Raw genomic sequence first — 71,687 nt, forward strand, 5'->3', positions numbered from 1 at the left:
AGAGAGGAGGGGAGGATGATCGGCTGAAGGTAGAGAGGAGAGGAGGATGATCGGCTGAAGGTAGAGAGGAGGAGGATCGGCTGAAGGTAGAGAGGAGAGGAGGATGATCGGCTGAAGGTAGAGAGGAGAGGAGGATGATCGGCTGAAGGTAGAGAGGAGGAAAGAGGAGGATGATCGGCTGAAGGTAGAGAGGAGAGGAGGATGACCGGCTGAAGGTAGAGAGGAGGGGAGAGGAGGATGATCGGCTGATGGTAGGGAGGAGAGGGGAATGATCGGCTGAAGGTAGAGAGGAGGGGAGGATGATCGGCTGAAGGTAGAGAGGAGAGGAGGGTGATCGGCTGAAGGTAGAGAAGAGAGAAGGATGATCGACTGAAGGTAGAGAGAAGAGGAGGATGATCGACTGAAGGTAGAGAGGAGAGGAGGATGATCAGCTGAAGGTAGAGAGGAGGGGAGGATGATCGGCTGAAGATAGAGAGGAGGATGATCGACTGAAGGTAGAGAGGAGGGGAGAGGAGGATGATCGGCTGAAGGTAGAGAGGAGGGGAGGATGATCGGCTGAAGGTAGAGAGGAGGGGAGGATGATCGGCTGAAGGTAGAGAGGAGAGGAGGATGATCGGCTGAAGGTAGAGAGGAGGGGAGGAAGATCGGCTGAAGGTAGAGGGGAGAGGAGGATGACCGGCTGAAGGTAGAGAGGAGGGGAGAGGAGGATGATCGGCTGATGGTAGGAAGGAGAGGGGAATGATCGGCTAAAGGTAGAGAGGAGGGGATGATGATCGGCTGAAGGTAGAGAGGAGAGGAGGGTGATCGGCTGAAGGTAGAGAGGAGAGAAGGATGATCGACTGAAGGTAGAGAGAAGAGGAGGATGATCGACTGAAGGTAGAGGGGAGAGGAGGATGATCGGCTGAAGGTAGAGAGGAGGGAAGGCTGATCGGCTGAAGGTAGAGAGGAGGGGAGGATGATCGGCTGAAGGTAGAGAGGAGAGGAGGATGATCGGCTGAAGGTAGAGAGGAGGGGAGGAAGATCGGCTGAAGGTAGAGGGGAGAGGAGGATGATCGGCTGAAGGTAGAAAGGAGAGCCGGATGATCGGCTGAAGGTAGAGAGGAAAGGGGGATGATCGGCTGAAGGTAGAGCCGAGGGGAGGATGATCGGCTGAAGGTAGAGAGGAGGGGAGGATGATCGGCTGAAGATAGAGAGGAGAGGAGGATGATCAGCTGAAGGTAGAGAGGAGGGGAGAGGAGGATGATCGGCTGAAGGTAGGGAAGAGAGGGGAATGATCGGCTGAAGGTAGAGAGGAGGGGAGGATGATCGGCTGAAGGTAGAGAGGAGGGGAGGATGATCGGCTGAAGGTAGAGAGGAGGGGAGGATGATCGGCTGAAGGTAGAGAGGAGGGGAGGATGATCGGCGTAAGGTAGAGAGGAGGGGAGGATGATCGGCTGAAGGTAGAGAGGAGGCGAGGATGATCGGCTGAAGGTAGAGAGGAGAGGAGGATAATTGGCTGAAGGTAGAGAGGAGGGGAGGATGATCGGCTGAAGGTAGAGAGGAGAGGAGGATGATCGGCTGAAGGTAGAGAGGAGGGGAGGATGATCGGCTGAAAGTAGAGAGGAGGGGAGGATGATCGGCTGAAGGTAGAGAGGAAACGAGGATGATCGGCTGAAGGTAGAGAGGAGAGGAGGATGATCGGCTGAAGGTAGAGTGGAGAGGAGGATGATCGGCTGAAGGTAGAGAGGAGGGAAGGATGATCGGCTGAAGGTAGAGAGGAAACGAGGATGATCGGCTGAAGGTAGAGAGTAGAGGAGGATGATCGGCTGAAGGTAGAGAGGAGTGGAGGATGATCGGCTGAAGGTAGAGAGGAGGATGATCGGCTGAAGGTAGAGAGGAGGGGAGGATGATCGGCTGAAGGTAGAGAGGAGGGGAGGATGATCGGCTGAAGGTAGAGAGGAAACGAGGATGATCGGCTGAAGGTAGAGAGGAAACGAGGATGATCGGCTGAAGGTAGAGAGGAGGGGAGGATGATCGGCTGAAGGTAGAGAGGAGGGGAGGATGATCGACTGAAGGTAGAGAGGAGGGGAGGATGATCGGCTGAAGGTAGAGAGGAGGGAAGGATGATCGGCTGAAGGTAGAGAGGAGGGGAGGATGATCGGCTGAAGGTAGGGAGGAGGGGAGGATGATCGGCTGAAGGTAGAGAGGAGGATTATCAGTTGAAGGTAGAGAGGAGAGGAGGATGATCGGCTGAAGGTAGAGAAGAGAGGAGTATGATCGGCTGAAGGTAGAGAGGAGGGGAGGATGATCGGCTGAAGGTAGATAGGAGGGGAGGATGATCGGCTGAAGGTAGAGAGGAGGGGAGGATGATCGGCTGAAGGTAGAGAGGAAAGGAGGATGATCGGCTGAAGGTAGAGAGGAGGGGAAGATGATTGGCTGAAGGTGGAGAGGAGGATGATCGGCAGAAGGTGGAGAGGAGGATGATCGGCTGAAGGTAGATAGGAGAGGAGGATGATCGGCTGAAGGTAGAGAGGAGAGGAGGATGATCGGCTGAAGGTAGAGAGGAGGGGAGGATGATTGGCTGAAGGTAGAGAGGAGAGGAGGATGATCGGCTGAAGGTAGAGAGGAGGGGAGGATGATCGGCTGAAGGTAGAGAGGAGGGGAGGATGATCGGCTGAAGGTAGAGAGGAATCGAGGATGATCGGCTGAAGGTAGAGAGGAAACGAGGATGATCGGCTGAAGGTAGAGAGGAAACGAGGATGATCGGCTGAAGGTAGAGAGGAAACGAGGATGATCGGCTGAAGGTAGATAGGAGGGGAGGATGATCGGCTGAAGGTAGAGAGGAGGGGAGGATGATCGGCTAAAGGTAGATAGGAGGGGAGGATGATCGGCTGAAGGTAGAGAGGAGGGGAGGATGATCGGCTGAAGGTAGAGAGGAAAGGAGGATGATCGGCTGAAGGTAGAGAGGAGGGGAAGATGATCGGCTGAAGGTGGAGAGGAGGATGATCGGCTGAAGGTAGAGAGGAGGGGAGAGGAGGATGATCGGCTGAAGGTAGAGAGGAGAGGAGGATGATCGGCTGAAGGTATAGAGGAGGGGAGGATGATCGGCTGAAGGTAGAGAGGAGGGCAGGATGATCGGCTGAAGGTAGAGAGGAGAGGAGGATGATCGGCTGAAGGTAGAGAGGAGAGGAGGATATTCGGCTGAAGGTAGAGAGGAGGGGAGGATGATCGGCTGAAGGTAGAGAGGAGAGGAGGATGATCGGCTTAAGGTAGAGAGAATAGGACGATGATCGGCTGAAAGTAGAGAGGAGAGGAGGATGATCGGCTGAAGGTAGAGAGGAGGGGAGATGATCGGCTGAAGATAGAGAGGAGAGGAGGATGATCGGCTGAAGGTAGAGAGGAGGGGAGAGGAGGATGATTGGCTGATGGTAGGGAGGAGAGGGGAATGATCGGCTGAAGGTAGAGCGGAGGGGAGGATGATCGGCTAAAGGTAGAGAGGATAGGAGGATGATCGGCTGAAGGTAGAGAGGATGGGACGATGATCGGCTGAAGGTAGAGAGGAGGAAGATCGGCTGAAGGTAGAGAGAAGAGGAGGATGACCGGCTGAAGGTAGAGAGGAGGGGAGAGGAGGATGATTGGCTGATGGTAGAGAGGAGGGGAGGATGATCGGCTGAAGGTAGAGAGGAGGGGAGGATGATCGGCTGAAGGTAGAGAGGAGAGGAGGGTGATCGGCTGAAGGTAGAGAGGAGAGAAGGATGATCGGCTGAAGGTAGAGAGAAGAGGAGGATGATCGACTGAAGGTAGAGAGGAGAGGAGGATGATCGGCTGAAGGTAGAGAGGAGGGGAGGATGATCGGCTGAAGATAGAGAGGAGGATGATCGACTGAAGGTAGAGAGGAGGGGAGAGGAGGATGATCGGCTGAAGGTAGAGAGGAGGGGAGGATGATCGGCTGAAGGTAGAGAGGAGGGGAGGATGATCAGCTGAAGGTAGAGAGGAGAGGAGGATGATCGGCTGAAGGTAGAGAGGAGGGGAGGATGATCGGCTGAAGGTAGAGAGGAGAGGAGGATGATCGGCTGAAGGTAGAAAGGAGAGAAGGATGATCGGCTTAAGGTATAGAGGAGAGGCGGATGATCGGCTGAAGGTAGAGAGGAGAGGGGGATGATCGGCTGAAGGTAGAGCCGAGGGGAGGATGATCAGCTGAAGGTAGAGAGGAGGGTAGGATGATCGGCTGAAGGTAGAGAGGAGAGGAGGATGATCGGCTGAAGGTAGAGAGGAGGGGAGAGGACGATGATCGGCTGAAGGTAGGGAGTAGAGGGGAATGATCGGCTGAAGGTAGAGAGGAGAGGAGGATGATCGGCTGAAGGTAGAGAGGAGAGGAGGATGATCGCCTGAAGGTAGAGAGGAGAGAAGGATGATCCGCTGAAGGTAGAGAGGAGAGAAGGATGATCGGCTAAAGGTAGAGAGGATAGGAGGATGATCGGCTGAAGGTAGAGAGGAGGGGAGGATGATCGGCTGAAGATAGAGAGGAGAGTAGGATAATCAGCTGAAGGTAGAGAGGAGGGGAGAGGAGGATGATCGGCTGAAGGTAGGGAGGAGAGGGGAATGATCGGCTGAAGATAGAGAGGAGAGGAGGATGATCGGCTGAAGGTAGAGAGGAGAGGAGGATGATCGGCTGAAGGTAGAGAGGAGGGGAGGATGATCGGCTGAAGATAGAGAGGAGAGGAGGATGATCAGCTGAAGGTAGAGAGGAGGGGAGAGGAGGATGATCGGCTGAAGGTAGAGAGGAGGGGAGGATGATCGGCTGAAGGTAGAGAGGAGGGGAGGATGATCGGCTGAAGGTAGAGAGGAGAGGAGGATGATCGGCTGAAGGTAGAGAGGATGGGAGGATGATCGGCTGAAGGTAGAGAGGAGGATGATCGGCTGAAGGTAGAGAGGAGGGGAGGATGATCGGCTGAAGGTAGAAAGGAGAGGAGGAGGATCGGCTGAAGGTAGAGAGGAGAGGAGGATGATCGGCTGAAGGTAGAGAGGAGAGGGGGATGATCGGCTGAAGGTAGAGAGGAGGGGAGGACGATTGACTGAAGGTAGAGAAGAGGGGAGGAAGATCGGCTGAAGGTAGAGAGGAGAGGAGGATGATCGGCTGAAGGTAGAGAGGAGGAGGATCGGCTGAAGGTATAGAGGAGAGGAGGATGATCGGCTGAAGGTAGAGAGGAGAGGAGGATGATCGGCTGAAGGTAGAGAGAGGGGAAGAGGAGGATGATCGGCTGAAGGTAGAGAGGAGGGGAGAGGAGGATGATTGGCTGAAGGTAGAGAGGAGAGGAGGAGGATCGGCTGAAGGTAGAGAGAAGAGGAGGATTATCGGCTGAAGGTAGAGAGGAGTGGAGGATGATCGGCTGAAGGTTGAGAGGGGAGGAGGATGATCGGCTGAAGGTAGAGAGGGGAGGAGGATGATCGGCTGAAGGTGGAGAGGAGAGGATCGGCTGAAGGTAGAGAGGAGAGGAGGATGATCGGCTGAAGGTAGGGAGGAGAGGGGAATGATCAGCTGAAGGTAGAGAGGAGAGGAGGATGATCGGCTGAAGGTAGAGAGGAGAGGAGGATGATCGGCTTAAGGTAGAGAGGAGAGGAGGATGATCGGCTGAAGGTAGAGAGGAGGGGAGGATGATCGGCTGAAGGTAGAGAGGAGGATGATCGGCTGAAGGTAGAGAGGAGGATGATCGGCTGAAGGTAGAAAGGAGAGGAGGAGGATCGGCTGAAGGTAGAGAGGAGAGGAGGATGATAGGCTGCAGGTAGAGAGGAGAATGGGATGATCGGCTGAAGGTAGAGAGGAGGGGAGGATGATTGGCTGAAGGTAGAGAGGAGGGGAGGATGATCGGCTGAAGGTAGAGAGGAGAAGAGGATGATCGGCTGAAGGTAGAGAGGAGGGGAGGATGATCGGCTGAAGGTAGAGAGGAGGGAAGGATGATCGGCTGAAGGTAGAGAGGAGGGGAGGATGATCGGCTGAAGGTAGAGAGGAGGGGAGGATGATCGGCTGAAGGTAGAGAGGAGGGGAGGATGATCGGCGTAAGGTAGAGAGGAGGGGAGGATGATCGGCTGAAGGTAGAGAGGAGGGGAGGATGATCGGCTGAAAGTAGAGAGGAGAGGAGGATGATTGGCTGAAGGTAGAGAGGAGGGGAGGATGATCGGCTGAAGGTAGAGAGGAGGGGAGGATGATCGGCTGAAGGTAGAGAGGAGGGGAGGATGATCGGCTGAAGGTAGAGAGGAGGGGAGGATGATCGGCTGAAGGTAGAGAGGAAACGAGGATGATCGGCTGAAGGTAGAGAGGAGAGGAGGATGATCGGCTGAAGGTAGAGAGGAGAGGAGGATGATCGGCTGAAGGTAGAGAGGAGAGGAGGATGATCGGCTGAAGGTAGAGAGGAGAGGAGGATGATCGCCTGAAGGTAGAGAGGAGGGGAGGGTGATCGGCTGAAGGTAGAGAGAAGAGGAGGATGAACGGCTGAAGGTAGAGAGGAGGGGAGAGGAGGATGATTGGCTGATGGTAGGGAGGAGAGGGGAATGATCGGCTGAAGGTAGAGAGGAGGGGAGGATGATCGGCTGAAGGTAGAGAGGAGAGGAGGGTGATCGGCTGAAGGTGGAGAGGAGAGAAGGATGATCGGCTGAAGGTAGAGAGAAGAGGAGGATGATCGACTGAAGGTAGAGAGGAGAGGAGGATGATCGGCTGAAGGTAGAGAGGAGGGGAGGATGATCGGCTGAAGATAGAGAGGAGGATGATCGACTGAAGGTAGAGAGGAGGGGAGAGGAGGATGATCGGCTGAAGGTAGAGAGGAGGGGAGGATGATCGGCTGAAGGTAGAGAGGAGGGGAGGATGATCGGCTGAAGGTAGAGAGGAGAGGAGGATGTTCGGCTGAAGGTAGAGAGGAGGGGAGGATGATCGGCTGAAGGTAGAGAGGAGAGGAGGATGATCGGCTGAAGGTAGAAAGGAGAGAAGGATGATCGGCTTAAGGTATAGAGGAGAGGCGGATGATCGGCTGAAGGTAGAGAGGAGAGGGGGATGATCGGCTGAAGGTAGAGCCGAGGGGAGGATGATCGGCTGAAGGTAGAGAGGAGGGTAGGATGATCGGCTGAAGGTAGAGAGGAGAGGAGGATGATCGGCTGAAGGTAGAGAGGAGGGGAGAGGACGATGATCGGCTGAAGGTAGGGAGGAGAGGGGAATGATCGGCTGAAGGTAGAGAGGAGAGGAGGATGATCGGCTGAAGGTAGAGAGGAGAGGAGGATGATCGCCTGAAGGTAGAGAGGAGAGAAGGATGATCCGCTGAAGGTAGAGAGGAGAGAAGGATGATCGGCTGAAGGTAGAGAGGATAGAAGGATGATCGGCTGAAGGTAGAGAGGAGGGGAGGATGATCGGCTGAAGATAGAGAGGAGAGGAGGATGATCAGCTGAAGGTAGAGAGGAGGGGAGAGGAGGATGATCGGCTGAAGGTAGGGAGGAGAAGGGAATGATCGGCTGAAGATAGAGAGGAGAGGAGGATGATCGGCAGAAGGTAGAGAGGAGAGGAGGATGATCGCCTGAAGGTATAGAGGAGATAAGGATGATCCGCTGAAGGTAGTGAGGAGAGAAGGATGATCGGCTGAAGGTAGAGAGGAGGGGAGGATGATCGGCTGAAGATAGAGAGGAGAGGAGGATGATCAGCTGAAGGTAGAGAGGAGGGGAGAGGAGGATGATCGGCTGAAGGTAGAGAGGAGGGTAGGATGATCGGCTGAAGGTAGAGAGGAGAGGAGGATGATCGGCTGAAGGTAGAGAGGATGGGAGGATGATCGGCTGAAGGTAGAGAGGAGGATGATCGGCTGAAGGTAGAGAGGAGGGGAGGATGATCGGCTGAAGGTAGAAAGGAGAGGAGGAGGATCGGCTGAAGGGAGGATGATCGGCTGAAGGTAGAGAGGAGAGGGGGATGATCGGCTGAAGGTAGAGAGGAGGGGAGGACGATTGGCTGAAGGTAGAGAAGAGGGTAGGAAGATCGGCTGAAGGTAGAGAGGAGAGGAGGATGATCGGCTGAAGGTAGAGAGGAGGAGGATCAGCTGAAGGTATAGAGGAGAGGAGGATGATCGGCTGAAGGTAGAGAGGAGAGGAGGATGATTGGCTGAAGGTAGAGAGAGGGGAAGAGGAGGATGATCGGCTGAAGGTAGAGAGGAGGGGAGAGGAGGATGATTGGCTGAAGGTAGAGAGGAGAGGAGGAGGATCGGCTGAAGGTAGAGAGAAGAGGAGGATTATCGGCTGAAGGTAGAGAGGAGTGGAGGATGATCGGCTGAAGGTTGAGAGGGGAGGAGGATGATCGGCTGAAGGTAGAGAGGGGAGGAGGATGATCGGCTGAAGGTGGAGAGGAGAGGATCGGCTGAAGGTAGAGAGGAGAGGAGGATGATCGGCTGAAGGTAGGGAGGAGAGGGGAATGATCAGCTGAAGGTAGAGAGGAGAGGAGGATGATCGGCTGAAGGTAGAGAGGAGAGGAGGATGATCGGCTGAAGGTAGAGAGGAGAGGAGGATGATCGGCTGAAGGTAGAGAGGAGGGGAGGATGATCGGCTGAAGGTAGAGAGGAGGATGATCGGCTGAAGGTAGAGAGGAGGATGATCGGCTGAAGGTAGAAAGGAGAGGAGGAGGATCGGCTGAAGGTAGAGAGGAGAGGAGGATGATCGGCTGCAGGTAGAGAGGAGAATGGGATGATCGGCTGAAGGTAGAGAGGAGGGGAGGATGATTGGCTGAAGGTAGAGAGGAGGGGAGGATGATCGGCTGAAGGTAGAGAGGAGAAGAGGATGATCGGCTGAAGGTAGAGAGGAGGGGAGGATGATCGGCTGAAGGTAGAGAGGAGGGAAGGATGATCGGCTGAAGGTAGAGAGGAGGATGATCGGCTGAAGGTAGAGAGGAGGGGAGGATGATCGGCTGAAGGTAGAGAGGAGGGGAGGATGATCGGCGTAAGGTAGAGAGGAGGGGAGGATGATCCGCTGAAGGTAGAGAGGAGGGGAGGATGATCGGCTGAAAGTAGAGAGGAGAGGAGGATGATTGGCTGAAGGTAGAGAGGAGGGGAGGATGATCGGCTGAAGGTAGAGAGGAGGGGAGGATGATCGGCTGAAGGTAGAGAGGAGGGGAGGATGATCGGCTGAAGGTAGAGAGGAGGGGAGGATGATCGGCTGAAGGTAGAGAGGAAACGAGGATGATCGGCTGAAGGTAGAGAGGAGAGGAGGATGATCGGCTGAAGGTAGAGAGGAGAGGAGGATGATCGGCTGAAGGTAGAGAGGAGAGGAGGATGATCGCCTGAAGGTAGAGAGGAGGGGAGGGTGATCGGCTGAAGGTAGAGAGAAGAGGAGGATGAACGGCTGAAGGTAGAGAGGAGGGGAGAGGAGGATGATTGGCTGATGGTAGGGAGGAGAGGGGAATGATCGGCTGAAGGTAGAGAGGAGGGGAGGATGATCGGCTGAAGGTAGAGAGGAGAGGAGGGTGATCGGCTGAAGGTGGAGAGGAGAGAAGGATGATCGGCTGAAGGTAGAGAGAAGAGGAGGATGATCGACTGAAGGTAGAGAGGAGAGGAGGATGATCGGCTGAAGGTAGAGAGGAGGGGAGGATGATCGGCTGAAGATAGAGAGGAGGATGATCGACTGAAGGTAGAGAGGAGGGGAGAGGAGGATGATCGGCTGAAGGTAGAGAGGAGGGGAGGATGATCGGCTGAAGGTAGAGAGGAGGGGAGGATGATCGGCTGAAGGTAGAGAGGAGAGGAGGATGTTCGGCTGAAGGTAGAGAGGAGGGGAGGATGATCGGCTGAAGGTAGAGAGGAGAGGAGGATGATCGGCTGAAGGTAGAAAGGAGAGAAGGATGATCGGCTTAAGGTATAGAGGAGAGGCGGATGATCGGCTGAAGGTAGAGAGGAGAGGGGGATGATCGGCTGAAGGTAGAGCCGAGGGGAGGATGATCGGCTGAAGGTAGAGAGGAGGGTAGGATGATCGGCTGAAGGTAGAGAGGAGAGGAGGATGATCGGCTGAAGGTAGAGAGGAGGGGAGAGGACGATGATCGGCTGAAGGTAGGGAGGAGAGGGGAATGATCGGCTGAAGGTAGAGAGGAGAGGAGGATGATCGGCTGAAGGTAGAGAGGAGAGGAGGATGATCGCCTGAAGGTAGAGAGGAGAGAAGGATGATCCGCTGAAGGTAGAGAGGAGAGAAGGATGATCGGCTGAAGGTAGAGAGGATAGAAGGATGATCGGCTGAAGGTAGAGAGGAGGGGAGGATGATCGGCTGAAGATAGAGAGGAGAGGAGGATGATCAGCTGAAGGTAGAGAGGAGGGGAGAGGAGGATGATCGGCTGAGGTAGGGAGGAGAAGGGAATGATCGGCTGAAGATAGAGAGGAGAGGAGGATGATCGCTGAAGGTAGAGAGGAGAGGAGGATGATCGCCTGAAGGTATAGAGGAGATAAGGATGATCCGCTGAAGGTAGTGAGGAGAGAAGGATGATCGGCTGAAGGTAGAGAGGAGGGGAGGATGATCGGCTGAAGATAGAGAGGAGAGGAGGATGATCAGCTGAAGGTAGAGAGGAGGGGAGAGGAGGATGATCGGCTGAAGGTAGAGAGGAGGGTAGGATGATCGGCTGAAGGTAGAGAGGAGAGGAGGATGATCGGCTGAAGGTAGAGAGGATGGGAGGATGATCGGCTGAAGGTAGAGAGGAGGATGATCGGCTGAAGGTAGAGAGGAGGGAGGATGATCGGCTGAAGGTAGAAAGGAGAGGAGGAGGATCGGCTGAAGGGAGGATGATCGGCTGAAGGTAGAGAGGAGAGGGGGATGATCGGCTGAAGGTAGAGAGGAGGGGAGGACGATTGGCTGAAGGTAGAGAAGAGGGTAGGAAGATCGGCTGAAGGTAGAGAGGAGAGGAGGATGATCGGCTGAAGGTAGAGAGGAGGAGGATCAGCTGAAGGTATAGAGGAGAGGAGGATGATCGGCTGAAGGTAGAGAGGAGAGGAGGATGATTGGCTGAAGGTAGAGAGAGGGGAAGAGGAGGATGATCGGCTGAAGGTAGAGAGGAGGGGAGAGGAGGATGATTGGCTGAAGGTAGAGAGGAGAGGAGGAGGATCGGCTGAAGGTAGAGAGAAGAGGAGGATTATCGGCTGAAGGTAGAGAGGAGTGGAGGATGATCGGCTGAAGGTTGAGAGGGGAGGAGGATGATCGGCAGAAGGTAGAGAGGGGAGGAGGATGATCGGCTGAAGGTAGAGAGGAGAGGATCGGCTGAAGGTAGAGAGGAGAGGAGGATGATCGGCTGAAGGTAGGGAGGAGAGGGGAATGATCAGCTGAAGGTAGAGAGGAGAGGAGGATGATCGGCTAAAGGTAGAGAGGAGAGGAGGATGATTGGCTGAAGGTAGAGAGGAGAGGAGAATGATCGGCTTAAGGTAGAGAGGAGGGGAGGATGATCGGCTGAAGGTAGAGAGGAGGATGATCGGCTGAAGGTAGAGAGGAGGATGATCGGCTGAAGGTAGAAAGGAGAGGAGGAGGATCGGCTGAAGGTAGAGAGGAGAGGAGGATGATCGGCTGCAGGTAGAGAGGAGAATGGGATGATCGGCTTAAGGTAGAGAGGAGGGGAGGATGATTGGCTGAAGGTAGAGAGGAGGGGAGGATGATCGGCTGAAGGTAGAGAGGAGAGGAGAATGATCGGCTGAAGGTAGAGAGGAGGGGAGGATGATCGGCTGAAGGTAGAGAGGAGGGAAGGATGATCGGCTTAAGGTAGAGAGGAGGGGAGGATGATCGGCTGAAGGTAGAGAGGAGGGGAGGATGATCGGCTGAAGGTAGAGAGGAGGGGAGGATGATCGGCGTAAGGTAGAGAGGAGGGGAGGATGATCGGCTGAAGGTAGAGAGGAGGGGAGGATGATCGGCTGAAAGTAGAGAGGAGAGAAGGATGATTGGCTGAAGGTAGAGAGGAGGGGAGGATGATCGGCTGAAGGTAGAGAGGAGGATGATCGGCTGAAGGTAGAGAGGAGGGGAGGATGATCGGCTGAAGGTAGAGAGGAGGGGAGGATGATCGGCTGAAGGTAGAGAGGAAACGAGGATGATCGGCTGAAGGTAGAGAGGAGAGGAGGATGATCGGCTGAAGGTAGAGAGGAGAGGAGGATGATCGGCTGAAGGTAGAGAGGAGGGAAGGATGATCGGCTGAAGGTAGAGAGGAAATGAGGATGATCGGCTGAAGGTAGAGAGGAGAGGAGGATGATCGGCTGAAGGTAGAGAGGAGGGGAGGATGCTCGGCTGAAGGTAGAGAGGAGAGGAGGATGATCGGCTGAAGGTAGAGAGGAGGGGAGGATGCTCGGCTGAAGGTAGAGAGGAGAGGAGGATGATCGGCTGAAGGTAGAGAGGAGGGGAGGATGATCGGCTGAAGGTAGAGAGGAGGGGAGGATGATCGGCTGAAGGTAGAAAGGAGAGGAGGATGATCGGCTGAAGGTAGAGAGGAGGGGAGGATGATCGGCTGAAGGTAGAGAGGAGGGGAGGATGATCGGCTGAAGGTAGAAAGGAGAGGAGGATGATCGGCTGAAGGTAGAGAGGAGAGGAGGATGATCGGCTGAAGGTAGAGAGGAGGGGAGAGGAGGATGATCGGCTGAAGGTAGAGAGGAGAGGAGGATGATCGTCTGAAGGTATAGAGGAGGGGAGGATGCTCGGCTGAAGGTAGAGAGGAGAGGAGGATGATCGGCTGAAGGTAGAGAGGAGGGGAGGATGATCGGCTGAAGGTAGAGAGGAGGGGAGGATGATCGGCTGAAGGTAGAAAGGAGAGGAGGATGATCGGCTGAAGGTAGAGAGGAGAGGAGGATGATCGGCTGAAGGTAGAGAGGAGGGGAGAGGAGGATGATCGGCTGAAGGTAGAGAGGAGAGGAGGATGATCGGCTGAAGGTATAGAGGAGGGGAGGATGATCGGCTGAAGGTATAGAGGAGGGGAGGATGATCAGCTGAAGGTAGAGATGAGGGCAGGATGATCGGCTGAAGGTAGAGAGGAGAGGAGGATGATCGGCTGAAGGTAGAGAGGAGAGGACGATGATCGGCTGAAGGTAGAGAGGAGGGGAGGATGATCGGCTGAAGGTAGAGAGGAGAGGAGGATGATCGGCTTAAGGTAGAGAGAATAGGACGATGATCGGCTGAAAGTAGAGAGGAGAGGAGGATGATCGGCTGAAGGTAGAGAGGAGGGGAGGATGATCGGCTGAAGATAGAGAGGAGAGGAGGATGATCGGCTGAAGGTAGAGAGGAGGGGGGAGGAGGATGATCGGCTGAAGGTAGAGAGGAGGGGAGGATGATCGGCTGAAGGTAGAGAGGAGAGGAGGATTATCGGCTGAAGGTAGAGAGGATGGGAGGATGATCGGCTGAAGGTAGAGAGGAGGATGATCGGCTGAAGGTAGAGAGGAGAGGAGGATGACCGGCTGAAGGTAGAGAGGAGGGGAGAGGAGGATGATCGGCTGATGGTAGGGAGGAGAGGGGAATGATCGGCTGAAGGTAGAGAGGAGGGGAGGATGATCGGCTGAAGGTAGAGAGGAGAGGAGGGTGATCGGCTGAAGGTAGAGAGGAGAGAAGGATGATCGGCTGAAGGTAGAGAGAAGAGGAGGATGATCGACTGAAGGTAGAGAGGAGAGGAGGATGATTGGCTGAAGGTAGAGAGGAGGGAGGATGATCGGCTGAAGATAGAGAGGAGGATGATCGACTGAAGGTAGAGAGGAGGGGAGAGGAGGATGATCGCTGAAGGTAGAGAGGAGGGGAGGATGATCGGCTGAAGGTAGAGAGGAGGGGAGGATGATCGGCTGAAGGTATTGAGGAGAGGAGGATGATCGGCTGAAGGTAGAGAGGAGAGGGGGATGATCGGCTGAAGGTAGAGCCGAGGGGAGGATGATCGGCTGAAGGTAGAGAGGAGGGGAGGATGATCGGCTGAAGGTAGAGAGGAGAGGAGGATGATCGGCTGAAGGTAGAGAGGAGTGGAGAGGAGGCTGATCGGCTGAAGGTAGGGAGGAGAGGGGAATGATCGGCTGAAGGTAGAGAGGAGAGGAGGATGATCGACTGAAGGTAGAGAGGAGAGGAGGATGATCGCCTGAAGGTAAAGAGGAGAGAAGGATGATCCGCTGAAGGTAGAGAGGAGAGAAGGATGATCGGCTGAAGGTAGAGAGGAGAGGAGGATGATCGGCTGAAGGTAGAGAGGAGGGGAGGATGATCTGCTGAAGATAGAGAGGAGAGGATGATGATCAGCTGAAGGTAGAGAGGAGGGGAGAGAAGGATGATCGGCTGAAGGTAGGGAGGAGAGGGAATGATCGGCTGAAGGTAGAGAGGAGAGGAGGATGATCGGCTGAAGGTAGAGAGGAGAGGAGGATGATCGCCTGAAGGTAGAGAGGAGAGAAGGATGATCCGCTGAAGGTAGAGAGGAGAGAAGGATGATCGGCCGAAGGTAGAGAGGAGAGGAGGATGATCGGCTGAAGGTAGAGAGGAGGGGAGGATGATCGGCTGAAGATAGAGAGGAGAGGAGGATGATCAGCTGAAGGTAGAGAGGAGGGGAGAGGAGGATGATCGGCTGAAGGTAGAGTGGAGGGGAGGATGATCGGCTGAAGGTAGAGAGGAGGGGAGGATGATCGGCTGAAGGTAGAGAGGAGAGGAGGATGATTGGCTGAAGGTAGAGAAGGAGGGGAGGATGATCGTCTGAAGGTAGAAAGGAGAGGATCGGCTGAAGGTAGAGAGGAGAGGAGGATGATCGGCTGAAGGTAGAGAGGAGAGGGGCGATGATCGGCTGAAGGTAGAGAGGAGAGGAGGATGATCGGCTGAAGGTAGGGAGGAGAGGGGAATGATCAGCTGAAGGTAGAGAGGAGAGGAGGATGATCGGCTAAAGGTAGAGAGGAGAGGAGGATGATTGGCTGAAGGTAGAGAGGAGAGGAGAATGATCGGCTTAAGGTAGAGAGGAGGGGAGGATGATCGGCTGAAGGTAGAGAGGAGGATGATCGGCTGAAGGTAGAGAGGAGGATGATCGGCTGAAGGTAGAAAGGAGAGGAGGAGGATCGGCTGAAGGTAGAGAGGAGAGGAGGATGATCGGCTGCAGGTAGAGAGGAGAATGGGATGATCGGCTGAAGGTAGAGAGGAGGGGAGGATGATTGGCTGAAGGTAGAGAGGAGGGGAGGATGATCGGCTGAAGGTAGAGAGGAGAGGAGGATGATCGGCTGAAGGTAGAGAGGAGGGGAGGATGATCGGCTGAAGGTAGAGAGGAGGGAAGGATGATCGGCTTAAGGTAGAGAGGAGGGGAGGATGATCGGCTGAAGGTAGAGAGGAGGGGAGGATGATCGGCTGAAGGTAGAGAGGAGGGGGAGGATGATCGGCGTAAGGTAGAGAGGAGGGGAGGATGATCGGCTGAAGGTAGAGAGGAGGGGAGGATGATCGGCTGAAAGTAGAGAGGAGAGAAGGATGATTGGCTGAAGGTAGAGAGGAGGGGAGGATGATCGGCTGAAGGTAGAGAGGAGGATGATCGGCTGAAGGTAGAGAGGAGGGGAGGATGATCGCTGAAGGTAGAGAGGAGGGGAGGATGATCGGCTGAAGGTAGAGAGGAAACGAGGATGATCGGCTGAAGGTAGAGAGGAGAGGAGGATGATCGGCTGAAGGTAGAGAGGAGAGGAGGATGATCGGCTGAAGGTAGAGAGGAGGGAAGGATGATCGGCTGAAGGTAGAGAGGAAATGAGGATGATCGGCTGAAGGTAGAGAGGAGAGGAGGATGATCGGCTGAAGGTAGAGAGGAGGGGAGGATGCTCGGCTGAAGGTAGAGAGGAGAGGAGGATGATCGGCTGAAGATAGAGAGGAGGGGAGGATGATCGGCTGAAGGTAGAGAGGAAATGAGGATGATCGGCTGAAGGTAGAGAGGAGAGGAGGATGATCGGCTGAAGGTAGAGAGGAGGGGAGGATGCTCGGCTGAAGGTAGAGAGGAGAGGAGGATGATCGGCTGAAGGTAGAGAGGAGGGGAGGATGATCGGCTGAAGGTAGAGAGGAGGGGAGGATGATCGGCTGAAGGTAGAAAGGAGAGGAGGATGATCGGCTGAAGGTAGAGAGGAGAGGAGGATGATCGGCTGAAGGTAGAGAGGAGGGGAGAGGAGGATGATCGGCTGAAGGTAGAGAGGAGAGGAGGATGATCGTCTGAAGGTATAGAGGAGGGGAGGATGCTCGGCTGAAGGTAGAGAGGAGAGGAGGATGATCGGCTGAAGGTAGAGAGGAGGGGAGGATGATCGGCTGAAGGTAGAGAGGAGGGGAGGATGATCGGCTGAAGGTAGAAAGGAGAGGAGGATGATCGGCTGAAGGTAGAGAGGAGAGGAGGATGATCGGCTGAAGGTAGAGAGGAGGGGAGAGGAGGATGATCGGCTGAAGGTAGAGAGGAGAGGAGGATGATCGGCTGAAGGTATAGAGGAGGGGAGGATGATCGGCTGAAGGTATAGAGGAGGGGAGGATGATCAGCTGAAGGTAGAGAGGAGGGCAGGATGATCGGCTGAAGGTAGAGAGGAGAGGAGGATGATCGGCTGAAGGTAGAGAGGAGAGGACGATGATCGGCTGAAGGTAGAGAGGAGGGAGGATGATCGGCTGAAGGTAGAGAGGAGAGGAGGATGATCGGCTTAAGGTAGAGAGAATAGGACGATGATCGGCTGAAAGTAGAGAGGAGAGGAGGATGATCGGCTGAAGGTAGAGAGGAGGGGAGGATGATCGGCTGAAGATAGAGAGGAGAGGAGGATGATCGGCTGAAGGTAGAGAGGAGGGGGGAGGAGGATGATCGGCTGAAGGTAGAGAGGAGGGGAGGATGATCGGCTGAAGGTAGAGAGGAGAGGAGGATTATCGGCTGAAGGTAGAGAGGATGGGAGGATGATCGGCTGAAGGTAGAGAGGAGGATGATCGGCTGAAGGTAGAGAGGAGAGGAGGATGACCGGCTGAAGGTAGAGAGGAGGGGAGAGGAGGATGATCGGCTGATGGTAGGGAGGAGAGGGGAATGATCGGCTGAAGGTAGAGAGGAGGGGAGGATGATCGGCTGAAGGTAGAGAGGAGAGGAGGGTGATCGGCTGAAGGTAGAGAGGAGAGAAGGATGATCGGCTGAAGGTAGAGAGAAGAGGAGGATGATCGACTGAAGGTAGAGAGGAGAGGAGGATGATTGGCTGAAGGTAGAGAGGAGGGGAGGATGATCGGCTGAAGATAGAGAGGAGGATGATCGGCTGAAGATAGAGAGGAGAGGAGGATGATCAGCTGAAGGTAGAGAGGAGGGGAGAGGAGGATGATCGGCTGAAGGTAGAGTGGAGGGGAGGATGATCGGCTGAAGGTAGAGAGGAGGGGAGGATGATCGGCTGAAGGTAGAGAGGAGAGGAGGATGATTGGCTGAAGGTAGAGAGGAGGGGAGGATGATCGTCTGAAGGTAGAAAGGAGAGGATCGGCTGAAGGTAGAGAGGAGAGGAGGATGATCGGCTGAAGGTAGAGAGGAGAGGGGCGATGATCGGCTGAAGGTAGAGAGGAGGGGAGGATGATTGGCTGAAGGTAGAGAAGAGGGGAGGATGATCGGCTGAAGGTAGAGAGGAGGGAATAGGAGGATTATCGGCTGAAGGTAGAGAGGAGGGGAGAGGAGGATGATTGGCTGAAGGTAGAGAGGAGAGGAGGAGGATCGGCTGAAGGTAGAGAGAAGAGGAGGATGATCGGCTGAAGGTAGAGAGGAAGGGAGGATGAACGGCTGAAGGTTGAGAGGAGAGGAGGATGATCGGCTGAAGGTAGAGAGGAGAGGATCGGCTGAAGGTAGAGAGGAGAGGAGGATGATCGGCTGAAGGTAGAGAGGAGAGGAGGATGATCGGCTGAAGGTAGGGAGGAGAGGGGAATGATCAGCTAAAGGTAGAGACGAGAGGAAGATGATCGGCTGAAGGTAGAGAGGAGAGGAGGATGATCGGCTGAAGGTAGAGAGGAGAGGAGGATGATCGGCTGAAGGTAGAGAGGAGGATGATCGGCTGAAGGTAGAGAGGAGGGGAAGATGATCGGCTGAAGGTAGAAAGGAGAGGAGGAGGATCGGCTGAAGGTAGAGAGGAGAGGAGGATGATCGGCTGAAGGTAGAGAGGAGAGGGGGATGATCGGCTGAAGGTAGAGAGGAGGGGAGGATGATTGGCTGAAGGTAGAGAGGAGGGGAGGATGATCGGCTGAAGGTAGAGAGGAGAGGAGGATGATCGGCTGAAGGTAGAGAGGAGGAGGATCGGCTGAAGGTAGAGAGGAGAGGAGGATGATCGGCTGAAGGTAGAGAGGAGAGGAGGATGATCGGCTGAAGGTAGAGAGGAGGAAAGAGGAGGATGATCGGCTGAAGGTAGAGAGGAGAGGAGAGGAGGAGGATCGGCTGAAGGTAGAGAGGAGGGGAGGATGATTGGCTGAAGGTTGAGAGGGGAGGAGGATGATTGGCGGAAGGTAGAGAGGAGAGGAGGATGATCGGCTTAAGGTAGAGAGGAGAGGATCGGCTGAAGGTAGAGAGGAGAGGAGGATGATCAGCTGAAGGTAGAGAGGAGAGGAGGATGATCGGCTGAAGGTAGGGAGGAGAGGGGAATGATCGGCTTAAGGTAGAGAGGAGAGGAGGATGATCGGCTGAAGGTAGAGAGGAGGATGATCGGCTGAAGGTAGAGAGGAGGGGAGGATGATCGGCTGAAGGTAGAAAGGAGAGGAGGAGGATCGGCTGAAGGTAGAGAGGAGAGGAGGATGATCGGCTGAAGGTAGAGAGGAGAGGGGGATGATCGGCTGAAGGTAGAGAGGAGGGGAGGATGATTGGCTGAAGGTAGAGAGGAGGGGAGGATGATCGGCTGAAGGTAGAGAGGAGAGGAGGATGATCAGCTGAAGGTAGAGAGGAGGGGAGAGGAGGATGATCGGCTCAAGGTAGAGAGGAGAGGAGGATGATCGGCTGAAGGTAGAGAAGAGAGAATGATCGGCTGAAGGTAGAGAGGAGGGGAGAGAAGGATGATCGGCTGAAGTTAGAGAGGAGGGGAGAAGAGGATGATCGGCTGAAGATAGAGAGGAGGGGAGAGGAGGATGATCGGCTGAAGGTAGAGAGGAGGGGAGGATGATCGGCTGAAGGTAGAGAGGAGAGAAGGATGATCGGCTGAAGGTAGAGAGGGGAGGAGGATGATCGGCTGAAGGTAGAGAGGAGAGGAGGATGATCAGCTGAAGGTAGAGAGGAGAGAAGGATGATCGGCTGAAGGTAGAGAGGAGAGGAGGATGATCGGCTGAAGGTAGAGAGGAGAGGGGGATGATCGGCTGAAGGTAGAGAGGAGGGGAGGATGATTGGCTGAAGGTAGAGAGGAGAGGAGGATGATCGGCTGAAGGTAGAGAGGAGAGGAGGATGATCGGCTGAAGGTAGAGAGGAGAGGGGGATGATCGGCTGAAGGTAGAGAGGAGGGGAGGATGATTGGCTGAAGGTAGAGAGGAGGGGAGGATGATCGGCTGAAGGTAGAGAGGAGAGGAGGATGATCGGCTGAAGGTAGGGAGGAGAGGGGAATGATCAGCTAAAGGTAGAGACGAGAGGAAGATGATCGGCTGAAGGTAGAGAGGAGAGGAGGATGATCGGCTGAAGGTAGAGAGGAGAGGAGGATGATCGGCTGAAGGTAGAGAGGAGGATGATCGGCTGAAGGTAGAGAGGAGGGGAAGATGATCGGCTGAAGGTAGAAAGGAGAGGAGGAGGATCGGCTGAAGGTAGAGAGGAGAGGAGGATGATCGACTGAAGGTAGAGAGGAGAGGGGGATGATCGGCTGAAGGTAGAGAGGAGGGGACGATGATTGGCTGAAGGTAGAGAGGAGGGGAGGATGATCGGCTGAAGGTAGAGAGGAGAGGAGGATGATCGGCTGAAGGTAGAGAGGAGGAGGATCGGCTGAAGGTAGAGAGGAGAGGAGGATGATCGGCTGAAGGTAGAGAGGAGAGGAGGATGATCGGCTGAAGGTAGAGAGGAGGAAAGAGGAGGATGATCGGCTGAAGGTAGAGAGGAGAGGAGAGGAGGAGGATCGGCTGAAGGTAGAGAGGAGGGGAGGATGATTGGCTGAAGGTTGAGAGGGGAGGAGGATGATTGGCGGAAGGTAGAGAGGAGAGGAGGATGATCGGCTTAAGGTAGAGAGGAGAGGATCGGCTGAAGGTAGAGAGGAGAGGAGGATGATCAGCTGAAGGTAGAGAGGAGAGGAGGATGATCGGCTGAAGGTAGGGAGGAGAGGGGAATGATCGGCTTAAGGTAGAGAGGAGAGGAGGATGATCGGCTGAAGGTAGAGAGGAGGATGATCGGCTGAAGGTAGAGAGGAGGGGAGGATGATCGGCTGAAGGTAGAAAGGAGAGGAGGAGGATCGGCTGAAGGTAGAGAGGAGAGGAGGATGATCGGCTGAAGGTAGAGAGGAGAGGGGGATGATCGGCTGAAGGTAGAGAGGAGGGGAGGATGATTGGCTGAAGGTAGAGAGGAGGGGAGGATGATCGGCTGAAGGTAGAGAGGAGAGGAGGATGATCAGCTGAAGGTAGAGAGGAGGGGTGAGGAGGATGATCGGCTCAAGGTAGAGAGGAGAGGAGGATGATCGGCTGAAGGTAGAGAAGAGAGAATGATCGGCTGAAGGTAGAGAGGAGGGGAGAGAAGGATGATCGGCTGAAGTTAGAGAGGAGGGGAGAAGAGGATGATCGGCTGAAGATAGAGAGGAGGGGAGAGGAGGATGATCGGCTGAAGGTAGAGAGGAGGGGAGGATGATCGGCTGAAGGTAGAGAGGAGAGAAGGATGATCGGCTGAAGGTAGAGAGGGGAGGAGGATGATCGGCTGAAGGTAGAGAGGAGAGGAGGATGATCAGCTGAAGGTAGAGAGGAGAGAAGGATGATCGGCTGAAGGTAGAGAGGGGAGGAGGATGATCGGCTGAAGGTAGAGAGGGGAGGAGGATGATCGGCTGAAGGTAGAGAGGAGAGGAGGATGATCGGCTGAAGGTAGAGAGGAGAGGTGGATGATCGGCTCAAGGTAGAGAGTAGAGGAGGATGATCGGCTGAAGGTAGAGAGGAGAGGAGGATGATCTGCTGAAGGTAGAGAGGAGAGGAGGATGATCGGCTGAAGGTAGAGAGGAGGGGAGGATGATCGGCTGAAGGTAGAGAGGAGAGGAGGATGATCTGCTGAAGGTAGAGAGGAGAGGAGGATGATCGGCTGAAGGTAGAGAGGAGGATGATCTGCTGAAGGTAGAGAGGAGGGGAGGATGATCGGCTGAAGGTAGAGAGGAGGGGAGGATGATCGGCTGAAGGTAGAGAGGAGGGGAGGATGATCGGCTGAAGGTAGAGAGGAGGGGAGGATGATCGGCTGAAGGTAGAGAGGAGGGGAAGATGATCGGCTGAAGATAGAGAGGGGAGGAGGATGATCGGCTGAAGGTAGAGAGGAGAGGAGGATGATCGACTGAAGGTAGAGAAGAGAGAATGATCGGCTGAAGGTAGAGAGGAGGGGAGAGAAGGATGATCGGCTGAAGTTAGAGAGGAGGGGAGAAGAGGATGATCGGCTGAAGGTAGAGAGGAGGATGATCGGCTGAAGGAAGAGAGGAGAGGAGGATGATCGGCTGAAGGTAGAGAGGAGAGGAGGATGATCTGCTGAAGGTAGAGAGGAGAGGAGGATGATCGGCTGAAGGTAGAGAGGAGGGGAGGATGATCGGCTGAAGGTAGAGAGGAGAGGAGGATGATCGGCTGAAGGTAGAGAGGAGAGGAGGATGATCGGCTGAAGGTAGAGAGGAGGATGATCTTCTGAAGGTAGAGAGGAGGGGAGGATGATCGGCTGAAGGTAGAGAGGAGGGGAGGATGATCGGCTGAAGGTAGAGAGGAGGGGAGGATGATCGGCTGAAGGTAGAGAGGAGGGGAGGATGATCGGCTGAAGATAGAGAGGGGAGGAGGATGATCGGCTGAAGGTAGAGAGGAGAGGAGGATGATCGACTGAAGGTAGAAAGAAGGGGAGGATGATTGGCTGAAGGTAGAGAGGAGGGGAGGATGATCGGCTGAAGGTAGAAAGGAGGGGAAGATGATCGGCTGAAAGTAGAAAGGAGGGGAGGATGATCGGCTGAAGGTAGAGAGGAGGGGAGGATGATCGGCTGAAGGTAGAGAGGAGGGGAGGATGATCGGCTGAAGGTAGAGAGGAGAGGAGGATGATCGGCTGAAGGTAGAGAGGAGGGGAGGATGATCGGCTGAAGGTAGAGAGGAGAGGAGGATGATCGGCTGAAGGTAGAGAGGAGGGGAGGATGATCGGCTGAAGGTAGAGAGGAGGGGTGGATGATAGGCTGAAGGTAGAGAGGAGGGGAGGATGATCGGCTGAAGGTAGAGAGGAGGATGATCGGCTGAAGGTAGAGAGGAGGGGAGGATGATCGGCTGAAGGTAGAGAGGAGAGGAGGATGATCGGCTGAAGGTAGAGAGGAGGGGAGGATGATCGGCTGAAGGTAGGGAGGAGAGGGGAATGATCGGCTTAAGGTAGAGAGGAGAGGAGGATGATCGGCTGAAGGTAGAGAGGAGGATGATCGGCTGAAGGTAGAGAGGAGGGGAGGATGATCGGCTGAAGGTAGAAAGGAGAGGAGGAGGATCGGCTGAAGGTAGAGAGGAGAGGAGGATGATCGGCTGAAGGTAGAGAGGAGAGGGGGATGATCGGCTGAAGGTAGAGAGGAGGGGAGGATGATTGGCTGAAGGTAGAGAGGAGGGGAGGATGATCGGCTGAAGGTAGAGAGGAGAGGAGGATGATCAGCTGAAGGTAGAGAGGAGGGGAGAGGAGGATGATCGGCTCAAGGTAGAGAGGAGAGGAGGATGATCGGCTGAAGGTAGAGAAGAGAGAATGATCGGCTGAAGGTAGAGAGGAGGGGAGAGAAGGATGATCGGCTGAAGTTAGAGAGGAGGGGAGAAGAGGATGATCGGCTGAAGATAGAGAGGAGGGGAGAGGAGGATGATCGGCTGAAGGTAGAGAGGAGGGGAGGATGATCGGCTGAAGGTAGAGAGGAGAGAAGGATGATCGGCTGAAGGTAGAGAGGGGAGGAGGATGATCGGCTGAAGGTAGAGAGGAGAGGAGGATGATCAGCTGAAGGTAGAGAGGAGAGAAGGATGATCGGCTGAAGGTAGAGAGGGGAGGAGGATGATCGGCTGAAGGTAGAGAGGGGAGGAGGATGATCGGCTGAAGGTAGAGAGGAGGGGAGGATGATCGGCTGAAGGTAGAGAGGAGAGGTGGATGATCGGCTCAAGGTAGAGAGTAGAGGAGGATGATCGGCTGAAGGTAGAGAGGAGAGGAGGATGATCTGCTGAAGGTAGAGAGGAGAGGAGGATGATCGGCTGAAGGTAGAGAGGAGGGGAGGATGATCGGCTGAAGGTAGAGAGGAGGGGAGGATGATCGGCTGAAGGTAGAGAGGAGAGGAGGATGATCGGCTGAAGGTAGAGAGGAGAGGAGGATGATCTGCTGAAGGTAGAGAGGAGAGGAGGATGATCGGCTGAAGGTAGAGAGGAGGATGATCTGCTGAAGGTAGAGAGGAGGGGAGGATGATCGGCTGAAGGTAGAGAGGAGGGGAGGATGATCGGCTGAAGGTAGAGAGGAGGGGAGGATGATCGGCTGAAGGTAGAGAGGAGGGGAGGATGATCGGCTGAAGGTAGAGAGGAGGGGAAGATGATCGGCTGAAGATAGAGAGGGGAGGAGGATGATCGGCTGAAGGTAGAGAGGAGAGGAGGATGATCGACTGAAGGTAGAGAAGAGAGAATGATCGGCTGAAGGTAGAGAGGAGGGGAGAGAAGGATGATCGGCTGAAGTTAGAGAGGAGGGGAGAAGAGGATGATCGGCTGAAGATAGAGAGGAGGGGAGAGGAGGATGATCGGCTGAAGGTAGAGAGGAGGGGAGGATGATCGGCTGAAGGTAGAGAGGAGAGAAGGATGATCGGCTGAAGGTAGAGAGGGGAGGAAGATGATCGGCTGAAGGTAGAAAGGAGGGGAGGATGATCGGTTGAAGGTAGAAAGGAAAGGAGGATTATCGGCTGAAGGTAGAGAGGAGGGGAGGATGATCGGCTGAAGGTAGAGAGGAGGGGAGGATGATCGGCTGAAGGTAGAGAGGAGAGGAGGATGATCGGCTGAAGGTAGAAAGGAGGGGAGGATGATCGGCTGAAGGTAGAAAGGAGGGGAGGATGATCGGCTGAAGGTAGAGAGGAGGGGACGATGATCGGCTGAAGGTAGAGAGGAGGGGAGGATGATCGGCTGAAGGTAGAGAGGAGAGGAGGAGGATCGGCTGAAGGTAGAGAGGAGGGGAGGATGATCGGCTGAAGGTAGAGAGGAGAGGAGGATGATCGGCTGAAGGTAGAGAGGAGAGGAGGATGATCGGCTGAAGTTAGAGAGGAGAGGAGGATGATCGGCTGAAGGTAGAGAGGAGGGCAGGATGATCGGCTGAAGGTAGAAAGGAGAGGAGGATGATCGGCTGAAGGTAGAGAGGAGGGGAGGATGATCGACTGAAGATAGAGAGGAGAGGAGGATGATCGGCTGAAGGTAGAGAGGAGGGGTGGATGATAGGCTGAAGGTAGAGAGGAGGGGAGGATGATCGGCTGAAGGTAGAGAGGAGGGGAGGATGATCGGCTGAAGGTAGAGAGGAGGATGATCGGCTGAAGGAAGAGAGGAGAGGAGGATGATCGGCTGAAGGTAGAGAGGAGAGGAGGATGATCTGCTGAAGGTAGAGAGGAGAGGAGGATGATCGGCTGAAGGTAGAGAGGAGGGGAGGATGATCGGCTGAAGGTAGAGAGGAGAGGAGGATGATCGGCTGAAGGTAGAGAGGAGAGGAGGATGATCGGCTGAAGGTAGAGAGGAGGATGATCTTCTGAAGGTAGAGAGGAGGGGAGGATGATCGGCTGAAGGTAGAGAGGAGGGGAGGATGATCGGCTGAAGGTAGAGAGGAGGGGAGGATGATCGGCTGAAGGTAGAGAGGAGGGGAGGATGATCGGCTGAAGATAGAGAGGGGAGGAGGATGATCGGCTGAAGGTAGAGAGGAGAGGAGGATGATCGACTGAAGGTAGAAAGAAGGGGAGGATGATTGGCTGAAGGTAGAGAGGAGGGGAGGATGATCGGCTGAAGGTAGAAAGGAGGGGAAGATGATCGGCTGAAAGTAGAAAGGAGGGGAGGATGATCGGCTGAAGGTAGAGAGGAGGGGAGGATGATCGGCTGAAGGTAGAGAGGAGGGGAGGATGATCGGCTGAAGGTAGAGAGGAGAGGAGGATGATCGGCTGAAGGTAGAGAGGAGGGGAGGATGATCGGCTGAAGGTAGAGAGGAGAGGAGGATGATCGGCTGAAGGTAGAGAGGAGGGGAGGATGATCGGCTGAAGGTAGAGAGGAGGGGTGGATGATCGGCTGAAGGTAGAGAGGAGGGGTGGATGATCGGCTGAAGGTAGAGAGGAGTGGAGGATGATCGGCTGAAGGTAGAGAGGAGGGAAGGATGATCGGCTGAAGGTAGAGAGGAGGGGAGGATGATCGGCTGAAGGTAGAGAGGAGGGGAGGATGATCGGCTGAAGGTAGAGAGGAGGGGAGGATGATCGGCTGAAGGTAGAGAGGAGGATGATCGGCTGAAGGAAGAGAGGGGAGGTGGCACCGCACTATATATGGGGGGAAAGGGGAGCACCGCACTATATATGGGGGGCAGGGAGGGGGCACCGCACTATATATGTGGGACAGGAAGGGGGGGCACTGCACTATATATGGGGGGAAAGGGGGGCACCGCACTATATATGGGGGGCAGGGAGGGGGCACCGCACTATATATGGGGGGCAGGGAGGGGGCACCGCACTATATATGGAGGGCAGGGAGGGGGGCACCGCACTATATATGGGGGGAAAGGGGGGCACTGCACTATATATGGGGGGAAAGGGGGGCACTGCACTATATATGGAGGGCAGGTAGGGAGCACCGCACTATATATGGGGGGCAGGGAGGGGGCACCGCACTATATATGGAGGGCAGGTAGGGGGCACCGCACTATATATGGGGGGCAGGGAGGGGGCACCGCACTATATATGGGGAGCAGGGAGGGGGGCACCGCACTATATATGGGGGGCAGGGAGGGGGCACTGCACTATATATGGGGGGGCAGGGAGGGGGCACCGCACTATATATGGAGGGCAGGGAGGGGGCACTGCACTATATATGGGGGGCTGAGAGGGGGCACTGCACTATATATATGGGGGGAAAGGGGGGACACTGCATTATATATCGGGGGCAGGGAGGGGGCACCGCACTATATATGGAGGGCAGGGAGGGGGGACGCTGCACTATATATGGGGGGCTGAGAGGGGGCACTGCACTATATATATGGGGAGAAAGGGGGGACACCGCATTATATATTGGGGGCAGGGAGGGGGGACACCGCACTATATATCGGGGGCAGGGAGGGGGGACGCCGCACTATATATGGGGGGAAGGGAGGGGGCACCGCACTATATATGGGGGGCTGAGAGGGGGCACTGCACTATATATATGGGGGGAAAGGGGGTCACCGCATTATATATCGGGGGCAGGGAGGGGGGACACCGCACTATATATCGGGGGCAGGGAGGGGGGACACCGCACTATATATCGGGGGCAGGGAGGGGGGACGCCGCACTATATATGGGGGGAAGGGAGAGGGCACCGCACTATATATGGGGGGGCAGGGAGGGGGCACCGCACTGTATATAAGGGAGGGGACACCGCATTGCTGGGAGTTGTAGTTCGGCAGCAGGTTGGTCCCTTTCTGTTCTTAGATGACAAGCTTTAGCAGGTAATTTTCAGGGTATGCTGGGAAATGACTGCCGGTCGGCTGAGGCCCTCGGCCCAGACACTGTATGGTCCCAATCCCTGTGTCTTCGGCCCAGACACTGTATGGTCCCAATCCCTGTGTCCTTGGCCTAGACACTGTATGGTCCCAATCCCTGTGTCCTCGGCCCAGACACTGTATGGTCCCAATCCCTGTGTCCTCGGCCCAGACACTGTATGGTCCCAATCCCTGTGTCCTCGGCCCAGACACTGTATGGTCCCAATCCCTGTTTCCTCGGCCCAGACACTGTATGGTCCCAATCCCTGTGTCCTCGGCCCAGACACTGTATGGTCCCAATCTCTGTGTCCTTGGCCCAGACACTGTATGGTCCCAATCCCTGTGTCCTTGGCCTAGACACTGTATGGTCCCAATCCCTGTGTCCTTGGCCTAGACACTGTATGGTCCCAATCCCTGTGTCCTCGGCCCAGACACTGTATGGTCCCAATCCCTGTGTCCTCGGCCCAGACACTGTATGGTCCCAATCCCTGTGTCCTCGGCCCAGACTCTGTATGGTCCCAATCCCTGTGTCCTCGGCCTAGACACTGTATGGTCCCAATCCCTGTGTCCTCGGCCTAGACACTGTATGGTCCCAATCCCTGTGCCCTCGTCCCAGACACTGTATGGTCCCAATCCCTGTGTCCTTGGCCTAGACACTGTATGGTCCCAATCCCTGTGTCCTTGGCCTAGACACTGTATGGTCCCAATCCCTGTGTCCTCGGCCTAGACACTGTATGGTCCCAATCCCTGTGTCCTCGGCCCAGACACTGTATGGTCCCAATCCCTGTGTCCTCGGCCCAGACACTGTATGGTCCCAATCCCTGTGTCCTTGGCCCAGACACTGTATGGTCCCAATCCCTGTGTCCTCGGCCCAGACACTGTATGGTCCCAATCCCTGTGTCCTCGGCCCAGACACTGTATGGTCCCAATCCCTGTGTCCTCGGCCCAGACACTGTATGGTCCCAATCTCTGTGTCCTTGGCCCAGACACTGTATGCTCCCAATCCCTGTGTCCTTGGCCTAGACACTGTATGGTCCCAATCCCTGTGTCCTTGGCCTAGACACTGTATGGTCCCAATCCCTGTGTCCTCGGCCCAGACACTGTATGGTCCCAATCCCTGTGTCCTCGGCCCAGACACTGTATGGTCCCAATCCCTGTGTCCTCGGCCCAGACTCTGTATGGTCCCAATCCCTGTGTCCTCGGCCCAGACACTGTATGGTCCCAATCTCTGTGTCCTTGGCCCAGACACTGTATGGTCCCAATCCCTGTGTCCTTGGCCTAGACACTGTATGGTCCCAATCCCTGTGTCCTTGGCCTAGACACTGTATGGTCCCAATCCCTGTGTCCTCGGCCCAGACACTGTATGGTCCCAATCCCTGTGTCCTCGGCCCAGACACTGTATGGTCCCAATCCCTGTGTCCTCGGCCCAGACTCTGTATGGTCCCAATCCCTGTGTCCTCGGCCTAGACACTGTATGGTCCCAATCCCTGTGTCCTCGGCCTAGACACTGTATGGTCCCAATCCCTGTGCCCTCGTCCCAGACACTGTATGGTCCCAATCCCTGTGTCCTCGGCCTAGACACTGTATGGTCCCAATCCCTGTGTCCTCGGCCTAGACACTGTATGGTCCCAATCCCTGTGTCCTCGGCCTAGACACTGTATGGTCCCAATCCCTGTGTCCTCGGCCCAGACACTGTATGGTCCCAATCCCTGTGTCCTCGGCCCAGACACTGTATGGTCCCAATCCCTGTGTCCTTGGCCCAGACACTGTATGGTCCCAATCCCTGTGTCCTCGGCCCAGACACTGTATGGTCCCAATCCCTGTGTCCTCGGCCCAGACACTGTATGGTCCCAATCCCTGTGTCCTCGGCCCAGACACTGTATGGTCCCAATCTCTGTGTCCTTGGCCCAGACACTGTATGGTCCCAATCCCTGTGTCCTTGGCCTAGACACTGTATGGTCCCAATCCCTGTGTCCTTGGCCTAGACACTGTATGGTCCCAATCCCTGTGTCCTCGGCCCAGACACTGTATGGTCCCAATCCCTGTGTCCTCGGCCCAGACACTGTATGGTCCCAATCCCTGTGTCCTCGGCCCAGACTCTGTATGGTCCCAATCCCTGTGTCCTCGGCCCAGGCATTTCTGGGTGGAGACCAGATGCGGTGCCTCCTCTACCTGAAGGATTATTGGGCCCCACCCTCGATCCCCACTGGACGGTCAGGGCCCAACATATAAATAGGGCCCGATCCAGCCAGGTTTGGCCTCACTTCATTTAATGGGCTCCTTAAAGGGGTTGTGCGCTGCCCTGCAGTTCGGAGCTCCGCTCACAGCGCCCGGCCCCTTCGTGATGTTTCGCCCGGACACAGCGTTCGGAGTAATGAACTTCCGGACGCTGTGAGCGGCGCTCCGAACTGCAGGGCAGCGCACAACCCCTTTAAAGGGAATCCTTCAATTCTTTTTCAGGGTTAGAACTTAAAGGGGCACTCCGTCGTAATTAATAAGAATCACATAAAAATGTCTGTCTATAGTGTCCCCCACCTCTGCCCCGCCCCTGACCCCCACCTCTGCCCCACCCCTGACCCCACCTCTGCCCCGCCCCTGACCCCCACCTGATCAGTTCTGTGTCCTCCCCTCACATCACGTCCTCACTACTTCCTGGATGAGCAGATGCTCAGTACTACAATTCCCAGAATTAATTGTTTCCCCTCGGTCTCCCACCCTACCGGTATGTTCACACTACAGATAATGAACGGAATCTCCGCTGCCTCCCCGCCTCAATACTTCGGAGGTAGGACCGCGCAGCACTGCGCCATCACCATTGACGGTTATGCAGTGTTTGCGGACTTCTGCGCTAAGAATGAACATGTTCTTTCTTTGCGCGGAACAATTTCAGCGGCGTATTGTCCGCAGTGTGATCGGGTCTCGTGGAAACCCATTGACACTGATGATTATGTTCACAGCAGGTAATTCTGCTCATGGGACTCCGCGGGACTGACGTAGTGTGAACACAACCCACAATGTGTATTATAGCAAAAATCTTACAGCAGGTAATTCTGCTCACGGGACTCCGCGGGACTGACGTAGTGTGGACACAACCCACAATGTGTATTATAGCAAAAATCTTACAGCAGGTAATTCTGCTCACGGGACTCCGCGGGACTGACGTAGTGTGGACACAACCCACAATGTGTATTATAGCAAAAATCTTACAGCAGGTAATTCTGCTCACGGGACTCCGCGGGACTGACGTAGTGTGGACACAACCCACAATGTGTATTATAGCAAAAATCTTACAGCAGGTAATTCTGCTCATGGGACTCCGCGGGACTGACGTAGTGTGAACACAACCCACAATGTGTATTATAGCAAAAATCTTACAGCAGGTAATTCTGCTCACGGGACTCCGCGGGACTGACGTAGTGTGAACACAACCCACAATGTGTATTATAGCAAAAATCCTACAGCAGGTTCTGAAGTGCGGTAAAATCCATCAGGTGTGAACACGGCCTGAAAATAAGTCAACACTTCTCACCTCCTCAAGGAGCTCTGGGTAATGAATGTTTATTATGCCCACAAGTCCCGTCCACCACGGGGCGACATGTAGGGGCGGCAGAGCAGGGTCAGGACCTGAATCGTGTAGAAGTCTGGTGTGAACGCTGCCTGATGGACTTATAGATTCTGTCAGGATTTGGGGCAGGTTTATGACTCCACTGTGACTGAAGTCCTCCTCCTCCTCCGGTGTATTACTATCGGAGTCCTCCTCCTCCTCGGGTTTATTACTAGTGTTGAGCGGCATAGGCCATATTCGAATTCGCGAATATTCGCGAATATATGGACGAATATTCGTCATATATTCGCGAATATTCGCATATTCGTTATATTCTCGCTTTATTTTCGCATATGCGAATATTCGCGTATGCGAAAATTAACATATGCGAAAATTAACATATACAAAATTAGCATACGCGAATTTTCACATATGCGAAAATTAGCATATGCTAATTTTCGCATATGCGAATTTTCGCACGCCAGTCTCGCACAGTAGTATTAGAGTCTTCTTTACACCACACAAGCTGGAAGCAGAGAGGGATGATCACTGTGATGTGTACTGTGAAAAAAAAACAAAGAAAAAAACGAAAATTCGTAATTACGAATATATAGCGCTATATTCGCGAAATTCGCGAATTCGCGAATATGCGATATTCGCGAATAATATTCGAATTGCGAATATTCGCGAGCAACACTATTTATTACTATGGGAGTCCTCCTCCTCGGGTTTATTACTATAGGAGTCCTCCTCCTCCGGTGTATTACTATGGGAGTCCTCCACTGGTGCATTACTATGGGAGTCCTCCTCCTCTGGTGCATTACTATGGGAGTCCTCCTCCTCCTCCTCTGGTGTATTACTATGGGAGTCCTCCTCCTCCGGTGTATTACTATGGGAGTCCTCCTCCTCGGGTTTATTAGTATGGGAGTCCTCCTCCTCCGGTGTATTACTATTGGAGTCCTCCTCCTCGGGTTTATTACTATGGGAGTCCTCCTCCTCTGGTTTATTACTATGGGAGTCCTCCTCCTCCTCGGGTTTATTACTATGGGAGTCCTCCTCCTCGGGTTTATTACTATGGGAGTCCTCCTCCTCGGGTTTATTACTATGGGAGTCCTCCTCCTCCTCCTCCTCCAGTGTATTACTATAGGAGTCCTCCTCCCCCTCCTCTGGTGTATTACTATGAGAGTCCTCCTCCTTGGGTTTATTACTATGGGAGTCCTCCTCCTCTGGTTTATTACTATGGGAGTCCTCCTCCTCCGGTGTATTACTATGTGAGTCCTCCTCCTCTGGTTTATTACTATGGGAGTCCTCCTCCTCTGGTTTATTACTAGGGAGTCCTCCTCCTCTGGTTTATTACTATGGGAGTCCTCCTCCTCCGGTGTATTACTATGGGAGTCCTCCTCCTCTGGTTTATTACTATGGGAGTCCTCCTCGGGTTTATTACTATGGGAGTCTTCCTACTCCTCTGGTTTAGAACTGTTGTGAATCTTCCTCCTTTTGTTTGGCACTATGGGAGTCCTCCTCCTCTGGTTTATTACTATGGGAGTCCTCCTCCTCTGGTTTATTACTATGGGAGTCCTCCTCCTCCTCCTCTGGTTTATTACTAGGGAGTCCTCCTCCTCTGGTGTATTACTATGGTAGTCCTCCTCCTCTGGTTTATTACTATGGGAGTCCTCCTCCTCTGGTTTATTACTATGGGAGTCCTCCTCCTCTGGTGTATTACTATGGGAGTCTTCCTACTCCTCCTCTGGTTTATTACTATGGGAGTCTTCCTACTCCTCCTCTGGTTTATTACTATGGGAGTCCTCCTCCTCTGGTTTATTACTATGGGAGTCCTCCTCCTCCTCCTCCTCTGGTTTATTACTATGCGAGTCCTCCTCCTCTGGTTTATTACTGTGGGAGTCCCCCTCCTCTGGTGTATTACTATTCTAGTCCTCCTCCTCTGGTTTATTACTATGCGAGTCCTCCTCCTCTGGTTTATTACTATGGCAGTCCTCCTCCTCTGGTGTATTACTATGGTAGTCCTCCTCCTCTGGTTTATTACTATGTGAGTTCTCCTCCTCTGGTTTATTACTATGGGAGTCCTCCTCCTCTGGTGTATTACTATGGTAGTCCTCCTCCTCGGGTTTATTACTATGGGAGTCCTCCTCCTCGGGTTTATTACTATGGGAGTCCTCCTCCTCCTCCTCCTCTGGTTTCTTACTATGGGAGTCCTCCTCCTCTGGTGTATTACTATGGGAGTCCTCCTCCTCTGGTGTATTACTATGGTAGTCCTCCTCCTCTGGTTTATTACTATGTGAGTCCTCCTCCTCTGATTTATTACTATGGGAGTCCTCCTCCTCTGGTGTATTACTATGGGAGTCCTCCTCCTCGGGTTTATTACTATGGGAGTCCTCCTCCTCCGGTGTATTACTATAGGAGTCCTCCTCCCCCTCCTCTGGTGTATTACTGAGAGAGTCCTCCTCCTCGGGTTTATTACTATGGGAGTCCTCCTCCTCCTCCTTCTCGGGTTTATTACTATGGGAGTCCTCCTCCTCCTCGGGTTTATTACTATGGGAGTCCTCCTCCTCGGGTTTATTACTATGGGAGTCCTCCTCCTCGGGTTTATTACTATGGGAGTCCTCCTCCTCGAGTTTATTACTATGGGAGTCCTCCTCATCCTGTGTATTACTATGGGAGTCCTCCTCCTCCAGTTTATTACTATGGGAGTCCTCCTCCTCCAGTTTATTACTATGGGAGTCCTCCTCCTCAGGTTTATTACTATGGGAGTCCTCCTCCTCCTCGGGTTTATTACTATGGGAGTCCTCCTCCTCCTCGGGTTTAATACTATGGGAGTCCTCCTCCTCCTCGGGTTTATTACTATGGGAGTCCTCCTCCTCGGGTTTATTACTATGGGAGTCCTCCTCCTCCTCCTCCAGTGTATTACTATAGGAGTCCTCCTCCCCCTCCTCTGGTGTATTACTATGAGAGTCCTCCTCCTCAGGTTTATTACTATGGGAGTCCTCCTCCTCGGGTTTATTACTATGGGAGTCCTCCTCCTCGGGTTTATTACTATGGGAGTCCTCCTCCTCGGGTTTATTACTATGGGAGTCCTCCTCCTCCTCGGGTTTATTACTATGGGAGTTCTCCTCCTCGGGTTTATTACTATGGGAGTCCTCCTCCTCGGGTTTATTACTATGGGAGTCCTCCTCCTCGGGTTTATTACTATGGGAGTCCTCCTCCTCGGGTTTATTACTATGGGAGTCCTCCTCCTCGGGTTTATTACTATGGGAGTCCTCCTCCTCGGGTTTATTACTATGGGAGTCCTCCTCCTCGGGTTTATTACTATGGGAGTCCTCCTCCTCGGGTTTATTACTATGGGAGTCCTCCTCTTCTGGTTTATTACTATGGGAGTCCTCCTCTTCTGGTTTATTACTATGGGAGTCCTCCTCCTCTGGTTTATTACTATGGGCGTCCTCCTCCTCTGGTTTATTACTATGGGAGTCTTCCTACTCCTCTGGTTTATTACTATGGGAGTCCTCCTCCTCCGGTGTATTACTATGGGAGTCCTCCTCCTCTGGTTTATTACTATGGGAGTCCTCCTCCTCTGGTTTATTACTATGGGAGTCCTCCTCCTCTGGTTTATTACTATGGGAGTCCTCCTCGGGTTTATTACTATGGGAGTCTTCCTACTCCTCTGGTTTAGAACTGTTGTGAATCTTCCTCCTTTTGTTTGGCACTATGGGAGTCCTCCTCCTCTGGTTTATTACTATGGGAGTCCTCCTCCTCCTCCGGTGTATTACTATGGGAGTCCTCCTCCTCTAGTTTATTACTATGGGAGTCCTCCTCCTCTGGTTTATTACTAGGGAGTCCTCCTCCTCTGGTTTATTACTAAGGAAGTCCTCCTCCTCTGGTTTATTACTATGGGAGTCCTCCTCGGGTTTATTACTATGGGAGTCTTCCTACTCCTCTGGTTTAGAACTGTTGTGAATCTTCCTCCTTTTGTTTGGCACTATGGGTGTCCTCCTCCTCTGGTTTATTACTATGGGAGTCCTCCTCCTCTGGTTTATTACTATGGGAGTCCTCCTCCTCCTCCTCTGGTTTATTACTATGGGAGTCCTCCTCCTCTGGTGTATTACTATGGTAGTCCTCCTCCTCTGGTTTATTACTATGGGAGTCCTCCTCCTCTGGTTTATTACTATGGGAGTCCTCCTCCTCTAGTGTACTACTATGGGAGTCTTCCTCCTCTGGTTTATTACTATCGGAGTCTTCCTACTCCTCCTCTGGTGTATTACTATGGGAGTCTTCCTACTCCTCCTCTGGTTTATTACTATGGGAGTCCTCCTCCTCTGGTTTATTACTATGGGAGTCCTCCTCCTCCTCCTCTGGTTTATTACTATGGGAGTCCTCCTCCTCTGGTGTATTACTATGATAGTCCTCCTCCTCTGGTTTATTACTATGTGAGTCCTCCTCCTCTGGTTTATTACTATGGGAGTCCTCCTCCTCTGGTGTATTACTATGGGAGTCCTCCTCCTCTGGTTTATTACTATGTGAGTCCTCCTCCTCTGGTTTATTACTATGGGATTCCTCCTCCTCTTGTGTATTACTATGGTAGTCCTCCTCCTCTGGTTTATTACTATGGGAGTCCTCCTCCTCTGGTTTATTACTATGGGAGTCCTCCTCCTCTGGTGTATTACTATGGGAGTCTTCCTACTCCTCCTCTGGTGTATTACTATGGGAGTCTTCCTACTCCTCTGGTTTAGAACTGTTGTGAATCCTCCTCCTTTTGTTTAGGACTATGTGAGTCCTCCTCCTTCTCTGGTTCAGGATTAGTCTGATTTTCTTATCTTTCCCCCTCAGAAGACGCCATGGAAGTGTCGGAGTGCAGTCCTCAGCGCCATTCCCTCCTGGATGCCATCCACCGCTTTAACACCGCCACAACCATCATGGATGAGACCATCATGGTGCCCAGCATGTTACAGGACATCACTCCGACCAAAGAGCAGGAAATGCCCACGAAATCCACGGATCTGCTTGGCCAGGACAATAACCTCTACGACTCCTATCTCCTCCTGAAGTCTCTGAGGAACGACATGAAATGGGGTGTTCATCGTGAAAACGGGGTGACAGGAGGTCAAAGCCCAGACAGGGAGGCCCCAGAGGAGGAGACCAGTGACCTTGTGGACCAGTTCCAGCACCATTTACGAGGCCTCCTGTCTGTCCTGACTAAGCTGACCAAGAAGGCCAATCTCCTGACCAACTGCTACAAGAAGGAGGTGGAGGCCGGGACAGCTGGACCCTTCTCTACCAACCATTATTACTGAGTCCTTGGTTATAACGGACTCACTTGGTCTCTTCACAACAGTAGACAACTCCTCTGAAGGTTCCTGGTAGTGACTGTAGAGCCCGGAGGACCAATGTGGACACCAGGGGCAGGTTCTGGGACCTGACTCCGGCCTCCTTGGTTTTCATTCTTCACTTTAGTGTTTGTCCAGGATTATTCCAGAAGCAGCGCTGCCCCGTCCTCAGGTTGTGTGCGGTATTACAGATCAGTTCCATTAAAGTGATTGGAGCCAAGTTGTAATACCACACAGAACCTGAGGACAGGAGTGGCACTGTTGAAGAGACCAGAGCCATGTTTTTATAATGCTGGAGAACCCCTTTAAGCCGCTGTCTCTATCCATCCATGTCAGGTTCTCCATAATAACAGATCTGATCACTTTTGCAAAGTTATGGACGATGTATTTTTCTATTTCATGTCCTTTTGAGCCTTTTGTTATTGCTTTTTAAAGATCGACGTTTAGATTTCTACTTTGTGTGAATAATCTTATTTATTTGTTGAAGAAAGAAAGATCCTGAATGTGTTTGGGTGTGGCCTCCTGTGTTTGGTGTCAGCTGGGTGTGGCCTCCAGTCTGTGGCGTACACTGGGGGAGCTATCGGTCTGTACAAAGGGGGGGGGGGGAACTGGGGAGCTGAAGCTGTTGGTAATAGCTACTAGTGTATGGTGTCCTCTGTGGCGTGGGTGTCCTTTGGGTATGTTGTCCTGGGTGTATGGGGTGTTCTGGGTGTCGTCAGTGTATGGTCTCCTGGGTGGCCGGTGTATGGTGGTCTGCGTGTCATCAGTGTATGGTGTCCTCGCTGGCCGGTGTATGGTGGTCTGGGTGTCGTCAGTGTATGGTGTCCTCGGTGGCCGGTGTATGGTGGTCTGGGTGTCGTCAGTGTATGGTCTCCTGGGTGGCCGGTGTATGGTGGTCTGGGTGTCGTCAGTGTATGGTCTCCTGGGTGGCCGGTGTATGGTAGTCTGGGTGTCGTCAGTGTATGGTGTCCTCGGTGGCCGGTGTATGGTGGTCTGGGTGTCGTCAGTGTATGGTCTCCTGGGTGGCCGGTGTATGGTGGTCTGGGTGTCGTCAGTGTATGGTCTCCTGGGTGGCTGGTGTATGGTAGTCTGGGTGTCGTCAGTGTATGGTGGTATGGGTGTCGTCAGTGTATGGTGTCCTCAGTGGCCAGTGTATGGTGGTCTGGGTGTCGTCAGTGTATGGTGTCCTCGGTGGCCGGTGTATGGTGGTCTGGGTGTCGTCAGTGTATGGTCTCCTGGGTGGCTGGTGTATGGTGGTCTGGGTGTCGTCAGTGTATGGTGTCCTCAGTGGCCGGTGTATGGTGGTCTGGGTGTCAGTATATGGTGGCCAGTGTATGGTGGTCTGGGTGTCGTCAGTGTATGGTGTCCTCAGTGGCCGGTGTATGGTGGTCTGGGTGTCGTCAGGGTATGGTGGCCAGTGTATGGTGTCCTCGGTGGCCGGTGTATGGTGGTCTGGGTGTCGTCAGTGTATGGTCTCCTGGGTGGCTGGTGTATGGTGGTCTGGGTGTCGTCAGTGTATGGTGTCCTCAGTGGCCGGTGTATGGTGGTCTGGGTGTCAGTATATGGTGGCCAGTGTATGGTGGTCTGGGTGTCGTCAGTGTATGGTGTCCTCAGTGGCCGGTGTATGGTGGTCTGGGTGTCGTCAGGGTATGGTGGCCAGTGTATGGTGTCCTCGGTGGCCGGTGTATGGTGGTCTGGGTGTCGTCAGTGTATGGTCTCCTGGGTGGCTGGTGTATGGTGTTCTGGGTGTCGTCAGTGTATGGTGGCCAGTGTATGGTGTCCTCGGTGGCCGGTGTATGGTGGTCTGGATGTCATCAGTGTATGGTCTCCTGGGTGTCCTCGGTGGCCGGTGTATGGTGGTCTGGGTGTTGTCAGTGCATGGTCTCCTGGGTGTCCTCGGTGGCTGGTGGTCTGGGTGTTGTCAGTGTATGGTCTCCTGGGTGTCCTCGTTGGCCGGTGTATGGTCTCCTGGGTGTCCTCGTTGGCCGGTATATGGTCTCCTGGGTGTCCTCGGTGGCCAGTGTATGGTGGTCTGGGTGTTGTCAGTGTATGGTCTCCTCGGTGCCTGGTGTCCTCGGTGACCTGGGTGTCTGGTGTCCTGGGCTTGGACTGACCCCTCGCTGGCTCCTTTGACTTGTTTTGACTGGTCACATGGCCAATGTTCCGGATTCTCATCAGGCTGGTGGCGAGGGTGGTCACGTGTGGTTATATGGAGGAGATTTCTTCATCTAGTAACCCTTCCCCTAAGTGTATAAATGGATAGGTAGATACATTGACAATTTGGGGTTCATTTGGAAAGATACAGTAGACTCTTAGGGGGAGATATATCAGAACCAGTCCAATCAGATCGCTTCTTTCATTATGAATAAGACCTGCAAAATGAAAGCAATCTGGTTGCTATGAGGAGTTTTCTCTTTGCACTGGTTTTGATAAATCTCCCCCTTAATAATTTTGTTAAATATATTAATTCCAATTATTTTAATTATAAATTTCCCTCTGGTTTTCCTTTTCAGGTTAAATCGCACAATTCTCGGCTTCCAGGAAAGATGCAGCAGCCGATACGATCCTGTCATCCTAACCATGTGGTATGGAATATACCATATGGAGAACGGGGGAGATGTGGGTGGGGTTGTACTAGTATGGAATATACCATATGGAGAATGGGGGAGACGTGGGCGGAATTGTACTAGTATGGAATATACCATATGGAGAACGGGGGAGACGTGGGCGGGGTTGTACTAGTATGGAATATACCATATGGAGAACGGGTGAGATGTGGGCGGGATTGTACTAGTATGGAATATACCATATGGAGAACGGGGGAGATGTGGGCGGGATTGTACTAGTATGGAATATACCATATGGAGAACGGGGGAGACGTGGGCGGGATTGTACTAGTATGGAAAATACCATATGGAGAACGGGTGAGATGTGGGCGGGGTTGTACTAGTATGGAATATACCATATGGAGAACGGGGGAGATGTGGGTGGGGTTGTACTAGTATGGAATAAACCATATGGAGAATGGGTGAGATGTGGGTGGGGTTGTACTAGTATGGAATATACCATATGGAGAATGGGTGAGATGTGGGTGGGGTTGTACTAGTATGGAATATACCATATGGAGAACGGGTGAGATGTGGGTGGGGTTGTATTAGTATGGAATATACCATATGGAGAACGGGTGAGATGTGGGCGCGGTTGTACTAGTATGGAATATACCATATGGAGAATGGGGAGACGCGGGCGGGGTTGTACTAGTATGGAATATACCATATGGAGAACGGGGGAGATGTGGGCGCGGTTGTACTAGTATGAAATATACCATATGAAGAACGGGGGAGATGTGGGAGGGGTTGTACTAGTATGGAATATATCTTATGGAGAATGGGTGAGATGTGGGCGGGGTTGTACTAATATGGAATATACCATATGGAGAATGGGGGAGATGTGGGTGGGGTTGTACTAGTATGGAATATACCATATGGAGAACGGGTGAGATGTGGGCGCGGTTGTACTAGTATGGAATATACCATATGGAGAATGGGGGAGATGTGGGCGGGGTTGTACTAGTATGGAATATACCATATGGAGAACGGGTGAGATGTGGGCGGGGTTGTACTAGTATGGAATATACCATATGGAGAACGGGGGAGATGTGGGCGGGGTTGTACTAGTATGGAATATACCATATGGAGAACGGGTGAGATGTGGGCGGGGTTGTACTAGTATGGAATATACCATATGGAGAACGGGTGAGATGTGGGCGGGGTTGTACTAGTATGGAATATACCATATGGAGAACGGGGGAGATGTGGGCGCGGTTGTACTAGTATGGAATATACCATATGGAGAACGGGGGAGATGTGGGCGGGGTTGTACTAGTATGGAATATCCAGTCCAATGTAAATAGGACTCGTACAACGGATGTGTTCCAAGACTTTAACACTTTTACTTCCAATACTTCTTCATACAAAGATTATTTCATACAGGAATAGTGTCCAAATCCCCCAGTGCATACTCCCCGATCCGCGGTCACACCATTACAACAGGCCGGAGCTCCATGTGAGCATTTCCATTAACGCTGTGCACCTTGCTTTCTTCTGACACTAGCGTAAGAGGCTCACCAAAATTTGGCTCCGATTGGTGGACGACGTGTTTATGTTGTGGTCGGGCACGCATCCCGAATTGGAAGAATATGTCCGTTACCTCAACAACTGATTGATCGAGTTTACATGTGGGAAATACAGAATCGAAATAACCTGCTCCATAGGAACAGTGGGCAAGAATAAAAAGAAGCTATAGTAAATACATTTACACAGAGCGGATATAATAACAAATCAATCGAAGAAGCAGAGAAGATTGTAGGGGCAAAACTAAGAGAAGAACTGAGACGAGGAAAGAAAAAGAAAAATGGACATAGAAGATGGTCAAAAATGAAATACTGGGGGATGCTGAAAGCCGACCCAAAGTACAGTGACCCCCCGACCTACGATGGCCCCGACATACCATATATATATACAGTGACCCCCCCCGACCTACGATGGCCCCGACATACCATATATATACAGTGACCCCACGACGTACGATGGCCCCGACATACCATACATATATACAGTGACCCCCGACCTACAATGGCCCCGACATACCATATATATATACAGTGACCCCCCCCGACCTACGATGGCCCCGACATACCATACATATATACAGTGACCCCCGACCTACGATGGCCCCGACATACCATATATATATACAGTGACCCCCCCCCCCCCGACCTACGATGGCCCCGACATACCATATAATTATATAGAGATCATCCCCAGTATGAGATTTATTCCCCTGCAGTCTATACATCCCCAGCCCATGCACCGTGTCATCCTCCCGTTCACATATAGAGATCATCCCCAGTATGAGCTTTATTCCCCTGCAGTATATACATCCCCAGCCCATGCACCATGTCATCCTCCCCTTTATATATAGAGATCATCCCCAGTATGTGATTTATTCCCCTGCAGTATATACATCCCCAGCCCATGCACCTTGTCATCCTCCTCTTCATATATAGAGATCATCCCCAGTATGAGATTTATTTCCCTGCAGTCTATACATCCCCAGCCCATGCTCCTTGTCATCCTCCCCTTCATATATAGAGATCATCCCCAGTTTGAGATTAATTCCCCGGCAGTCCATACATCCCCAGCCCATGCACCTTGTCATCCTCCCCTTCACATATAGAGATCATCCTCAGTATGAGATTTATTCCCCTGCAGTCCATACATCCCCAGCCCATGCACCTTGTCATCCTCCACTTCATATATAGAGATCATCCCCAGTATGAGATTTATTCCCCTGCAGTATATACATCCCCAGCCCATGTACCTTGTCATCCTCCCCTTCACATATAGAGATCATCCTCAGTTTGAGATTTATTCCCGTGCAGTCTATACATCCCCAGCCCATGCACCTTTTCATCCTTCCCTTCATATATAGAGATCATCCCCAGTATGAGATTTATTCCCCTGCAGTCCATACATCCCCAGCACGTGCACCTTGTCATCCTCCCCTTCATATAAAGAGATCATCCCCAGTATGAGATTTATTCCCCTGCAGTATATATATCCCCAGCCCATGAACCTTGTCATCCCCCCTTCACATATACAGATCATCCCCAGTATGAGATTTATTTCCCTGCAGTCTATACATCCCCAGCTCATGCACCTTGTTATCCTCCCCTTCATATATCGAGATCATCCCCAGTATGAGATTTATTCCCCTGCAGTATATACATCCCCAGCCCATGCACCTTGTCATCCTCCCCTTCACATATAGAGATCATCCCCAGTATGAGATTTATTCCCCTGCAGTATATACATCCCCAGCCCATGCACCGTGTCATCCTCCCCTTCACATATAGAGATCATCCCCAGTATGAGATTTATTCCCCTGCAGTCTATACATCCCCAGCCCATGCACCTTGTCATCCTCCCCTTCACATATAGAGATCATCCCCAGTATGAGATTTATTCCCCTGCAGTCTATACATCCCCAGCCCATGCACCGTGTCATCCTCCCCTTCACATATAGAGATCATCCCCAGTATGAGATTTATTCCCCTGCAGTCTATATATCCCCAGCACGTGCACCTTGTCATCCTCCCCTACACATATAGAGATCATCCCCAGTATGAGATTTATTCCCCTGCAGTATATACATCCCCAGCCCATGCACCTTGTCATCATCCCCTTCATATAAAGAGATCATCCCCAGTATGAGATTTATTCTCCTGCAGTATATACATCCCCAGCCCATGCACCTTGTCATCATCCCCTTCATATATAGAGATCATCCCCAGTATGAGATTTATTCCCCTGCAGTCTATACATCCCCGGCCCATGCACCTTGTCATCCTCCCCTTCATATATATAGAGATCATTCCCAGTATGAGATTTATTCCCCTGCAGTCTATACATCCCCAGCCCATGCACCTTGTCATCCTCCCCTTCATATATAGAGATCATCCCCAGTATGAGATTTATTTCCCTGCAGTCTATACATCCCCAGCCCATGCACCTTGTCATCCTCCCCTTCATATATATAGAGATCATCCCCAGTCTGAGATTTATTCCCCTGCAGTCTATACATCCCCAGCCCATGCACCTTGTCATCCTCCCCTTCATATATATAGAGATTATTTCCAGTATGAGATTTATTCCCCTGCAGTCTATACATCCCCAGCCCATGCACCTTCTCATCCTCTGCTTCACATATAGAGATCATCCCCAGTATGAGATTTATTCCCCTGCAGTCTATACATCCCCAGCCCATGCACCGTGTCATCCTCCCGTTCACATATAGAGATCATCCCCAGTATGAGCTTTATTCCCCTGCAGTATATACATCCCCAGCCCATGCACCGTGTCATCCTCCCCTTTATATATAGAGATCATCCCCAGTATGAGATTTATTCCCCGGCAGTCTATACATCTCCAGCCCATGCACCGTGTCATCCTCCCCTTCACATATAGAGATCATCCCCAGTATGAGATTTATTCCCCTGCAGTCCATACATCCCCAGCCCATGCACCTTGTCACCCCCCCCTTCACATATAGAGATCATTCCCAGTATGAGATTTATTCCCCTGCAGTCTATACATCCCCAGCCCATGCACCTTGTCATCCTCCCCTTCATATATATAGAGATCATTCCCAGTATGAGATTTATTCCCCTGCAGTCTATACATCCCCAGCCCATGCACCTTATCATCCTCCCCTTCATATATAGAGATCATCCCCAGTATGAGATTTATTCCCCTGCAGTCTATACATCCACAGGCCATGCACCGTGTCATCCTCCCCTTCATATATAGAGATCATCCCCAGTATGAGATTTATTCCCCTGCAGTATATACATCCCCAGCCCATGCACCGTGTCATCCTCCCCTTCATATATAGAGATCATCCTCAGTATGAGATTTATTCCCCTGCAGTCTATACATCCCCAGCCCATGCACTGTGTCATCCTCCCCTTCATATATAGAGATCATCCCCAGTATGAGATTTATTCCCCTGCAGTATATACATCCCCAGCCAATGCACCGTGTCATCCTCCCCTTCATATATAGAGATCATCCCCAGTATGAGATTTATTCCCCTGCAGTATATACATCCCCAGCCCGTGCACCTTGTCATCCTCCCCTTCATATATAGAGATCATCCTCAGTATGAGATTTATTCCCCTGCAGTCTATACATCCCCAGCCCATGCACCGTGTCATCCTCCCCTTCATATATAGAGATCATTCCCGGTATGAGATTTATTCCCCTGCAGTATATACATCCCCAGCCCATGCACCGTGTCATCCTCCCCTTCATATATAGACATCATCCCCAGTATGAGATTTATTCCCCTGCAGTCCATACATCCCCAGCCCATGCACCGTGTCATCCTTCCCTTCATATATAGAGATAATCCCCAGTATAAGATTTATTTCCCCGCAGTCTATACATCCCCAGCCCATGCACAATATCATCCTCCACTTCACATATAGAGATCATTCCCAGTATGAGATTTATTCCCCGGCAGTCTATACATCTCCAGCCCATGCACCGTGTCATCCTCCCCTTCACATATAGAGATCATCCCCAGTATGAGATTTATTCCCCTGCAGTATATACATCCCCAGCCCATGCACCGTGTCATCCTCCCCTTCACATATAGAGATCATCCCCAGAATGAGATTTATTCTCCTGCAGTCCATACATCCCCAGCCCATGCACCTTGTCATCCCCACCTTCACATATAGAGATCATTCCCAGTATGAGATTTATTCCCCTGCAGTCTATACATCCCCAGCCCATGCACCTTGTCATCCTCCCCTTCATATATATAGAGATCATTCCCAGTATGAGATTTATTCCCCTGCAGTCTATACATCCCCAGCCCTTGCACCTTATCATCCTCCCCTTCATATATAGAGATCATCCCCAGTATGAGATTTATTCCCCTGCAGTCTATACATCCACAGGCCATGCACCGTGTCATCCTCCCCTTCATATATAGAGATCATCCCCAGTATGAGATTTATTCCCCTGCAGTATATACATCCCCAGCCCATGCACCGTGTCATCCTCCCCTTCATATATAGAGATCATCCTCAGTATGAGATTTATTCCCCTGCAGTCTATACATCCCCAGCCCATGCACCGTGTCATCCTCCCCTTCATATATAGAGATCATCCCCAGTATGAGATTTATTCCCCTGCAGTATATACATCCCCAGCCCATGCACCGTGTCATCCTCCCCTTCATATATAGAGATCATCCCCAGTATGAGATTTATTCCCCTGCAGTCCATACATCCCCAGCCCATGCACCGTGTCATCCTTCCCTTATATATATAGAGATAATCCCCAGTATGAGATTTATTCCCCCGCAGTCTATACATCCCCAGCCCATGCACCTTATCATCCTCCACTTCACATATAGAGATCATTCCCAGTATGAGATTTATTCCCCTGCAGTCTATACATCCCCAGCCCATGCACCTTGTCATTCTCCCCTTCATATATAGAGATCATCCCCAGAATGAGATTTATTCCCCTGCAGTCTATACATCCCCAGCCCATGTACCTTGTCATCCTCCCCTTCATATATAGAGATCATCCCCAGTATGTGACTTATTCCCCTGCAGTCTATACATCCCCAGCCCATGTACCTTGTCATCCTCCCCTTCATATATAGAGATCATCCCCAGTATGTGATTTATTCCCCTGCAGTATATACATCCCCAGCCCATGCACCTTGTCATCCTCCCCTTCATATATGGAGATCATCCCCAGTATGAGATTTATTCCCCCACAGTATATACATCCCCAGCCCATGCACCTTCTCATCCTCCCCTTCACATATAGAGATCATCCCCAGTATGAGATTTATTCCCCTGCAGTATATACATCCCCAGCCCATGCACCGTGTCATCCTCCCCTTCACATATAGAGATCATCCCCAGTATGAGATTTATTCCCCTGCAGTTTATACATCCCCAGCCCATGCACCTTGTCATCATCCCCTTCATATATAGAGATCATCCCCAGTATGAGATTTATTCTCCTGCAGTATATACATCCCCAGCCCATGCACCTTGTCATCATCCCCTTCATATATAGAGATCATCCCCAGTATGAGATTTATTCCCCTGCAGTCTATACATCCCCGGCCCATGCACCTTGTCATCCTCCCCTTCATATATAGAGAGATCATTCCCAGTATGAGATTTATTCCCCTGCAGTCTATACATCCCAGGCCCATGCACCTTGTCATCCTCCCCTTCATAGATATAGAGATTATTTCCAGTATGAGATTTATTCCCCTGCAGTCTATACATCCCCAGCTCATGCACCTTCTCATCCTCTGCTTCACATATAGAGATCATCCCCAGTATGAGATTTATTCCCCTGCAGTCTATACATCCCCAGCCCATGCACTGTGTCATCCTCCCGTTCACATATAGAGATCATCCCCAGTATGAGCTTTATTCCCCTGCAGTATATACATCCCCAGCCCATGCACCGTGTCATCCTCCCCTTTATATATAGAGATCATCCCCAGTATGAGATTTATTCCCCTGCAGTCTATACATCCCCAGCCCATGCACCGTGTCATCCTCCCCTTCACATATAGAGATCATCCCCAGTATGAGATTTATTCCCATGCAGTCTATACATCCCCAGCCCATGCACCGTGTCATCCTCCCCTTCACATATAGAGATCATCCCCAGTATGAGCTTTATTCCCCTGCAGTATATACATCCCCAGCCCATGCACCTTCTCATCCTCCCCTTCATATATAGAGATCATCCCCAGTATGAGATTTATTCCCCTGCAGTCTATACATCCCCAGCCCATGCACCGTGTCATCCTCCCCTTCACATATAGAGATCATCCCCAGTATGAGATTTATTCTCCTGCAGTCCATACATCCCCAGCCCATGCACCTTGTCATCCCCCCCTTCACATATAGAGATCATCCCCAGTATGCGATTTATTCCCCTGCAGTCTATACATCCCCAGCCCATGCACCTTGTCATCCTCCACTTCACATATAGAGTTCATCCCCAGTATGAGATTTATTCCCCTGCAGTCTATACATCCCCAGCCCATGCACCTTGTCATCCTCCCCTTCAGATATATAGAGATCATTCCCAGTATGAGATTTATTCCCCTGCAGTCTATACATCCCCAGCCCATGCACCTTGTCATCCTCCCCTTCATATATATAGAGATCATCCCCAGTCTGAGATTTATTCCCCTGCAGTCTATACATCCCCAGCCCATGCACCTTGTCATCCTCCCCTTCATATATATAAAGATCATTCCCAGTATGAGATTTATTCCCCTGCAGTCTATACATCCCCAGCCCATGCACCTTCTCATCCTCTGCTTCACATATAGAGATCATCCCCAGTATGAGATTTATTCCCCTGCAGTCTATACATCCCCAGCCCATGCACCGTGTCATTCTCCCCTTCATATATAGAGATCATCCCCAGTATGAGATTTATTCCCCTGCAGTATATACATCCCCAGCCCATGCACCGTGTAATCCTCCCCTTCATATATAGAGATCATCCTCAGTATGAGATTTATTCCCCTGCAGTATATACATCCCCAGCCCATGCACCTTCTCATCCTCCCCTTCATATATAGAGATCATCCCCAGTATGTGATTTATTCCCCGGCAGTCTATACATCCCCAGCCCATGCACCGTGTCATCCTCCCCTTCATATATAGAGATCATCCCCGGTATGAGATCTATTCCCCTGCAGTCTATACATCCCCAGCCCATGCCCCTTGTCATCCTCCCCTTCACATATAGAGATCATCCCCTGTATGAGATTTATTTTCCTTCAGTCCATACATCCCCAGCCCATGCACCTTGTCATCCTCCCCTTCATATATAGAGATCATCCCCAGTATGAGATTTATTCCCCTGCAGTCCATACAGCCCCAGCCCATACACCTTGTCATCCTCCCCTTCACATATAGAGATCATCCCCAGTATGAGATTTATTCCCCTGCAGTATATACATCCCCAGCCCATGTACCTTGTCATCCTCCCCTTCATATATAGAGATCATCCCCAGTATGAGATTTATTCCCCTGCAGTCCATACATCCCCAGCCCATGCACCTTGTCCTCCTCCCCTTCATATATAGAGATCATCCCCAGTATGAGATTTATTCCCCTGCAGTCTATACATCGCCAGCCCATGCACCTTGTCATCCTCCCCTTCATATATAGAGATCATCCCCAGTATGACATTTATTCTCCTGCAGTATATACATCCCCAGCCCATGCACCGTGTCATCCTCCCCTTTATATAAAGACATCATCCCCAGTATGAGATTTATTCCCCTGCAGTCCATAAATCCCCAGCCCATGCACCTTGTCATCCTCCCCTTCATATATAGAGATCATTCCCAGTATGAGATTTATTCCCCTGCAGTATATACATCCCCAGCCCATGCATCGTGTCATCCTCTCCTCCACATATAGAGATCATCCCCAGTATGAGATTTATTCCCCTGCAGTCTATACATCCCCAGCCCATGCACCTTGTCATCCTCCCCTTCATATATAGAGATCATCCACAGTATGAGATTTATTCCACAGCAGTCCATACATCCCCAGCCCATGCACCTTGTCCTCCTCTCCTTCATATATAGAGATCATCCCCAGTATGAGATTTATTCCCCTGCAGTCTATACATCCCCAGCCCATGCACCTTGTCATCCTCCCCTTCATATATAGAGATCATCCCCAGTATGAGATTTATTCCCCTGCAGTATATACATCCCCAGCCCGTGCACCTTGTCATCCTCCCCTTCATATATAGACATCATCCCCAGTATGAGATTTATTCCCCTGCAGTCCATAAATCCCCAGCCCATGCACCTTGTCATCCTCCCCTTCATGTATAGAGATCATTCCCAGTATGAGATTTATTCCCCTGCAGAATATACATCCCCAGCCCATGCATCGTGTCATCCTCTCCTCCACATATAGAGATTATCCCCAGTATGAGATTTATTCCCCTGCAGTATAAACATCGCCAGCCCATGCAACGTGTCATCCTCCCCTTCACATAGAGATCATCCCCAGAATGAGATTTATTCCCCTGCAGTCCATACATCCCCAGCCCATGCACCTTGTCATCCTTCCCTTCACATATAGAGATCATCCTCAGTATGAGATTTATTCCCCTGCAGTCCATACATCCCAAGCCCATGCACCTTGTCATCCTCCCCTTCATATATAGAGATCATCCCCAGTATGAGATTTATTCCCCTGCAGTCTATACATCCCCAGCCCTTGCACCTTGTCATCATCCCCTACACATAAAGAGATCATCCCCAGTATGAGATTTATTCCCCTGCAGAATATACATCCCCAGCCCGTGCACCTTGTCATCCTCCCCTTCATATATAGAGATCATCCCCAGTATGAGATTTATTCCCCTGCAGTCTATACATCCCCAGCCCATGCACCTTGTCATCCTCTCCTTCACATATAGAGATCATCACCAGTATGAGATTTATTCCCCAACAGTCTATACATCCCCAGCCCATGTACTTTGTCAGCCTCCCCTTCACATATAGAGATCATCCCCAGTATGAGATTTATTCCCCTGCAGTCCATACATCCCCAGCCCATGCACCGTGTCATCCTCCCCTTCATATATAGAGATCATTCCCGGTATGAGATTTATTCCCCTGCAGTCTATACATCTCCAGCCCATGCACCTTGTCATCCTCCCTTTTACATATAGAGATCATCCCCAGTATGAGATTTATTCCCCTGCAGTATATACATCCCCAGCCCATACACCTTGTCATCCCCCCTTCACATATAGAGATCATCCCCAGTATGAGATTTATTCCCCTGCAGTATATACATCCCCAGCCCATGCACCTTGTCATCCTCCCCTTCACATATAGAGATCATCCTCAGTATGAGATTTATTCCCCTGCAGTCCATACATCCCAAGCCCATGCACCTTGTCATCCTCCCCTTCATATATAGAGATCATCCCCAGTATGAGATTTATTCCCCTGCAGTCTATACATCCCCAGCCCTTGCACCTTGTCATCATCCCCTACACATAAAGAGATCATCCCCAGTATGAGATTTATTCCCCTGCAGAATATACATCCCCAGCCCGTGCACCTTGTCATCCTCCCCTTCATATATAGAGATCATCCCCAGTATGAGATTTATTCCCCTGCAGTCTATACATCCCCAGCCCATGCACCTTGTCATCCTCTCCTTCACATATAGAGATCATCACCAGTATGAGATTTATTCCCCAACAGTCTATACATCCCCAGCCCATGTACTTTGTAATCCTCCCCTTCACATATAGAGATCATCCCCAGTATGAGATTTATTCCCCTGCAGTCCATACATCCCCAGCCCATGCACCGTGTCATCCTCCCCTTCATATATAGAGATCATTCCCGGTATGAGATTTATTCCCCTGCAGTCTATACATCTCCAGCCCATGCACCTTGTCATCCTCCCTTTTACATATAGAGATCATCCCCAGTATGAGATTTATTCCCCTGCAGTATATACATCCCCAGCCCATACACCTTGTCATCCCCCCTTCACATATAGAGATCATCCCCAGTATGAGATTTATTCCCCTGCAGTATATACATCCCCAGCCCATGCACCTTGTCATCCTCCCCTTCACATATAGAGATCATCCACAGTATGAGATTTATTCCCCTGCAGTATATACATCCCCAGCCCATGTACCTTGTCATCCTCCCCTTCATATATAGAGATCATCCCCAGTATGAGATTTATTCCCCTGCAGTCTATACATCCCCAGCCCATGCACCGTGTCATCCTCCCCTTCACATATAGAGATCATCCCCAGTATGTGATTTATTCCCCTGCAGTATATACACCCCCAGCCCATGTACCTTGTCATCCTCCCCTTCATATATAGAGATCATCCCCAGTATGAGATTTATTCCCCTGCAGTATATACATCCCCAGCCCATGTACCTTGTCATCCTCCCCTTCATATATAGAGATCATCCCCAGTATGAGATTTATTCCCCGGCAGTCTATACATCCCCAGCCCATGCACCTTGTCATCCTCCCCTTCATATATAGAGATCATCCCCAGTATGAGATTTTTCCCCCTGCAGTCTATACATCCCCAGCCCATGCACCTTGTCATCCTCCCCTTCATATATAGAGATCATCCCCAGTATGAGATTTATTCTCCTGCAGTATATACATCCCCAGCCCATGCACCTTGTCATCCTCCCCTTCACATATAGAGATCATCCCCAGTATGAGATTTATTCCCCTGCAGTATATACATCCCCAGCCCATGCACCGTGTCATCCTCCCCTTTATATATAGAGATCATCCCCAGTATGAGATTTATTCCCCTGCAGTCCATAAATCCCCAGCCCATGCACCTTGTCATCCTCCCCTTCATATATAGAGATCATTCCCAGTATGAGATTTATTCCCCTGCAGTATATACATCCCCAGCCCATGCACCTTGTCATCCTCCCCTTCATATATAGAGATCATTCCCAGTATGAGATTTATTCCCCTGCAGTCTATACATCCCCAGCCCATGCACCTTGTCATCCTCCCCTTCATATATATAGAGATCATTCCCAGTATGAGATTTATTCCCCTGCAGTCTATACATCCCCAGCCCATGAACCTTGTCACCCTCCCCTTCATATATAGAGATCATCCCCAGTATGAGATTTATTCTCCTGCAGTCCATACATCCCCAGCCCATGCTCCTTGTCATCCTCCCTTTCACATACAGAGATCATCCCCAGTATGAGATTTATTCCCCTGCAGTCTATACATCCCCAGCCCATGCACCTTGTCATCCTCCCCTTCATATATAGAGATAATCCCCAGTATGAGATTTATTCCCCCGCAGTCTATACATCCCCAGCCCATGCACCTTATCATCCTCCACTTCACATATAGAGATCATTCCCAGTATGAGATTTATTCCCCTGCAGTCTATACATCCCCAGCCCATGCACCTTGTCATTCTCCCCTTCATATATAGAGATCATCCCCAGAATGAGATTTATTCCCCTGCAGTCTATACATCCCCAGCCCATGTACCTTGTCATCCTCCCCTTCATATATAGAGATCATCCCCAGTATGTGATTTATTCCCCTGCAGTCTAAACATCCCCAGCCCATGTACCTTGTCATCCTCCCCTTCATATATAGAGATCATCCCCAGTATGTGATTTATTCCCCTGCAGTATATACATCCCCAGCCCATGCACCTTGTCATCCTCCCCTTCATATATGGAGATCATCCCAAGTATGAGATTTATTCCCCCACAGTATATACATCCCCAGCCCATGCACCTTCTCATCCTCCCCTTCACATATAGAGATCATCCCCAGTATGAGATTTATTCCCCTGCAGTATATACATCCCCAGCCCATGTACCTTGTCATCCTCCCCTTCATATATAGAGATCATCCCCAGTATGAGATTTATTCCCCTGCAGTATATACATCCCCAGCCCATGCACCTTGTCATCATCCCCTTCATATATAGAGATCATCCCCAGTATGAGATTTATTCTCCTGCAGTATATACATCCCCAGCCCGTGCACCTTGTCATCATCCCCTTCATATATAGAGATCATCCCCAGTATGAGATTTATTCCCTTGCAGTCTATACATCCCCGGCCCATGCACCTTGTCATCCTCCCCTTCATATATAGAGATTATTTCCAGTATGAGATTTATTCCCCTGCAGTCTATACATCCCCAGCTCATGCACCTTCTCATCCTCTGCTTCACATATAGAGATCATCCCCAGTATGAGATTTATTCCCCTGCAGTCTATACATCCCCAGCCCATGCACTGTGTCATCCTCCCGTTCACATATAGAGATCATCCCCAGTATGAGCTTTATTCCCCTGCAGTATATACATCCCCAGCCCATGCACCGTGTTATCCTCCCCTTTATATATAGAGATCATCCCCAGTATGAGATTTATTCCCCTGCAGTCTATACATCCCCAGCCCATGTACCGTGTCATCCTCTCCTTCACATATAGAGATCATCCCCAGTATGAGATTTATTCCCATGCAGTCTATACATCCCCAGCCCATGCACCGTGTCATCCTCCCCTTCACATATAGAGATCATCCCCAGTATGAGCTTTATTCCCCTGCAGTATATACATCCCCAGCCCATGCACCGTGTCATCCTCCCCTTTATATATAGAGATCATCCCCAGTATGAGATTTCTTCCCCTGCAGTCTATACATCCCCAGCCCATGCACCGTGTCATCCTCCCCTTCACATATAGAGATCATCCCCAGTATGAGATTTATTTTCCTGCAGTCCATACATCCCCAGCCCATGCACCTTGTCATCCCCCCCTTCACATATAGAGATCATCCCCAGTATGCGATTTATTCCCCTGCAGTCTATACATCCCCAGCCCATGCACCTTGTCATCCTCCACTTCACATATAGAGATCATCCCCAGTATGAGATTTATTCCCCTGCAGTCTATACATCCCCAGCCCATGCACCTTGTCATCCTCCCCTTCAGATATATAGAGATCATTCCCAGTATGAGATTTATTCCCCTGCAGTCTATACATCCCCAGCCCATGCACCTTGTCATCCTCCCCTTCATATATATAGAGATCATCCCCAGTCTGAGATTTATTCCCCTGCAGTCTATACATCCCCAGCCCATGAACCTTGTCATCCTCCCCTTCATATATATAGAGATCATTCCCAGTATGAGATTTATTCCCCTGCAGTCTATACATCCCCAGCCCATGCACCTTCTCATCCTCTGCTTCACATATAGAGATCATCCCCAGTATGAGATTTATTCCCCTGCAGTCTATACATCCCCAGCCCATGCACCGTGTCATCCTCCCCTTCATATATAGAGATCATCCCCAGTATGAGATTTATTCCCCTGCAGTATATACATCCCCAGCCCATGCACCGTGTCATCCTCCCCTTCATATATAGAGATCATCCTCAGTATGAGATTTATTCCCCTGCAGTATATACATCCCCGGCCCATGCACCTTGTCATCATCCCCTTCATATATAGAGATCATCCCCAGTATGAGATTTATTCCCCGGCAGTCTATACATCCCCAGCCCATGCACCGTGTCATCCTCCCCTTCATATATAGAGATCATCCCCGGTATGAGATTTATTCCCCTGCAGTCTATACATCCCCAGCCCATGCCCCTTGTCATCCTCCCCTTCACATATAGAGATCATCCCCTGTATGAGATTTATTTTCCTTCAGTCCATACATCCCCAGCCCATGCACCTTGTCATCCTCTCCTTCATATATAGAGATCATCCCCAGTATGAGATTTATTCCCCTGCAGTCCATACAGCCCCAGCCCATACACCTTGTCATCCTCCCCTTCACATATAGAGATCATCCCCAGTATGAGATTTATTCCCCTGCAGTATATACATCCCCAGCCCATGTACCTTGTCATCCTCCCCTTCATATATAGAGATCATCCCCAGTATGAGATTTATTCCCCTGCAGTCCATAAATCCCCAGCCCATGCACCGTGTCATCCTCCCCTTCATATATAGAGATCATCCCCAGTATGAGATTTATTCCCCTGCAGTCCATACATCCCCAGCCCATGCACCTTGTCCTTCTCCCCTTCATATATAGAGATCATCCCCAGTATGAGATTTATTCCCCTGCAGTCTATACATCCCCAGCCCATGCACCTTGTCATCCTCCCCTTCATATATAGAGATCATCCCCAGTATGAGATTTATTCTCCTGCAGTATATACATCCCCAGCACATGCACCGTGTCATCCTCCCCTTTATATATAGAGATCATTCCCAGTATGAGATTTATTCCCCTGCAGTATATACATCCCCAGCCCATGCATCGTGTCATCCTCTCTTCCACATATAGAGATCATCCCCAGTATGAGATTTATTCCCCTGCAGTCTATACATCCCCAGCCCATGCACCTTGTCATCATCCCCTACACATAAAGAGATCATCCCCAGTATGAGATTTATTCCCCTGCAGTATATACATCCCCAGCCCGTGCACCTTGTCATCCTCCCCTTCATATATAGAGATCATCCCCAGTATGAGATTTATTCCCCTGCAGTCTATACATCCCTAGCCCATGCACCTTGTCATCCTCTCCTTCACATATAGAGATCATCACCAGTATGAGATTTATTCCCCAACAGTCTATACATCCCCAGCCCATGTACTTTGTCATCCTCCCCTTCACATATAGAGATCATCCCCAGTATGAGATTTATTCCCCTGCAGTCCATACATCCCCAGCCCATGCACCGTGTCATCCTCCCCTTCATATATAGAGATCATTCCCGGTATGAGATTTATTCCCCTGCAGTCTATACATCCCCAGCCCATGCACCTTGTCATCCTCCCTTTTACATATAGAGATCATCCCCAATATGAGATTTATTCCCCTGCAGTATATACATCACCAGCCCATACACCTTGTCATCCCCCCTTCACATATAGAGATCATCCCCAGTATGAGATTTATTCCCCTGCAGTATATACATCCCCAGCCCATGAACCGTGTCATCCTCCCCTTCACATAGAGATCATCCCCAGAATGAGATTTATTCCCCTGCAGTCCATACATCCCCAGCCCATGCACCGTGTCATCCTTCCCTTCACATATAGAGATCATTCCCGGTATGAGATTTATTCCCCTGCAGTATATACATCCCCAGCCCATGCACCTTGTCATCCTCCCCTTCACATATAGAGATCATCCACAGTATGAGATTTATTCCCCTGCAGTATATACATCCCCAGCCCATGTACCTTGTCATCCTCCCCTTCTTATATAGAGATCATCCCCAGTATGAGATTTATTCCCCTGCAGTCTATACATCCCCAGCCCATGCACCTTGTCATCCTCCCCTTCATATATAGAGATCATCCCCAGTATGAGATTTATTCCCCTGCAGTCCATAAATCCCCAGCCCATGCACCTTGTCATCCTCCCCTTCATATATAGAGATCATTCCCAGTATGAGATTTATTCCCCTGCAGTATATACATCCCCAGCCCATGCACCTTGTCATCCTCCCCTTCATATATAGAGATCATTCCCAGTATGAGATTTATTCCCCTGCAGTATATACATCCCCAGCCCATGCATCTTGTCATCCTTCCCTTCACATATAGAGATCATCCCCAGTATGAGATTTATTCCCCTGCAGTCTATACATCCCCAGCCCATGCACCTTGTCATCCTCCACTTCATATATATAGAGATCATTCCCAGTATGAGATTTATTCCCCTGCAGTCTATACATCCCCAGCCCATGCACCTTGTCATCCTCCTCTTCATTAGTGTTGAGCGGCATAGGCCATATTCGAATTCGCGAATATTCGCGAATATATGGACGAATATTCGTCATATATTCGCGAATATTCGCATATTCGTTATATTCTCGTTTTATTTTCGCGTATGCGAAAATACGCGATTGCGAAAATTCGCATATACGAAAATTAGCATATGCGAAAATTAGCATATGCTAATTTTCGCAAATGCGAATTTTCGCACGCCAGTCTCACACAGTAGTATTACAGCCTTCTTTACACCACACAAGCTGGAAGCAGAGAGGGATGATCACTGTGATGTGTACTGTGAAGAAAAAAAAAAAAAACGAATATTCGTAATTACGAATATATAGCGCTATATTCGCGAAATTCGCGAATTCGCGAATATGTGATATTCGCGAATAATATTCGAATTGCGAATATTCGCGAGCAACACTACTCTTCATATATATAGAGATCATTCCCAGTATGAGATTTATTCCCCTGCAGTCTATACATCCCCAGCCCATGCACCTTCTCATCCTCTGCTTCACATATAGAGATCATCCCCAGTATGAGATTTATTCCCTTGCAGTCCATACATCCCCAGCCCATGCTCCTTGTCAATCTCCCTTTCACATACAGAGATCATCCCCAGTATGAGATTTATTCCCCTGCAGTCTATACATCCCCAGCCCATGCACCTTGTCATCCTCCCCTTCATATATAGAGATCATCCCCAGTATGAGATTTATTCCCCTGCAGTATATACATCCCCAGCCCATGCACCTTGTCATCCTCCCCTTCATATATAGAGATCATCCCCAGTATGAGATTTATTCCCCTGCAGTATATACATCCCCAGCCCATGCACCTTGTCATCCTCCCCTTCACATATAGAGATCATCCCCAGTATGAGATTTATTCCCCTGCAGTCCATACATCCCCAGCCCATGCACCGTGTTATCCTTCCCTTCATATATAAAAATCATCCCCAGTATGAGATTTATTCCCCTGCAGTCTATATATCCCCAGCCCATGCACCTTGTCATTCTCCCCTTCATATATAGAGATCATCCCCAGTATGAGATTTATTCCCCTGCAGTCTATACATCCCCAGCCCATGCACCGTTTCATCCTTCCCTTCATATATAGAGATCTTCCCCAATATGAGATTTATTCCTCTGCAGTCTATACATCCCCAGCCCATGCACCTTCTCATCCTCCCCTTCATATATAGAGATCATCCCTAGTATGAGATTTATTCCCCTGCAGTCTATACATCCCCAGCCCATGCACCTTCTCATCCTCCCCCTTACATATAGAGCTCATCCCCAGTATGAGATGTATTCCCCTTCAGTCTATACATCCCCAGCCCATGCACCTTGTCATCATCCCCTTCATATATAGAGATCATTCTCAGTATGAGATTTATTCCCCTGCAGTATACACATCCCCAGCCCTTGCACCTTGTCATCCTCCCCTTCATATATAGAGATCATCCCCAATATGAGATTTATTCCCCTGCAGTCCATACATCCCCAGCCCATGCACCTTGTCCTCCTCCCCTTCACATATAGAGATCATTCCCAGTTTGAGATTTATTCCCCCGGAGTATATACATCCCCAGCCCATGCACCGTGTTATCCTCACCTTCATATATAGAGATCATCCCCAGTATGAGATTTATTCCCCTGCAGTCTATACATCCCCAGCCCATGCACCTTGTCATCCTCTCCTTCACATATAGAGATCATCCCCAGTATGAGATTTATTCCCCTGCAGTCTATACATCCCCAGCCCATGCACCGTGTCATCCTCCCGTTCACAAATAGAGATCATCCCCAGTATGAGATTTATTCCCCTACAGTTCATACATCCCCAGCCCATGCACCTTGTCATCCTCGCCTTCACATATAGAGATCATCCCCAGTATGAGATTTATTCCCCTGCAGTCTCTACATCCCCAGCCCATGCACCTTGTCATCCTCCCCTTCATATATAGAGATCATTCCCAGTATGAGATTTATTCCCCTGCAGTCCATACATCCCCAGCCCACGCACCGTGTCATCCTCCCCTTCATATATAGAGATCATCCCCGGTATAAGATTTATTCCCCTTCAGCATATATATCCCCAGCCCATGCACCTTGTCATCCTCCCCTTCATATATAGAGATCATCCCCAGTATGAGATTTATTCCCCTGCAGTATATACATCCCCAGCCCATGTACCTTGTCATCCTCCCCTTCATATATAGAGATCATTCCCAGTATGAGATTTATTCCCCTGCAGTCTATACATCCCCAGCCCATGCACCTTATCATCCTCCCTTTCACATATAGAGATCATCCCCAGTATGAGATTTATTCCCCTGCAGTATATACATCCCCAGCCCATGCACCGTGTCATCCTCCCCTTCACATATAGAGATCATCCTCAGTATGAGATTTATTCCCCTGCAGTCTATACATCCCCAGCCCATGCACCTTATCATTCTCTCCTTCACATATAGAGATCATTCCCAGTATGAGATTTATTCCCCCAGAGTATATACATCCCCAGCCCATGCACCGTGTCATCCTCCCCTTCATATATAGAGATCATCCCCAGTATGAGATTTATTCCCCCGCAATCCATACATCCGCAGCCCATGCACCTTGTCATCCTCCCCTTCACATATAGAGATCATCCCCATTATGAGATTTATTCCCCTGCAGTATATACATCCCCAGCCCATGCACCTTGTCATCCTCCCCTTCATATATGGAGATCATCCCCAGTATGAGATTTATTCCCCCGCAATCCATACATCCCCAGCCCATGCACCTTGTCATCTTCCCCTTCATATATAGAGATCATCCCCAGTATGAGATTTATCTCCCCGCAATCCATACATCCCCAGCCCATGCACCTTGTCATCCTCCCCTTCACATATAGAGATCATCCCCATTATGAGATTTATTCCCCTGCAGTATATACATCCCCAGCCCATGCACCTTGTCATCCTCCCCTTCATATATGGAGATCATCCCCAGTATGAGATTTATTCCCCCGCAATCCATACATCCCCAGCCCATGCACCTTGTCATCCTCCCCTTCACATATAGAGATCATCCCCATTATGAGATTTATTCCCCTGCAGTATATACATCCCCAGCCCATGCACCTTGTCATCCTCCCCTTCATATATGGAGATCATCCCCAGTATGAGATTTATTCCCCCGCAATCCATACATCCCCAGCCCATGCACCTTGTCATCTTCCCCTTCATATATAGAGATCATCCCCAGTATGAGATTTATTCCCCCGCAATCCAGACATCCCCAGCCCATGCACCGTGTCATCCTCCCCTTCAGATAACACTCTTACTTTCAATGTTTTTTTTAAACATTTTTCAATTATAAGAAACAAGCAAACAATGTTTGGACGGACGCAGCTGTCAAGCACAAACATTTACGTGGTTTTGGTTAAACAAAGGAAATATAACATGGATAACTAATTTCCATACAATAAGTGACAACTCAGGAGGCTGAGAACGAGGTAAGAAAACAAGTTACAGAGTTATGGCTGCTGGTCTACAAAGGGACATGTGTTGCCCGGATGGGTGTGAACCTGCATGCAGAGGGTGATGATTTGAGGAAAGGCCTATATGTAGGGTGTGGGGTGGGTGCGATGGCTATAGGAGTGGTGCCCCAGGCGTCCTGCTCAGTATGTAAGGATTGGAATGTTCTCTATGGGGGTTGTATGATCAGTGTGGAGTCAGATTATTGTCAGATGCAATACTGAGAGGAGCGCCACATACTCCATCTCATGATGAATGTATTCGTTCGGCCCGATTCCATAGCTAACATCTTTTCATAGGAATAGGTCGTGTTCAACTTTTGGATTAGGATATCTCTAGTAGGGACCACCGAGGATTTCCGACAGCTAGTCAGTGTTAGTTTAGACACTACACATATTATGCAGAAAAGGTTTCTAAACATTCCAGGAATATGCTGAGATCCTAGAAGGAGTAACAAAAGGGAGGAGACCAATCCGTGGGGACGGGAAAGATGTCTTTAACTAGATCTCTACAGTCGTCCCAAAATTGAGAGACCATCGAACACATCCAAAGGACATGGAGAATAGTCCCAGTGTGTCCGCACCCTCTCCAACATGAGGGAGAGGAGCCAGGATATACCACCTCAACACCGTCTAGTACACCGACTCAAGATGAGTGGAGCATTGTGGGGCACTATTAATACTTTTAAAAGCAAATTTCCAGTCATCAGGACTGAGGGATAACATAAGATCCCTTTCCCAAAGTCTCAAGGGATAGGTCTTTTTATATATCTATCTGAGTGGGAGAAGGTGGAGTAGAATTGTTCAAGACTCTTGGTGGAGGAGGAAAGGAGACGGGTGGTTTGTCTATTCAGGCTTAGGGAAGTCGGGTGTAAGCTGGGAAGAGAGTGTCTCGGCCTAAAATATTTATAGAGATCCATCTTTGGTAAGTCCTATTGACATTGCAGTGAAGGGTTGTAAGGCGCCATGGTGGTATAAGTGACCAATGGTGAGTATGCCTCTTTGTATCCAGTTGCGTAGGTCTAAGTCTGGGGAGGAGAGTTGCAGCAGTGATAGCGGGGAGGAGTAGGTGTCCAAGGGGAGAGGGGAGTCAAGTTTGGATAGGTAGAGGGTTCAAGCAGTGAAAGATGCCTTAACAATGGGGTTGGTGATGTGAGGAGGAGGTAAGGTCCATGCAGGTAATAACATTAGATCCCGAAGGGAACTAGGGAATATAGAAAGAGTTTCAACATGTAACCAGGGGGGTAACGATTCGGGGTTCAACCAGTGTTTTAGTAATGACACCAGTGTGGCAACATAGTAGCTTTTAATGTCGGGGGTGCTAAGGCCACCAGCATGTTTGGAACGTAGCATTATAGTAGTGGCCAACCTGGGTTTTCTATTGTCCCATATAAAGTCAGAAAGTATACGCTGGGTTGTGGTAAAGAAGGTGGACAGTAGGGAGATAGGAAGTGTTCTGAACAGGTAAAGAAGTTTGGGTAACATAAACATTTTAAACGTGGCTATTCTACCGGTGCATGAAATATGCGACCAGGAGAATTTAGCAGCGTCGTTCCGTAGTTCAGATAGCAGAGGAATGTAGATCTGTTCATACAAGGAGGAATGAGGATATGAAAGGTGTACCCCTAGGTAGTCAATGCTGTGGGTCCGCCAATCAAAGGAAAAGTGAGATTGTTGGTTGGAGAGGTTGTCAGTGGGAATGTTTAGAGGGAGAGCCTGGGTCTTGGAGGTGTTCAGGGAGTAGAAGGACATAGCGCCAAAGTCAGAGATGGCGTCTAACACAGCGGGAAGGGAAGTGAGAGGGTCGGTCAAGGTCAGGATCACATCGTCTGCATATAGAGAAATAACATGGCATGTGTGTCCTATTTGGATACCAGAGATTCTGTCATGTAGTCGGATGGCTTGTGCTAGAGGTTCTATGGAGAGTATATATATGAGAGGGGAGAGGGGGCAGCCCTGTCTGGAGCCATTGGAGATTACAAACTCATCTGAGAATGACCCGTTAGAAAGGACTCTAGCCGTGGGATTAGAATATAGGGAGGAGATCGCTGAAAGGATGTTACCTTCAAAACCCATGGTTTTAAACACAGCAAAGGCGAAGGACCAATTTAGGCGATCAAACGCCTTTTCAGTGTCCATTGCCAATACCACAGCTGGAGTACGTGAAGTTTCGAGGTGATGAAGAATGTGGAGAAGACTTCTGGTGTTGTTAGATGTTTGAAACCTGCCTGATCGTTGTGTATGAGGGAGGGGAGAATCTTAGCTAGGCGCGAGGCTAACAGCTTTGCGAAAATCTTTAGATCCTGATTACGCAGGGAGATAGGTCTATAATTTTGCGGGCCGTCCAGGGGCTTGCCTGGTTTCGGGATTGTGGTTATCAGGGCTTGTAGGTTCTCTTTAGAGAGGAGCCAGTGGTGGTCGCTGCAGTACAGAAGTTCAGAAGGTGAGGAGAGAGAATGTCAGTAAAACTCTTGTAGTATGAGCTAGAGAAGCCATCGGGCCCTGGGGCTTTGTTGTTAGGGAGGGAGCGTATGGTCTTTTGAAGTTCAGTTCAGTTTGCGATGTCTTTAGGGGAGTATAGGGCTCGCTTGGTGGTAGGGTGTAACAGCGAGGGGATGCAGGATTTCAGTTGCTGAGATTTAAGTCTAGAGGCTAACAGTTTGCTTGTTTTGTTGTCTTGGGCATAATATGTCGATTTGGTCTTTCTAACCAATTTCTCGTATGTGGCTATCATGTGGCATCTAAGGTCACGTCTCAAGGACAGGATTTGGGAGGTAAGTTGTACCGTAGGGTTAGTTTTGTTTAAGTGTTCCAGGTCGTGTATTTCTTTTAATAAGGAGTCAATCTGGATAGTTCTCTGGCGTTTAAGCGCAGAGGAGTATTTGATGCACAAACCCCTGATGTAGGCTTCGTGACTGTTCCATAGAAGAATAGGACAAGACACAGATGTCGTGTTAAGTGGAAAGTATTCCTTAATGTCTGCTTGTCATTTTTTTGAAAATTCTCTATGCGAGAGGAGAAACGCACTGATTCGGCACATATAGGACCTGGGAGAAGAGACAGTGTCCTCAACCTCCACAGAAACTGCGGCATGATCAGACCATGATCACGTGCATATTTTGGAAGAAATATCAGACGAGATCAAGGAATCGTCCATCAGGATCATATCTAATCTCGCATAAGAGCGTTGTGCTGCAGAGAAATGAGTGAAGTCGTGTTCACCCAGGTGGTGAAGTCTCCATGTCTCGTACAATGTGTTCTCCCAAGCCCAGGAAGAGAGGGAAAGGGAAGGTAATCTAGAAGTAGAGGTAGAGTCAATTGATGGGTCCATGACTGAGTTACAGTCCCCACACAACATGAGGGATCCCCATCGCTTACCTTTAACTTTCTTGAGGAGTGCATTGAGAAACCTGATTTGGTGTGAGTTTGAGGCATAGAGAGATACAAGGGATAATTGTACAATATAGTGTGACATATCTACCGTTGTTATCTATGACAGATTCTTCTAGAATGAAAGAGACTGTGTTCTTAATGCCTATGAGAGTTCCCCGTGACTTAGAAGAATGGAGCGAGTGGAACATGTAGGGAAACGAGGGGTGTTTTAGTCTGTGGGCATCTTTCTCAAGGAGATGTGTCTCCTGTACACAAATTACATCCCAACCAGATAGAAGGGTTTCCTTCCAGAAGAAGGACCTCTTCTGTGGTACATTAAGGCCATTTACATTAAGGCTTGCAACAGAAATCACCATGATGAAAGTAGAAAAATAAGATGTAAGATATCAGGTGCAGCATCAAATTCAGGAGAGAGTGTGCCTCCCGGCCAGCACGCACTCTCTGGATGTATTGGGCAATACAATAGGCTATAGGGCCAGTAAAGTAGGCAAACGTGGAGCAGGTGGTCGGTAACAAGGAAAAAATATACAGAAAATACATAAAAAACAGAAACGGGTGGCTAAACTCACAGAAGCCAACGAAGATCTGTGGGGAAAAGTCTGCACTGAAGCCAAGGTGGAGGCGGCTGCAGTCCAACTCCTACAAATAAGAGAGAAGGGCAGTCATACATATTTAGCATGAAGCATAACACCAAACAAATGGCAGGCTATGTCGGATATCAGGGTCTTTGCTTGTGGGAAGAGAAGGTTGAAGGGCGAGGGGCGTTGTCAGGCGACAGGTCCAAGTTCCACGTGGAGAGTAGGGATTGACCCTCATCTAGGGATTTTATGACGTGGATCGAGTCTCCTCTCTTAACTAGGAGACGTACTGGAAAGCCCCATCTATATGCAATTTTTGCAGATCGCAAAGCGAGCATGATTGGCTGTAGATCCCTGCGCGCTTGCATAGTAGCGGCAGATAAGTCAGCAGAAATGGAGATTTTATGGTAAGGAGCTGGGAGACCACCGTTTCTCCTGGTAAACTCCATAAGCCTTTCCTTCACAGTAAAAAAGTGTACACGGGCAAGGATATCCCGAGGGATGCTGTCATCTAAATGCTTAGGGCGAGGGATCCTGTGGGCCCTGTCGACTTCAATTTCTTGTGGAGAGCAGGTAAGTAAAGCAGCCTTAATAAGGGATTTGGCATAATCTGGTATGTTAGCTGCAGAATCATCTCTGGCACTCCTCTAATTTTAATGTTGTTCCGGCGGCTCCTATCCTCAAGGTCCGCAACATCATCGGCCATATCATTATGCAAGTCGTCAAGAGTGTTTTGAGAGGTAGAGAATTCTTCAAACTTGGTCTCCACGTGCTCCATTCTGTTGGTTAAAGCAGTGACTGAGGAGCTGAGTGGGGACACCACATTATGCATATCTGCCAGGAAGGTTTTGCGCAGAGCCAGGAGCATGCTTTTCATAGTAGCGTCAGTAAGGGACGCATCAGACACCTCCAGTGTAGATAGGTCATCAGGCTGGGAGCAGGGAGCGCCAGGCTGTGTGTCCCAGGCACATACCTCTGAAGTTGTAGGTGGAGCAGCCAAGCGAGGTCTCTGTTTCTCCGGGCTGCAGGAAGGAGATATGGCCGGTGCGTCCCAGTCAGTGCAGCGTGGTCCGGCGGCAGCAGAGGCCTCTGAGCGCAGGTCCACAGCACTGCGTGTGGAGGAGACTGAGGCAGCAGGAGAACATGGCTGGCTCCCAAGTTCTGAGGATCTTTCATGGAGCGCAGGGTCAGAAGTGGACCTGCGCGAGGTGAGCAGGGCGGGAGAAGCAGCGCTCCCACGCACAGCAGGCTGCGAGGACGGGCAGGGTGAGCGGGCAGGATCACCGTCACCATCTTGGGTCCCGCGAGCAGAGAAGGAAAAGTAAAATGCAGACAGTTTTTCTTGCCTACCCGGCTTCCTTTTCTGTGCCGACATGGCCAGGAGTCTTTCAGACACCCACAGGGTAGTGTTTTGTGGTGATATAGTAATGGAATTAGTCGCTGGTAGGAGCTAGAGGAACGGAGCACCGTTAGCTAGCAGCTATCCACCACTGCAGCCAGGCCACGCCCCTTCAGATAACACTCTTATCTTATCTGTGTTTCTTGTCCTGTGCAGACCTGCGTCCTTAGAATACAGAGCAGGGGGAGGGGAGGTGAGGAGCTGTGTACTATGACTTCTCATGTAGACCTGCGTCCTTAGAATACAGAGCAGGGGGAGGGGAGGTGAGGAGCTGTGTACTATGGCTTCTCATGTAGACCTGCGTCCTTAGAATACAGAGCAGGGGGAGGAGAGGTGAGGAGCTGTGTACTATGGCTTCTCATGTAGACCTGCGTCCTTAGAATACAGAGCAGGGGGAGGGGAGGTGAGGAGCTGTGTACTATGGCTTCTCATGTAGACCTGCGTCCTTAGAATACAGAGCAGGGGGAGGGGAGGTGAGGAGCTGTGTACTATGGCTTCTCATGTAGACCTGCGTCCTTCGAATACAGAGCAGGGGGAGGGGAGGGGAGGAGCTGTGTACTATGGCTTCTCATGTAGACCTGCGTAATTAGAATACAGAGCAGGGGGAGGGGAGGTGAGGAGCTGTGTACTATGGCTTCTCATGAAGACCTGCGTCCTTAGAATACAGAGCAGGGGGAGGGGAGGGGAGGAGCTGTGTACTATGGCTTCTCAAGTAGACCTGCATCCTTAGAATACAGAGCAGGGGGAGAGGAGGTGAGGAGCTGTGTATTATGGCTTCTCATGTAGACCTGCGTCCTTAGAATACAGAGCAGGGGGAGGGGAGGTGAGGAGCTGTGTACTATGGCTTCTCATGTAGACCTGCGTCCTTAGAATACAGAGCAGGGGGAGGGGAGGGGAGGAGCTGTGTACTATGGCTTCTCATGTAGACCTGCATCCTTAGAAAACAGAGCAGGGGGAGGGGAGGTGAGGAGCTCTGTACTATAGCTTCTCATGCAGACCTGCGTCCTCAGAAGACAGAGCAGGGGGAGGTGAGGAGCTGTGTAATATGGCTTCTCATGTAGACCTGCATCCTCAGGAGACAGAGAAGGGGGAGGGGAGGAGAGGAGCTGTGTACTATGGCTTCTCATGTAGACCTGCGTCCTCAGAAGACAGAGCAGGGGGAGGTGAGGAGCTGTGTACTATGGCTTCTCATGCAGACCTGCGTCCTCAGAAGACAGAGCAGGGGGAGGGGAGGTGAGGAGCTGTGTACTATGGCTTCTCATGTAGACCTGCATCCTCAGAAGACAGAGCAGGGGGAGGGGAGGGGAGGTGAGGAGCTGTGTACTATGGCTTCTCATGTAGACCTGCGTCCTCAAAAGACAGAGCAGGGGGAGGTGAGGAGCTGTGTACTATGGCTTCTCATGTAGACCTGCATCCTCAGAAGACAGAGCAGGGGGAGGGGAGGAGCTGTGTACTATGGCTTCTCATATAGACCTGCATCCTCAGAAGACAGAGCAGGGGGAGGGGAGGAGATGTGTACTATGGCTTCTCATGTAGACCTGAATCCTCAGAAGACAGAGCAGGGGGAGGGGAGGAGCTGTGTACTATGGCTTCTCATGTAGACCTGAATCCTCAGAAGACAGAGCAGGGGGAGGTGAGGAGCTGTGTACTATGGCTTCTCATGTAGACCTGCGTCCTCAGAAGACAGAGCAGGGGGAGGGGAGGTGAGGAGCTGTGTACTATGGCTTCTCATGTAGACCTGCATCCTTAGAATACAGAGCAGGGGGAGGGGAGGTGAGGAGCTGTGTACTATGACTTCTCATGTAGACCTGCGTCCTCAGAAGACAGAGCAGGGGGAGGGGAGGAGCTGTGTACTATGGCTTCTCATGTAGACCTGCATCCTCAGAAGACAGAGTAGGGGGAGGGGAGGAGAGGAGCTGTGTACTATGGCTTGTCATGTAGACCTGCGTCCTTAGAATACAGAGCAGGGGGATGTGAGGAGCTGTGTACTATGGCTTCTCATGTAGACCTGCGTCCTTAGAATACAGAGAAGGGGGAGGGGAGGTGAGGAGCTGTGTACTATAGCTTCTCATGTAGACCTGCATCCTCAGAAAACAGAGCAGGGGGAGGGGAGGTGAGGAGCTGTGTACTATGGCTTCTCATGTAGACCTGCATCCTGAGAAGACAGAGCAGGGGGAGGTGAGGAGCTGTGTACTATGGCTTCTCATGTAGACCTGCATCCTTAGAATACAGAGCAGGGGGAGGGGAGGAGCTGTGTACTATGGCTTCTCATGCAGACCTGCATCCTCAGAAGACAGAGCAGGGGGAGGGGAGGTGAGGAGCTGTGTACTATGGCTTCTCATGTAGACCTGCGTCCTCCAAAGACAGAGAAGGGGGAGGTGAGGAGCTGGGTACTATGTCTTCTCATGTAGACCTGCGTCCTTAGAATACAGAGCAGGGGAGGGGAGGTGAGGAGCTGTGTACTATGGCTTCTCATGTAGACCTGCGTCCTTAGAATATAGAGCAGGGGGAGGGGAGGTGAGGAGCTGTGTACTATGGCTTCTCATGTAGACCTGCATCCTTAGAATACAGAGCAGGGGGAGGGGAGGGGAGGAGCTGTGTACTATGGCTTCTCATGTAGACCTGCGTCCTTAGAATACAGAGCAGGGGGAGGGGAGGTGAGTAGCTCTGTACTATGGCTTCTCATGCAGACCTGCGTCCTCAGAAGACAGAGCAGGGGGAGGTGAGGAGCTGTGTAATATGGCTTCTCATGTAGACCTGCATCCTCAGGAGACAGAGAAGGGGGAGGGGAGGAGAGGAGCTGTGTACTATGGCTTCTCATGTAGACCTGCATCCTCAGAAGACAGAGCAGGGGGAGGTGAGGAGCTGTGTACTATGGCTTCTCATGCAGACCTGCATCCTCAGAAGACAGAGCAGGGGGAGGGGAGGTGAGGAGCTGTGTACTATGGCTTCTCATGTAGACCTGTGTCCTCCAAAGACAGAGAAGGGGGAGGTGAGGAGCTGGGTACTATGTCTTCTCATGTAGACCTGCGTCCTCAGAAGACAGAGCAGGGGGAGGGGAGGGGAGGAGCTGTGTACTATGGCTTCTCATGTAGACCTGAATCCTCAGAAGACAGAGCAGGGGGAGGGGAGGGGAGAAGCTGTGTACTATGGCTTCTCATGTAGACCTGAATCCTCAGAAGACAGAGCAAGGGGAGGTGAGGAGCTGTGTACTATGGCTTCTCATGTAGACCTGCGTCCTCAGAAGACAGAGCAGGGGGAGGGAAGGTGAGGAGCTGTGTACTATTGCTTCTCATGTAGACCCGCATCCTCAGAAGACAGAGCAGGGGGAGGGGAGGTGAGGAGCTGTGTACTATGGCTTCTCATGTAGACCTGCATCCTCAGAAGACAGAGCAGGGGGAGGGGAGGTGAGGAGCTGTGTACTATGACTTCTCATGTAGACCTGCATCCTCAGAAGACAGAGCAGGGGGAGGGGAGGTGAGGAGCTGTGTACTATGGCTTTTCATGTACACCTGCGTCCTCAGAAGACAGAGCAGGGGGAGGTGAGGAGCTGTGTACTATGGCTTCTCATGCAGACCTGCATCCTCAGAAGACAGAGCAGGGGGAGGGGAGGTGAGGAGCTGTGTACTATGGCTTCTCATGTAGACCTGCGTCCTCCAAAGACAGAGAAGGGGGAGGTGAGGAGCTGGGTACTATGTCTTCTCATGTAGACCTGCGTCCTTAGAATACAGAGCAGGGGAGGGGAGGTGAGGAGCTGTGTACTATGGCTTCTCATGTAGACCTGCGTCATTAGAATACAGAGCAGGGGGAGGGGAGGTGACGAGCTGTGTACTATGGCTTCTCATGTAGACCTGCATCCTTAGAATACAGAGCAAGGGGAGAGGAGGAGCTGTGTACTATGGCTTCTCATGTAGACCTGCATCCTTAGAATACAGAGCAGGGGGAGGGGAGGTGAGGAGCTCTGTACTATGGCTTCTCATGCAGACCTGCGTCCTCAGAATACAGAACAGGGGGAGGTGAGGAGCTGTGTACTATGGCTTCTCATGTAGATCTGCGTCCTCAGAAGACAGAGCAGGGGGAGGGGAGGAGCTGTGTACTATGGCTTCTCATGTAGACCTGCGTCCTCAGAAGACAGAGCAGGGGGAGGGGAGGTGAGGAGCTGTGTACTATTGCTTCTCATGTAGACCCGCATCCTCAGAAGACAGAGCAGGGGGAGGGGAGGTGAGGAGCTGTGTACTATGGCTTCTCATGTAGACCTGCATCCTCAGAAGACAGAGCAGGGGGAGGGGAGGTGAGGAGCTGTGTACTATGGCTTCTCATGTAGACCTGCATCCTCAGAAGACAGATTAGGGGGAGGGGAGGTGAGGAGCTGTGTACTATGGCTTCTCATGTAGACCTGCGTCCTCAGAAGACAGAGCAGGGGGAGGTGAGGAGCTGTGTACTATGGCTACTCATGCAGACCTGCATCCTCAGAAGACAGAGCAGGGGGAGGGGAGGTGAGGAGCTGTGTACTATGGCTTCTCATGTAGACCTGCGTCCTCCAAAGACAGAGAAGGGGGAGGTGAGGAGCTGGGTACTATGTCTTCTCATGTAGACCTGCGTCCTTAGAATACAGAGCAGGGGTGGGGAGGGGAGGAGCTGTGTACTATGGCTTCTCATGTAGACCTGCGTCCTTAGAATACAGAGCAGGGGGAGGGGAGGTGAGGAGCTCTGTACTATGGCTTCTCATGCAGACCTGCGTCCTCAGAAGACAGAGCAGGGGGAGGTGAGGAGCTGTGTAATATGGCTTCTCATGTAGACCTGCATCCTCAGGAGACAGAGAAGGGGGAGGGGAGGAGAGGAGCTGTGTACTATGGCTTCTCATGTAGACCTGCGTCCTTAGAATACAGAGAAGGGGGAGGGGAGGTGAGGAGCTGTGTACTATGGCTTCTCATGTAGACCTGCATCCTCAGGAGACAGAGAAGGGGGAGGGGAGGAGAGGAGCTGTGTACTATGGCTTCTCATGTAGACCTGCGTCCTTAGAATACAGAGAAGGGGGAGGGGAGGTGAGGAGCTGTGTACTATGTCTTCTCATGTAGACCTGCGCCCTCAGAAGACAGAGCAGGGGGAGGGGAGGTGAGGAGCTGTATACTATGGCTTCTCATGTAGACCTGCATCCTCAGAAGACAGAGCAGGGGGAGGGGAGGTGAGGAGCTGTATACTATGGCTTCTCATGTAGACCTGCGTCCTCAAAAGACAGAGCAGGGGGAGGTGGGGAGCTGTGTACTATGGCTTCTCATGTAGACCTGCGTCCTTAGAATACAGAGCAGGGGAAGGTGAGGAGCTGAGTACTATGACTTCTCATGTAGACCTGCGTCCTCAGAAGACAGAGCAGGGGGAGGGGAGGTGAGGAGCTGTGTACTATGGCTTCTCATGTAGACCTGAATCCTCAGAAGACAGAGCAGGGGAAGGTGAGGAGCTGTGTACTATGGCTTCTCATGTAGACCTGCGTCCTCAGAAGACAGAGCAGGGGGAGGGGAGGTGAGGAGCTGTGTACTATTGCTTCTCATGTAGACCCACATCCTCAGAAGACAGAGCAGGGGGAGGGGAGGTGAGGAGCTGTGTACTATGGCTTCTCATGTAGACCTGCATCCTTAGAATACAGAGCAGGGGGAGGGGAGGGGAGGAGCTGTGTACTATGACTTCTCATGTAGACCTGCGTCCTCAGAAGACAGAGCACGGGGAGGTGAGGAGCTGTGTACTATGGCTTCTCATGTGGACCTGCATCCTCAGAAGACAGAGCAGGGGGAGGGGAGGTGAGGAGCTGTGTACTATGGCTTCTCATGTAGACCTGCATCCTTAGAATACAGAGCAGGGGGAGGGGAGGGGAGGAGCTGTGTACTATGGCTTCTCATGTAGACCTGCGTCCTTAGAATACAGAGCAGGGGGGAGGGGAGGTGAGGAGCTGTGTACTATGGCTTCTCATGCAGACCTGCGTCCTCAGAAGATAGAGCAGGGGGAGGTGAGGAGCTGTGTAATATGACTTCTCATGTAGACCTGCATCCTCAGGAGACAGAGAAGGGGGAGGGGAGTAGAGGAGCTGTGTACTATGGCTTCTCATGTAGACCTGCATCCTCAGAAGACAGAGCAGGGGGAGGGGAGGAGAGGAGCTGTGTACTATGGCTTGTCATGTAGACCTGCGTCCTTAGAATACAGAGCAGGGGGATGTGAGGAGCTGTGTACTATGGCTTCTCATGTAGACCTGCGTCCTTAGAATACAGAGCAGGGGGAGGGGAGGTGAGGAGCTGTGTACTATGGCTTCTCATGCAGATCTGCATCCTCAGAAGACAGAGCAGGGGGAGGGGAGGTGAGGGGCTGTGTACTATGGCTTCTCATAAAGACCTGCGTCCTCAGAAGACAGAGCAGGGGGAGGTGAGGAGCTGGTTACTATGGCTTCTCATGTAGACCTGCGTCCTTAGAATACAGAGCAGGGGGAGGGAAGGAGCTGTGTATTATGGCTTCTCATGTAGACCTGCATCCTCAGAAGACAGAGCAGGGGGAGGGGAGATGAGGAGCTGTGTACTATGGCTTCTCATGTAGACCTGCGTCCTTAGAATACAGAGCAGGGGGAGGGGAGTGAGGAGCTGTGTACTATGGCTTCTCATGTAGACCTGCGTCCTCAGAATACAGAGCAGGGGGAGGGGAGGAGCTGTGTACTATGGCTTCTCATGTAGACCTGCATCCTCAGAAGACAAAGCAGGGGGAGGGGAGGTGAGGAGCTGTGTACTATGGCTTCTCATGTAGACCTGCGTCCTCAGAATACAGAGCAGGGGGAGGGGAGGAGCTGTGTACTATGGCTTCTCATGTAGACCTGCATCCTCAGAAGACAAAGCAGGGGGAGGGGAGGTGAGGAGCTGTGTACTATGGCTTCTCATGTAGACCTGCATCCTCAGAATACAGAGCAGGGGGAGGGGAGGTGAGGAGCTGTGTACTATGGCTTTTCATGTAGACCTGCGTCCTTTGAATATAGAGCAGGGGGAGGGGAGGGGAGGGGCTGTGTACTATGACTTCTCATGTAGACCTGCGTCCTCAGAAGACAGAGCAGGGGGAGGTGAGGAGCTGTGTACTATGGCTTCTCATGTAGACCTGCATCCTCAGAAGACATAGCAGGGGGAGGGGAGGTGAGGAGCTGTGTACTATGGCTTCTCAT

General features: G+C 51.3%; 1 protein-coding gene across 9 annotated transcripts; it reads left to right on the forward strand.

Moving 5' to 3' along the window:
• The first annotated feature begins 2,715 nt into the window (after positions 1–2,715).
• Positions 2,716–36,080, forward strand: LOC130343847 (mid1-interacting protein 1-B-like). 9 transcript variants are annotated; one of them, XM_056554386.1, is made up of 2 exons: positions 2,716–2,783; positions 35,136–36,080. In XM_056554386.1, exon 2 carries the CDS (start codon positions 35,144–35,146, stop codon positions 35,597–35,599), a length of 456 nt encoding a protein of 151 aa, XP_056410361.1. In that variant the 5' UTR covers positions 2,716–2,783; positions 35,136–35,143; the 3' UTR covers positions 35,600–36,080. The 9 variants fall into 9 exon arrangements, with proteins under 9 accessions (XP_056410361.1, XP_056410357.1, XP_056410356.1 ...); XM_056554382.1 differs by lacking the exon at positions 2,716–2,783 and adding an exon at positions 2,931–2,995; XM_056554381.1 differs by lacking the exon at positions 2,716–2,783 and adding an exon at positions 15,757–15,816.
• The last annotated feature ends 35,607 nt before the right edge of the window (positions 36,081–71,687 follow it).

The sequence above is a fragment of the Hyla sarda genome, unplaced genomic scaffold (genome assembly GCF_029499605.1).
Source record: "Hyla sarda isolate aHylSar1 unplaced genomic scaffold, aHylSar1.hap1 scaffold_694, whole genome shotgun sequence".
In the NCBI taxonomy this organism is placed as follows: Eukaryota; Metazoa; Chordata; class Amphibia; order Anura; family Hylidae; genus Hyla; species Hyla sarda.

Coding starts and splice junctions, on each gene's coding strand:
- LOC130343847 (XM_056554386.1), top strand. CDS start 35,144: ATGGAAGTGTCGGAGTGCAGTCCTCAGCGCCATTCCCTCCTGGATGCC.